General features: G+C 37.9%; 1 pseudogene; it reads right to left on the bottom strand.

Moving 5' to 3' along the window:
- Positions 1 to 14,719: 14,719 nt before the first annotated feature.
- LOC107528590 (fatty-acid amide hydrolase 2 pseudogene) lies at positions 14,720 to 38,577 on the bottom strand (annotated as a pseudogene).
- Positions 38,578 to 72,089: the final 33,512 nt, after the last annotated feature.

The following is a 72,089-nucleotide window of genomic DNA, read 5'->3' as shown; positions in this document are numbered from 1 at the left end:
ATGTGCCCCAAAATTCGAAAAAAAAGTGCATTTATAATAAAGTATCACACTTGGATTTTGCTGATTTATGAGTTTGGTCTAACTGTAAAAAAATCTATTTCATTTGGATACTAAAATTGTTAAGATGTTAAAACCCAGAGTAATTGTTTATGTGATCATTTGGTAGTTTTAACTTAAATACCAAAAAAAAAAAAAAAAAAAATTAGAATAGGTAAAGGGAAAAATTAAGTTTATGAAAACATCATTTACCATAAAACATTTGCAAATATTATAACTGACTGGGGAAAAATTACAAATTATGTATTTTTAAAATAATTTTTGATATATTTTTAAGCAAATAATTTAAATGTGCAGCTACTGAACACTTTCAAAAACTAATGTACTGATGCTGCTCTTCCTGTGGACAAAAATGTGACTATTAGTAGCAAATTATAACCTGAAAATTGACAAATGTTCTTTCACAGCAAGTTCACATCAGAAGTGTCTAATTAAATGACCCTGACCTGGCATTCAGGATACATCATTCTATTTCTGGCATTTCTAGCTATTTGTTGATCCAGGAAAAATCAATTAACCTTCTGTAACTTACTTTTGTCATCAGTTTTGTGTGTGTGTGTTTTTTTAAAGATAGATTAGTCTCTTATCATATCCAGACACTATGGCAAGGACTTTCCAATTAATAGTCACAACAAATCTATCAGGTAGGTACTATTTCTATCTCCAGTGTACAAGGGAAGAAACTAAGGCTTAGAAATGTTAAGTAAAGTGCCCAAGATAACAAAATTCAAAGTCACACAGTTGGAATGACCTTTAAATTCCTTTTTACCTCTGACACTAAAATTAAAGAATAGTATTTGAATACAAATTGAATTAAAATATTGAATTTAAATCAAAATTTGAAATTCAAACTTAAATACAACTTGAATTTAAATGAGATTATTTAAGGCCCTGGCTGGGTAGCTCAATTGGTTAGAGTGTGATCCTGATACGCCAAGATTGTGGGTTCAATCCCCAGTCAGGGCACATCCAAGAATCAACCAATAAATGTATAAATAAAAGGAAAAACAAATTGATCTCTCTCTCTTTCTCTCTCTCTCTCAAATCAATAAATAAAAATTTAAAAGTACTAAATAAATTGGGTTATTCAAGTCCTATGTTACATACAGTGTTTCCACAGCAAAGCATGGGTTTCAGAATCTGTGTTGTGAAGCTCATGGTTTCCATAATTTCTAGACAGTCCCCATAGCATCCCAAATGCTGCACCAGATTGGTGCCTGGTAATGCTGCACAGGTGTGTGGGATGAGAAGGGAGACAGAGGGAGCAACCTCTGTACATGGTGGCCATTTTCTGCTAAAGATTCTTAAGCATATTAAAGAAATTAAGGTTCAGAGCAGCCCTATGAAATTGCAGATGAATGAATAGGATAGGAACTGTTCATAGGGTCCCAATGAAAAAACAATGGCAGACATGTTCAATATTAGGTGCAAGTATTTTGCAAATCACTTTATATAAGGTTCTTACCAAAGAACAATTCTGTTTATTTAGTTTGGCTTTAATTCCATTTCTAGGTGGCAGGAATGCTAGAAACCGCTACCAACACAAATAATATTTTTAATATAACAAAACAAGAAAATCTAGTTTTGTGAACACTTGTTATGCAATATTCTATATATTATTATTTAACTGTCATGTCTTTTTTCTCATAAAAATTTAAAAGATGTTATGGGAATGGTAATGATACATAATACATATTTAAGTGTTTAATAATTTACATTTTGTTAATTATTTTGACTGATTTTGGGTAAAGATTGTTACAACACATAAGCAGACCATCTGTTGCTGTTAGAATTATTAATAAATACTCCCTGAACTAAGTATTTTAATTAAAAATAAAATGCTGCATTCATTAAGGCCCATCTTAAGAGGCATGCTCCAAAAGGAATTAATAAAGTATCCAGCTGCCAATCTCTAAATAGTTCTAAAATATTACAAACTTTTATTCATGAGAAACTGCATGGATTTGGATGATTAGGGAACAAGCTGTTGAGCTTAATGCCTGCTGCTGTGTGGATTCAGGAGTATATGAATCGATGAAAATGACACCGCCTATTCCTTATACCGTTCCACAAAATTACCAAGAGTAGTGCAAATGCTTTTTTCAAAACTACATCTTTTGGTTTTTAAGGGGATCAACCCTACTTTCTTATTTTCTAGCTGTGTAACCCTGAAAAATTTCCTCAGCCTTTCTGAGCCTCAATGATCTCATAAGTAAAATGAGGCTAATAATAGTATCTCCTTCATAAGTACTATGCGAATTCAGAATTAATAGCTATAGAGGATCTGGAAGAGTGCTTAATACAGAATAAGTGCTTAATTAATAATGATTTACAGGCTTATTATTTCAGTATTATTTATTGCATCTCTGCAACTCCTCTTCGAAGATTGCCTTTAAAAGATGAGTCCCATGCTTTCACATGTTCTTAAGGACGTTACATCTTCAGTTTTTGAAATTTGAACTGATTTTTCTTTGAAACTCAATGTTTATTGGAGCAAAGAGCAATGAATGAGGGAAGTAAGGACACCTGTAATGACATTTTTAATAAAAAATTGGACATGACGAGTAAGGAAATATGTGCATATAGTTTGTAAACTTCAAAGAAAAAGCGCTACACACATGCATGAGCACCAACCCCCCTTCAGACACAAATTCTTCACGTGGAGTGGGGGAACAAAAAAGGCAGTCTGGAGGAAGGAAGGTGGCAAAAAGAAAGAGAAAAGGAGAGAAATTGAGGAAAGAATAAACATAAAGGAGACACAAAGACTTTTCAGGCTAGAATTCTGAATAAAATGTCTAAAAGGGAAAAAAGTTTTGCGGACTTTTATGCTAGTGCCTTTCTCATGAAAATCAAGGACGGAAAGTTTAAGCTGTACTCTTGATAGTGTTGCTGACACATATGGGCTCTGACCCCCATCACACACTTTGTCAAGTTACTGATCCTGGTTACAAGACTTCACTAGAAAATGATGTTCATTTTTCATTTTTTCCATTCGCTCACCTAGAAATAGCCAGGTTTCAGAGAGCTCTTGAACTTGAGAGATTCAAGCACCAACTTGAGGCCACAGAGTTTCTGCTGCCAGCGCTCCCTGAAGCAACGGGGTGGTGGTGAGAACTGAAGAGGTCTCTCCAAATGAACTGTTAACCTGCCCTGTTCTATTAGTCAAGTCCTTACACCTCACAAATCACATTCACTTACGCCAGCTGATTAGATCATCAGAACCACTCTTTAAAATTGCTATTACATCCCAGTTTTATAGATTAGGAAACTGAGCCTCAAGAAACTTAAGTGGCTTTCTTCAGGTCACAGGACCAGAAAGTGCAACACTCAAGCATCAACACAGAATTCAAGACTAATTGCTTTTTATTATCAACCTCAGTGGTTTTGAAACTGTGAAATGTAGAACTCTATAGCTCCATTTCCAACCTTAAGGTGTAGCACACAGGTGAGGTGGTCCCTGAGCAGACCTCCCACACTCACCCCTTTTGTTTACACAGACAACACTATTGGTGAGTTTTGGATATCAGAATTTCAAATGAGACTTTAAAAAAAAAAAAAAAGCATTTTTATTGTTAAGAATTTTGTTTTTCAAAATTAATCAGGAAATCTCTCTATTACAAAGAGTCCTAAGTTCTTATCTAATTTATTCCCTACTACCATTTACTCATGTTTAAAATTCTATATAATAATTAAAATCTATATGTATTTCTTATGATATGCATCATGTACAGACCTGATTATATTAGACCATAAGCAGCAGCAGAGAGATCAATGCTGCTCAAAGTGTGACCAGGAAACTGTTACTGAGTCTAAGATTATAAGCCTGTGCCAGAATGCAAATCAACACATTTGTCCCTCCCATATAGAAAGTCTTGTCTCTCTCTCTCCCTCACACATGCACACACACAAAGTTAGCTGAACTAGGCAGTGCGCTTAGTTGATTTACGTTCTATGGCAACTGCTTATGTTGTCACCACCCAGAAACAATTTCTCTAAGGGCACTTGGAGTAGCACTAGTCTAGATACCAGAAATGCTCTGGCCTTGTAAACTTACTTCCCACCCCTACAGTTACATCCAGAACTTCCTCAACTGTACATCATTCTAATCCATTCTTCTCTGTCTCTTTTGTCTGCTCTATGGTTTGACCTGTGAGTGCTGGAGCTGTCTTGAGATCCTGTCCTCAGGCTGCATCAATTCTCGATTTCGTAGCTCATCCTGGATGAATTTCCTATATCCATGACTTTGAGAATCTTTTATATATATTTTTCCTTTTTTGTCTCTGACTGTGACTTCTATTCTGAGCTTCAGGCTCTTTACTAATAATTGCCCCCTAACCATCTTTATCAGATTTTAGTACAGACACTTTGAATTTAATATTTCTAATGAAAAAAATATCTACCCCTCTACTCCCTTCCCCACTACATTAATTAAGGCTTTTGTATTGTCAAAATGGAAGGGGAAAAAGATAATTTTAAGAAGAAGAAAAGGGAAAACAAGATGTTTTGGCTTTGTTTCAAAACTTCCAAGGATTTGTGAACTTTAGGAATGATTATATTAAGGAGCTCAGAAAAATGTCATCAGAATCTCCTACTTTTTTCACCTCAGAGATTGCCTGTCTTGTATTCAGGCTTTATTCTTTAAGGTGAACAGTGGCTTTAGATTTACATCATTTCTTCTCAGCACCTCACAACACAAAGAAAGAGTCTCTCTTGCCAATACCTCCATCTGTATGGCAAAGAATATCCCACACTGCAATTGGCCATCCCTGGTACTGGCAGTGGAGTCAGCTACATATAATACATTGACTATAATAAGGAGGCAGGACCCTTCTCCAAGAAATATATAGCATTGTTTCAGATAAAAAGATAATGTATGTTGAGGAAGCATAAAAAAAAAGAGCCCCCAAATTCCCAGCCTAATATGTGCTGTCTCTTCTGTTATCTTCAGTTAATCATCTCACCTGACATTCACTCACACTTCTAACCTGAAAACTAGGTAAACATGAAATACCGCAGCTCTCTAAGTGCCTATATCCATTCCCGAATCCACACACAAAAACAGATCTTGTAGGTTCTACCTCTGTAGTACCTATAAAACCTGGCTGCTTCCTTCTTCCTGATTACCAGCACCTTGCCTTCTCTTAAATTATTGTTACTAATTATTCCAACTGATTTTCCTGCATTCCACCTACCATTCTGATTAAAACTTTGGGTTTTTTATACGTAATAAAATCCAAACTCCTGAGATTAGTGCATGCATTCTTCCATCAAGAATTCTGATCACTGCCCCTGGAATACCTGGAAAAGAGACAACCAATCCCCAGAACATCTACTAAAATCAATCTTCCAAAGGATTCCTAGGTCTAATAATTTTAAAATCCTTGAAATCTGTTGATTCCACACTGCCTCACCAACACCCTTCTCCTTCTCTGTCTGCCCATGCAGCCTCCTGCAAACTATACTGTAGATCCTTCCCTGAATGACCAGCTCCAACTGCTCTCCTTTACTTCCAAGCCTTCTAACTATACCAGCATGAATACCAGTTACCCTCGATGTCTTTCCATTACAATCCTGCCTAACAGAAACGTGGCTTCCTGAGGATGCCATTTCTCATAAAGTTATGTGCTGCATAAGGACGTTTCTATCAACCATTGACCACACACATGACAGTGGCCTCAAAAGATTAAAATGGAGCTAAAAATTTCCTAGTGAGGAGGTAGCAGAGGTAATGTCTTAGTGCAACAACACATTACTGTTTTGTGCCATCTCAGTGAATCAATAGCAATACTATTGACTAGAAATGTCTGGGAGGCACTCACCCGGGTCCTGGTGAGTTGCCACAGACATCTTGCCTTTCTAAACCAATATTAACACTACACAGACCCTGATGGAACGTTCTTACTATGAGTGCAAGACACCCTTCAGTGATAACCATTAGGAAACTTTGAAGAGAAGACAGTTTATTACATACAGGCCCTGGAATGTGCAAGGCGCTCCTAGGGGCACATAGCGAGGTGGTGGGTAGACAGACAGTGCACGTGGGACCTGGGGTTCTGCTTTTATTGCAATTGAGGTTGGAGCCCAGGGTTTCTCAGGCTCACACTTTGTTGATGAATTTAAAACATAAGAGGAAATTTAAAGCTTGGGAGGAGAAAAAAACAAGTAGTCCAAATATTCAGTTATGAAAATCAACCAGATTATCTAAAGCAAAGGATTTAGGGTGTGGGTGGCCTGGCTCTTTATCTAGTCCAGTGGCTGGCAGTGCATGTATTCATTCCAGATAGCCAGTTTTGAAATGAATGCCTTGGCAATCAAAGCTTAAGCCAAGCATTTACATTACAAAAAGAAAAGCCAACTATCAAGGCTTACACTTCAATTATTCACGTCTGTAGTGATGCTGGTATAAACAAACCCAGGATTGCTGTAGTCATCTAGGTTTTGGTAAGTGCACTCTATGATGTTCCTCCCAAGGATAAAATCACCTGCATACCCATTTCTCAGAAGTATCCTTATCATTAAGAGGAGCATGATAATATAACTCTCTCATATGGAAGATGTTCATTCTCACAGATTCCACTTATCCCAGAGTTGTTAGATAAGGAGAGCACCATTCCGGCTTTTCAACAACACTGGATCATTAATCACAGTTATGTCAAAATCACTGTCACATGGAGATTGATGACATCTGGCAATACACCTTCTTAACCTCCTTAGCTAACAATCCCTGCTCCTTCACTCATTGGGGACCTTAGTATCAGAATCACTAATTTTCCTTCCACTCCACCTCGGGTCATAGTCCTAAACTATTTCAGTGTCTATATGACCAACCAGTACTCTAATCTTTCAGTTATTTTTCTTTATTTCTAGTGACGTTCATTTCAATTCCTCTAAAATCCCCCACTCCTATGGCACTGCCTTGAACTACCCATTGACCCACAATTCACATTCAAGTAACTCCACCCTCCAACTACATTCTACATCTTGTCTGCTTTCTCCCTCCATAAGGCCCATTGTACCTTTCTTTGTTCTTAAAGGAATTTCCACTTTCCTGACCCTTCTATTTTATTCCTATCCTCAGGTGTTTTTCTGTTCACCTCCTTGACTAGATAGCTTACATTTCAATAAAAATACACTTTCTTCACTATCAACTCCCAGCCCCATTGTTCTATAATTTTATTGTTCTAGAAAATCGTAAACTGGTTGGATCCAACTCCATCTTTTAAGGCCTCTATCCAGTTTCCTGAGAAATGCCACTGGGTCACCATTCTCAACAAACTCTAAACAATTAGATGTTCATTTCACAGAACTAGCATATCACCTCATATTGTGCTTGGTCTGTTTATATACTTTTCTCCTTCTCTAGACATATTGAGAGCAGAAAACAAGTCTTAGTTACTTTTTTTTTTAAATTCCTAATATCACTCACACTGTAGTTGTTGAATAAAAATAAAATAAATGACATTTTAAGCTTTTATGAAGAAAGGTATATTTAAATAAAAAGCAATAAAAGTTGTTATTATTCAATATGTTAAATTTGAACCTATAGTAACTTTACTAGAACATATTCTTTTTTCTAAGGACAAACCAAAGTGCTTTTCCTCCTTTGTAAATAATGTAAGTTACTGAAGTTATTCTAACAAATATTTTATTTTGTTAATTAAGACAGTGGATTTGGTGCAGGAATAAGCAGAATATAAGAGCCAGGAACAGACTTATAAATAACAGTCATCAGATTCAAGGCACAGTGAACAATGTGTTACAGTGAAGAAAAGATTAATTCCCTTTGATAAATGATGCATGGTCAGCTGGACCTCCCCCTCATAAAGCACAAAAGTTAACTGAAGATAGTGTATAAATCTAAGTTTGGAAAATATAAAATAAAGAATTTAGAGAACAGTAGAACATCTTCAAACAGAACACACACACAAAAAAACCTAATTGTAAAAGAAAATAATGTTAAGTTGAACTACGTTAATTAAAGCAATTCTATTCATTAAAAAGACACTATTAAGAGCATAAAAAGGCAACCCACAGCGTGGGAGAAGAAATTGACAATACATATATGCATCAAAACATTAATATTTAGAATATATTTTTAAACCCTACAAATCAATAAAGCCTCCCTCAAGTTAATTTTAAAAATACAGAGAATCTTCCTTAATAATCATATATATTTTTAATTTATATGAGCAGATGACTTGGACACACTTCACAAGAGGTTAACCATATGGCCAATAAACATATGGAATGATGCTTAACCTCATTAGTCATCAGCACTACACACTGACCCTAATGACTAAAATTAAAAGGACAAAAATACCAAGATTTCCAAGATGTAGAGCCACTAGAATTCTAATATATCACTGATGGAAGTCTTAATTGGCATTGCAGCTAGGAAAATTGTTAGCATATATTAAAGTTAAACATACACATATTCTGTGACCCTGCAGTTCCACTGCTAGAATCATGTCCTGATGGTCACAGAAAGGCATGTAAGAAAATGTTTATTGTTGCACTAGTTGTAAAAGCCTTAAACTGGAAACAACCTACATGCCTAATAACAACAAAATTGACAAATAAGTTGTGATATAGTCACACAATGGAAGATAATAGAGCAATGAGAATAAATGATATAATTACATGCAACAGTGTGGATGAATCTCACCAATATAAATTTGAACAAAATGAGCCATTTATGTAAAATATACAAGCAAGGAAATCTAATATATGTTGGTAGAATTCAAGACAGTTGTTATCCTTGGGGGTTGGTTTAGTCACTGGAAGGAAGCATGAGGATGACTTTTAGGATGTTGTATATAAAGATATGTTCAGAAATTCACTAAAGTATGCACTTATGTTATATGCAATTTATCATGCTCCAATGAAAAAAATTTAATTTCCCTGATACCTATGGTACATAAGGCATCTTTGAGATGAGACCCCATAAGAAAAAATAATAAAATGAATAGGAGCACAAGGAAAATAAGGAAAGGGCCAAGTTCAGAAAGAGTGCACTCAAAATTTGAGTATGAAGGTCTATAAGTTTAGCAACTCATAAAAAAATATAAACCATTCAAGATAGAATCATAGATTTAGAATCTGCTCCCAGGCCTATTTGAACACATGTAGACAGACATTACTTGTCTACTGACTTTTATTTTACTTTTAATTTTTTGTACTGACTTTTAAAGATATATTTTTTTCTCACTGCCTTCCAAGGGCCTTGTACAATAGACTAAATACAATTTTGTAAATGACTATATTATTTTGTCTTTATCACAACTGAATAGTTCTGTGATGTCCTGGATTATCATTTAGCAGTTCTTTTCATTTATAATTATCTTTATACACAAGGTTTTCTAGAATGTTGTTGGTTCCTATAAACAAACTTTGGATGTCAGAAACAGCATCTCATTTTAAAAAGCATGTTTGCTTCCTAATTGAAAAATTATATTGCTTTTGGCACAAACTGAAAGGAAAAGCCATCAAGTGAGATGTAGGTAGTGTTAAATGACTAAAGATTATAAAAAGCTTTTATAACCTGGAATCCCAAGTTACACACTAGCTGAGATGCATTCAAAGAATATGGCACTTTATGGCAAAGTATGAGAAAAGAGGATTATATTAAAGCAATTTATTTTCTCATTTTTTGTTCTGCACTCATCTGTGATAAATGCAGCAGACAATAGACTACAGGTGGCAGATGGTTATTTAATAGGCAGGAAAGTCAAAGCTAAACTACCCACTTCTGCAAAATACCTTTAGGTAAAAGAGAAGGGCTTATTATCATTGAGAATAACATTAAACTCATTTATAATTACCTTAAGAATGTGCCTTAGTCATAAAATCTAACAGCAATAACTCTTAGTTTTTCTAATAGTTTTCCAAGACAGATTTCATAAAATAGCCAAGATAAAATACACATACACATTTAAAAATATATATGTATATGTCTTTATTGTTTTCAGAGAGAGGGAGGGAGAGGGAGAGAGAGAGAGACATAGAACATCAATGATGAGAGTCATTGATCGGCTGCCTCCTGCACGCCCCCTACTGGGGACCGAGCCCACAACCCAGGCATGTGCCCTGACCAGGAAACAAACCCTGATCACCTGGATCCTAGGTCCATGCTCAACCACTGAGCCATACCGGCTGGGTCACATGCACATTTTTAACTGAGTCAGATATATAATATGTATTCAATGCCATGGCACTTTAGTTTCTTCTCTAAGTTTATAATCTGGGGTAATAGTAACAGTGATTACATTAGCATTTTTACCAAACAGGCACTCTGCTTACATATGAATTATCTTCCTTAATAATTATTTTAAAACTTCAAGGTCTTCTGTAGATAATCTCCGAACGTTACTGCCACCAATTTTTCTCACCCTATATATAGGCATGCTGCTCTTGGCTTTAAGAGATGGGTTCTAATTCCCCTCTCCTGTACCTGGGCTGGCTTTGTGATGTCCCTTTGACCAAAAGAAACGTGACTGACCAGGTTGTCAGAAGCCTCACTTAGAACTCTCTGGGCCCCTGGGGATGCATGGCCGAGTGATGCTTCCTCTCAGGCCCCCCTTATACAGTGAGAATCAAGCCCAGAGCTAGGTTCATGACCATGCAGCCTGTGCCGCCACTGTCTTGAAATTCTTAATAATTTTTACCAAGAAGCTCCATACATTCATTTTGCAGAGTCTTGTAAATTATGTAGTTGGTTTTTCCCAAACCACATAGACAGGCTGAGCTCCCAGACCACAGCCAGCATCACCTGCCAGCCATGCTGACGAGTCACCTTAAATATTCAGGCCAGTTAAGCATTTAAATGGTGGCAGCCCCAGTCAACATCTGCCTACAATTGTGTGAGAGGCCCCAACGGGATCTGCCCCATTAAGCCCAGTCCACCCCCAGAACAATGATAAATAATAAATTGTTTTTTAAGCCATTAAGTTTTTGTGTGGTTTGTGGCCTAGCTACAGATAAGTGAGACAGGTACTATATTATTCACTCATTCATTCCTTATATTAAGCTAATGAAGTAATGACTAATGTTTTGTTTTGTTTTCAATGGGGGGAAAAAGAGGGACACCTGTAATACTTTCAACAATAAAGTAAGGACTAATAATATAATCACCTTTAGAAGCACAGAGAAGCGTTTTTTGTAAGACTGCAGTCAGAAGAAAAGAAAAGCAATAAACAAGCTTAGGTGTTATCAGAACACACAGTCCAAGCTCTAGGCTGCTGTTTGTTTGGGTTTTTTTATGCGTCTACTACACAAGAATGTTACTCGATTTTTTCCATTTTAATGTGATTTTTTTCCTACTTTTGTTGCACTGGAATATTTTTTTAGGTTCAACTCTAACAATTTCACTTATATATGCTTCCAAATTATCACTGAAGGGATTTCAGGAGTAATGTCTAGGCTTGCAACTCCAGGACCTCCTCATTTCCTCAAGAAGCTTCCAAATGCTAATAATTATAGATGCCCCCATTTTAACGCCGCCAGCCATGCTAATGGGAGTGCATTACTCATTCCCAGTGATGTATGTTCAGCTTTTATGACTGTGTTCTCTTCTATCTGCTGCAAGTTCATCATTAATTCCTAATTGCTCAAAATTGTTTTCCCACACATATACACCCACGAGGCCTTTGTGATGGGAATTCACTTCTCAAAAGGGAATTTGAGGCTGAGTCTCAGATTTTCAAAAACTGATGAACCAGGTAGTTGACCTGAATCAGCTAATTAAGCTATAGGTAGTCCCCAGGGGCATAAAAGGCACATTATTAGGTTCACTTTGCTGAAAAGTAACAAATTCAGGGCTCCTGGGAAAGCAAAGATATACATTAAACAGAATTTCTTAAAACTGTATTCCACTTTGACTACCATTCAACTTTTCTGTTTCTGGTATTAACCTAAAGCACTTCAGTGAGACACTCCATAAACCACTTCTCCACTGAAGTTGCTAATTAGCTTTTAGCCAGAAAAGTGAACTCTGAATTATTCTTCTGTTTGGGTTTGCAATGTTTCAAATTTAGGGTGATGAGTGTTAAGGGGAAAAAAAAAAAAATAGGAAATAATTTCACTTCTAACCAAGAGTATATATTTCAGATAATATAATTCATGATTGAAATGTGTCTATATTCAAATATATAGCACAATCCACAAGGAAAATGTACACACAGTTTTCTAAAGAAAAACAGAAATATATAATAGTAATTTATATAATAATCTTAATTGAGATAAATATTAGCTATATATTTATAAAGTCAAAATTACTATAAAATTCCTTTTTGATTGACCACTACATTTCAGGCTCCTTAATATCCTTTACCCAATTACCTGTTTACAGAAAGTCAAATATTGACTTGCAAAAATACTTCTAATCTACCCTATTTTCTTCTCAAATAAACATCGTTTAAATTAAAAGGAAAAAAAAATAGCATCTTATTTCTCTGATATAGTTTTATTCTGCGATCTCATTAAATGCTGAAACTTTTTAAATTACTTTATATGTTTTTACTAAAAATATTTGATTATTTTATGTTACAGAGAAAATAGAGTGTAATAGATTTTTAAACTTTTTTTGATATTGACAATCTATCAGAGTTGAGTCATTTTGCATCCTGTAATACAACAATATATTTAAGGGTGTGGGGATATGTAGATAATACTTGATAAATGCTTTGGAAGAAAGGAAGGAAGGAAGGAAGGAAGGAAGGAAGGAAGGAAGGAAGGAAGGAAGGAAGGAAGGAAGGAAGGAAGATAAATGATGCTTTTTAATTTTAATTGAACATTAAAGTTCATTGGTATTCAGATGTGAACTTCATGGAGAAAGTTGTATCATTTATTATTTGTTACTTTGCCTCTAGTGCCTAACACACTGGCTAGCACCTAGTATGTGTTCATTTAACTTTTTTGCTGATTAGATAAACAAATAAATGAGTTTTATTTTATTGTTGTAGGCCCGTTTTTAAATAATCAAATAGGATTCTGGCTATCAAATTCTGAGTTTTCAGAATGTCATTGTATCTCTGTTCCATTCCCAATTTATCACTAATAATTTGTTAGCCACTATATAATCATTCTCAATTATTCTTCTTAGAGGAAAAAAGCAGCAAAATTGAGATGTTTTCATTTTGTCTAATTTATGTGTAACTTTATCCAATTGTATTATCTATTGCTGCATAAAAAATTCATCCCAGATTTAGTGATTTAAAATTTATATTTCTTATTTCTATTAGTTTATGCAGGTCAGGAATTCAGAAAGGTATCATAGGCCCTGAGGATGCAGTCTGATGTTATTAGGGGCTTCAGTCATCTGAAAGCTTGTCTGGGGCTACCAGATCCACTTCCAAGCTGTTTTAATCTCAAAACTGCTAAGTTGATTCCTCTCCATTTGGGCTGCTCTGTGGCCTTCACGGCATGGCAGCTGGCTTGCCCCAGAGTGAGCAATGTAAGAGACCAAGGAAGAAACTACAGTGCCTCTCACAACCTAGCCCTGAAACTTATGTGACACTTCTCCAGCATTCTGTTGGTGACTCTGATCAGGCCGGACTCACTGGGTCTGAGCCAATAGGCATGAATACTTGGAGACAAGGATCTTTAGGCAACACCTTGGAGACTGGCTACCATAGCAACATAAAAATATAAAGCCAGTTAAGTGTTTAAATTGACCTATGACCAAGAATCGTTTGCCATTAATTCTAGTAAAAGCTTTTTCATCTATATTCCCTCATACCTTGACACTTTAGGCTTTAAGTTAAGTAGTCTTAAAAGGTTTGCCATAAACTTCAAGTTTTCTGAATTGGAAGAACAACTTAATCATAGTCAATGCATTATTCGCAACGTCTTTATTTTCATTTCTTCTCTCATTGATTTGATTCCAATAAATTTATATTTGACATACACAACATAATAAAGCCACAGACTTTTTTTGAAATTATTAGAGTATGAATAAGGTCATTTTTCCTTAAAGTGCATTACCCAAATTGTTTCCACTTAACCTTTTGAAAGGAGATGGGGCAGACTAAGCTCATGAACTAATTTCATAGGAAGAAAAGGCAAACCCACCTAGAGGAAAGGGAAGGAATACTGAAATGGGGCTCTGAGGAATGTCTTAAACTATGGAGTCTGGGGTTAATGAAGCTGCAGAAGAAGGCAAGCAGGAACTGATGTGGTTTTAGCCCTGTGATTAGAGACAGCTTCTCTGAACGGTTCTGACTCATCCTCAGCTGACCCGCGTGCACGGTTTTGCGCCCAGTTTGAGAGTAATGGTAATATTTGTAGACTTGCTATTTCAATAATATGTTGAAAGAAAGATACTGCTATTACCTAGTTATACTTTCTCATCAACATCATTAAATAAGGTGAATTTTCCATGCCATGTGCTATGCTAAAGCTATAGACCACCATTTTCTTTTTTTTTCTTTTTTTTTTCCCAGCATACAGAACACTTTATTGCACTTACTCATTTACATGCCCATCTTCTCCAGGAAACTGAGGGTAGGAATCAAATATCACCATTTTATGAAAGTCAACAGTTAGTGAAGGAAAGAGGAGTGGAAAGAATAACGGAATGAGTGATAACTTTGCAATTGGTTTTTCTTTACTTGCTTGCTGGTATTTGACCTCATCCAACCTGTAGAAACACACATACATACTCATACTACAACTTTCCAGGGCACACCCAGCCCCCAAAACCTTTCTCCAAGTACTGGGCCACAGCCAGGGTCAAGTGATCATTAAAGGGTCCAGCCATGACCTGGATACCTAGAGGAAGGCCTTCGGCATTCAGACTCGGGACACTGGGTCACAGACAAACCCAGGGCACTGGAGATACCCCTGAAAGCAAAGCTGAAAGGCCTTGTCAGAGGAACTTGATGCTTGGGAGCCACTGTGGGATGGGAGGGATATAAGAAGATACCACCATCACCCAGCATCTCCACCAATTCTTTATGCAGGCTCTCTGCCATTGCCTTACACTTTTTGTATCTCTCACTGCTATATCTGAGCTTTTCTTCCAACAAGGCCAGTCCAATGGCTGGGATAGTGTGCACTGAGAGGCCTAGGCACCATTTCATCAATTCCCACAGAGGCTGATAGGCTTCCCATGGTCACTAAGTAGATCCACAAATTTCACAGGTTTTGTCCCTTTTCTGACATCACTGTGACCCATAACTGAAAAAAATACTTCATTTGCTTCAGTTTAACATGTTGAACTGAAGCTCCTAGCATATTTTCCAGGTGATCCACACCTTTTTCTGAGCCAGAATGAGATCTTGGTCCACTCTGGACATTAAAAATGAGCCATCATCATGTTCCATCCAGTAATATTTCAAGTCCTTTAAATGTATTTTTTCATCTAGTTTTAATTTTTTGATTCCAGGTCCTGCCATGACTCTCAGCATGGGGGCCAGGTCTTCAGCATGGTGGCACATTGGTCCAGCACACTGAAACAGCGCCTGGGCTCCCTTGGCCACAGGAAACTGACCCTCATTGGAGAGCACACCCAGGGAAGGTTTATGTCCAAATATGCCATTGAAAAATGCAGGCATTCAAATGCTGCCACCAATATCAGAGCCCACACCAATCACTGAGCATGTTGTGGCATCTGTTTTGGAAATGGCATTATGATTCACAAGGCCAGAAGAATTAGGCATTCCTTGCAGCTGGAAAGCTTCTTTGACTATCAAAGGGACCCCAAGGAAGGGCCATTTCTTTTCCAGGATGGCATCATCTTCCTGCTTCTCTGCAAGCTTTTTATCTACATCATGAACCTCTTTCTTAGCTGCCTCAAACCTGTACTTGACAATTCCATTGATCAGTGGGTTCACATCCACAATTCTGTTGATATAAGCCTGAATAACGTATATGCATTTCACCTTCCTCTGTCAGATCGGCTTGGCCAGCTGCACCCCTGAAAGCAGTAGTAATGATTCAGTCACAGGCGGTATGGTCATTGAGCCAAACTTGGGGCTGCCAAAGGCTTGAGCTGCTTGGCCTATTAGGAGACCACCATTATCTAAAACAATTAACTACTATCTTGGGGAAGAGTGGTCAAAAGCCACTAGGCCTTCAGAAATTTAATTGGGTGAGAAAGGTGACATTGTTATCTATAAGTTTTAGAAAAAAGTTTGTTCCTTGGAGATTTTTCTTAATGTTTCTATTGATTTTTAAAGAGAGAGGAGGGGAGAGGCATAGAGAGATGGAAACATCCATCGGCTGCCCCCTGCATGCCCCCTACTGGGTATGTGCCCTGACCAGGAATCAAACTGTGACCTCTTGGTTCATGGGTTGATGCTCAACCACTGTGCCACACCAGCTGGGCTGAATGTCACTGCCCTACTCACTCGTTATATAACCATGAGCTGACTACTTATACTTTCTTTGCGCCATACATCAACTGGGAATAATATGTACCTCACAAAATTCTCATAAAGATTCCATATGATAACAGTTATAAAGTGCCTCATATAGTAAATGCCTATTAAAAATTTTGTTCTCTCTTTTCATTTTTATTTATTTTCAATATGAACATTATTTTCTGATAATATCAAGTCAGTTTGCCGGCAGCCAATATTTAATCCTTCAGAGAAAGCTTTTTCTAGAGTCTGTATCCTGTAGATTGCATATCTTGCTCATAACCTTTCTTTGTCTTTTAAGAAACAAGGCTGGTAGCACTTGTTCATCTGTCTTATGTCTAGTTTTTTTCATGATTTTTAAAAATTCACCATTGTCCTTTTTCAGATCATTCTTAATATGACATTTAATAACTTGTCAAAAAGTTTTTGTCCTTTGAAATTATTTATTGACCGTCACTTGTGGTTGTTTATTTGACATGAAGTAACATTGGGATCATAACTGATAAAGCTGTCATTAATATTTTTATTTTCAATTTCTCTACCCTTTTTCTCCCATATGTAAAAAAAAAAAAATCAAGATAATATGAGTGTAATGTAGAATAAAAAGAAAAAATTTGGTTAATTTACACTTTTTAATCTCTTAGCACTTACTACTCCCTTTGTGAAATTATTTTTCAGTGATTATATTATTCATTATCTGCATGTTCTAATAAATATCTAAAATGTACTTACTCCCCTTCTTGTTCTATAAACCTTACAAATTCAAAAGTGAGCCTTTTTTTAATTTCTGATCTATGGTTAGGCAGTTAAGTGTTAAATATCATTATAAATCTGTTTTTTCAATTTCCAGTTCCTGTTTTCCTCCTCCAGTTTTCATCAATGGAGTTTTAATGTGAAAAGCTTGGATATTAATGTACAAGAACCACTACATTATTTTCTGTGCACATGAGAATGTGGTGAACGTATGGCCCACCCCTTCTCTCCTAACACGTTATATTAGACTTAAGCATGCTTCTCATAGTAAAGCAACTCACAAGGTTAATTCTCTAAAAGTGAAAGTCATTATTGAAAATTCCCCAACTCATTTCAGATCTAATATTTTTCTCTTCGAAAGTGTTTTTTTCTCTTTAATTTCTACTAAATGGCATTTGAAAATCCTGTAGCAGTATTTTGGTCTCGCTGGTATTTAAATAATGGATCACAAATCAAATGTATGGTATTTTTTGACAGAAGAAAATAAAATAAGTTCATTAATTTAGTTCACTACTTCCCATTTAAAACTTCTATTGTTTCTAACTCTAGATCAATGCACTAATATGGAAAATAAATCCAGATTAATAAAACCATGTGCTAATTTTGGTTAGTGACAATGCTGTTTATTTACTAAATTTTAGCCTCACTGGCAAATTTTACAGATATTAACACTTTATGATAATAACAGAGGTAATGATAGGAGTTGAGTCATGTTGACCATAGAAAGATATAGTGTGATGTTAGCCAGAGGGAAAGTGGGTGGGGGTTAGTTGGAGGTGGGCAAAGGGCAGCAAAGTGAAGACGGGGAGAGACTTTGCTTGGGGCCATGTGCACACAATGCAGTGTGCAGAAGATGTTTTGTTGAGTTGTACACTTGAAACCTGTATGGTTTTGTGAACCAATGTCACTCCAATAGATTCAATTAAAAATTTTTTTAAAAGAGAGAAGAAAAAAAAGATACATTGAAGCCCTAATGTAATTCAGAATGTGACCTTATTTGGAAACAGGGTCTTTGTAGATATAATCAGGTTTAGGTGAGTTTATTAGGGTGGGCCCTAATCCAGTATGACAGATGTCCTTATAAAAAAGAGGCGGGAGGGAATTTCACACAGACATGAACAGAGGAAAAGAATGAGAAGAAACATAGGGAGAATGCCATATAAGGTTGGAGTTACACAGCCAAGGGAAATTTGGGGCTACCAGAAGCTGAAAGAGGCAAAGAAGAACCCTTCCTCTGTAGGTTTCAGGGAGAGCATGCGCCTGCCAACACCTCGATTTTAGACTTTCAGCTTCAAGAACAGAGAGAGAATATATTTCTGTTGCTCTAAGCCACCCAGTTTTTGGTATTTTGTTATGGCAGCCTTAAGAAACTAATACAAGGGTAAAGCTAATACCAATCTCAAGTCACCAGATATAAATGACTACATAAATACAGCTTTGGAAGAGTTATTTTAAAAATATATCATTGCTTGCCATCATGGACCTTTATCATCATGGAGTATTTTGTTAACATAATAAAGAAATACTTTTTAGATGCTTCCATGTGTCTAGCACCATTATAGGTGCGTTACTTGTATTAATTTATTTAATTTTCACAACTATGCTTTGAAATAGTTATTAACATTATAATCCCTACTTTGAAGTATAGAGAAGTGAGGCAACTTTCCCAGATCACATCCCTCATACATGAGAAAATAAATACAAACACACAGTCAGCCCACAGAGCCCATGTTCTCAGTCATGACATAAGATGGCCTTCAGCTACTTTATTCACTCTGATTTCACCCCTCACCAATTAATTTCTCATTTTGTCAACCTTATAAAACATAGCTATTGTTACTTTACCAAAATCCTCTTTGTTTTACCATTGAAGGCAGCCAGAATTTTCAGTGTGGCACATGAAAGTTACAGGACTCCCCATGCCTGGCATAAACCTATATTTCAAAACACATCTCTAATCACATATGTGTTTAGTCATTAAAAGAAAGGAAATTACATAAGTGATGTTAGAAAACAATGAGATAATGTAGAAATGTCAGGACTTAGGTTCAGTGCAGGAAAACACAAGTGACAATAAGTCCTTGATATAAGGAATCAGGCAATGATAAGACACACAAGCATTCAAATGTTCATCTTGACCCCACTTACCCATCTTGTCTTTTCTCATCTTACTCTCCCTTTTTCACAGAACATATAGCACATACTTCTGAAATTTTAGAATGGTCGTGTTCTCTCTTATATCTTGGCATTTACATTTGCTGCTTTCCCTTCCTGTGCCCCTTTTCTGCCTGCCATCACCCTCCCTTCCTCACCTCCACTCTCCCATATACTGCTTTCATGAATAGCTTCTACTAGAATTCTACGGTTTAGTTTATTTATCTCTTGCTCTGAGAGGCCTTCTGTGATTGGTCTCCCATCACCTGGCCAGTCCAGAAGATGTGCTCCATCTCTGTTCAGTCATTAATCTTTAGCTTTCTTTTTTTAAATTAAATTTATTGGGGTGACATTAATTAACAAGATTATGTAGGTTTCATGTGTACAATTCTATGAGGCCTCATCAGTATATTTCATTTTGTATTTACCAACCAAAGTCAAATCCCCTTTTGTCACCATATATTCAAACCCCTTTACCTTTTATTACCTCTCCCCCACCCCCTTTGTTTCTGCTAACCACCAGACTGTTGTCTGTGTCTATGAGTTTTTGTTTGTTTCGTTTGTTCATTTGCTGCTTTCAGTTTTATATCCCACGTATGAGTGAAATCATATCGTTCTTGAGTGTTTCTGTCTGACTTATTTTGCTTAGCATGATATTCTAGAAATCCATCCATGTTGCCACAAATAGCAGTATTTCAGTATTTCATCTTTTCTTATGGTTGAGTAGTATCCCATTGTATATATGTATCACTTCTTTTTTTTTTTTAATCCTTACCCTAGGATATTTTTTCCATTGATTTTTAGAGAGAGTGCAAGGGAGAGAGAAGGGGAAGAGATAGAGAGAGAAAGAGAAATATCAATGTGAGAGAGACACATTGATTGGTTGCTTCAGGAATGCACCCAAACTGGGGCCTGACTGGGGCCAGGGTTTGAACCTGCAACCAAGTTACATGCCCTTGAACGGGAATCAAACTTGTGACCCTTTGGTCCATGGGCCAATGCCCTAACCACTAAGCCAAACTGGCCAGGGCTCACTTCTTCTTTATGCAATCATCTATCAAAGAACACTTCAGTTGTTTTCATGTCTTAGTCACCAGGAATAATGCTGTGATAAACATAGGGGTGTATCTATCAGCAAATAAACGTTTTCAAATTTTTTGGAGTTACCCTATGACCCAGAAGAGGGATTGATGGGCCATATGGTAACTCTATTCTTAATTTTTTGAGGAAATTCTATACTGTTTTCCATAGCAGCTGTACCAGTTTACATTCCCACCAGCGATGAATGAGAGTTCCATTTTCTGAACAACCTCCCAACACTTTCTATTACTTGTCTTGTCAGTAATAGCCACTCTAACAGGTGTTATCTCATTGTAGTTTTTATTTACATTTTCTTAATAGGTAGTGAAGTTTAGAACATTTTCATATATCTGTTGGCCATCTGTGCATTTTCTTTAGTTTTCATTGCATACTTTTATAATGGTCAGTTGGCTCGTCTGTATCTCCATTCTAAACTCCTTGAGAATAGCAACTGCATCACATTAGTCTTTGCCTACCTGGAGCACACACAATGACTGGAATCAGCGCAGTGTGTGTTTGATGGATTAATGAAGGCTGAAAACTAGAAAATCTGGGAGTGTATGTTGAAGAACAGGCATAGAAATATGCCAGGCCTATGGAAAGACCCGAAATCCACAGATGTATGTGGTGCTAAAGCTCTGGAATCAATGAATACTGGTACAAAAAGAGGTATACCTGCCAGCCAGTACCCAAAGGCACTGGCAAATGACATGGTTGGGAGCAGAGGACTGAGCACGTTGCATAGGCCAAAGCAGGCTTTTATCCAGACTCACTGGGGGAAGTATGAGAAAGCCAGTTGAGAAGAAGGGATCACAGTAGTATCTGAACCTGTGAAGACAGCAAGAAGAAAAAGAATTGCAAGCAGCAGGAGTCTGTTAATGCTGAAGGTAATATCATAGGCAGATGAATTAGAAGTGGAAAATTGCTACATCAAAAGGTTATACAAATCTTTGCTTAGAAAATTATTCAGGCCAGAGAATTCAGTTAGAAGATCTTAATAGGAAAACAGATGCAGCTGGAATTTTATAAAAAACTGATGACTATAGATGTGTGATTTAGACCCTAAAATTTTATGAAATTTCTACTACAGAAGAAATAAACTTCTATGTGATTAGCCAAGGTGATAATTTCCTTGAGGGTGGGCCTATAACTGTTTGACTCACCATTGTATCCACAGCCTAGCAACCTAAAGACACAGAGCAAATTCTTAGATAATAGAATGATGCATCTTTCACTAACATGCCGGACCAACATCTCTTCACTTTCTCCCTTCTCAGGGTCACCATTCATCTACTTGCCCAAGCAAAAAACTACAAATCATCTCTGGAGGAGCACTTTGAGTAGTCACGGCTTTGTTCTGTCCTTGGCATTTCTCCGCCACCTGCCTAACATCTTTGAGAACTAATACTGAGCAATGCTTTGAAGCAAGATTTCAAACTTAGCTGAGATGTACTAAAGTTTATGTCAACATATGCTCTAGATTTGGAGGACAGTGATACACTTGATAGAGAAATTATATAGATTAGTTTTCATTGTGTGCATTTTGATAGATTTTTAACTTCTAAATATAAGATGTTTCATGCTTTAATGAATTCTTCGCAAATTTTATATATCTATACCTATCTACATATATATTTATACATATATATAAAGAAGTACTTTAATAGAAAGCAGTGTCTTTAAGAAATTCTAAATGTATAAAATGGCCCCATACCTTTCTTTATAAGAAAGGAGGCTGAATAAATGGTGCTTGTTAATAATGTACCCCATTTCCAATGTAAGAATAACATTGTTTACCAAGAAGCAGTTAAGAGAGTAGGAGGCTCGGATTCACATTGCTGAAGAGTCAAAAAACCCACTGAAAATATCTATCATGTGCAAGAAAGAAAAATTCCTATCTGTTGAGAACAGAGAAGAATAAGTGAAGATGTATAATAAAGTGTTCTTTTAATGGTGAAAACTTAATGGGTCATTAATGTTTCTGGACACTAATTTCTAATGGGCAAACTGGAGTTTTTAGTTAGAATGATCCAATTTAGCTTCTCAAAGGCTGAGCTCCTATAGCCACAGTACAGGATCCACTTCTTGCTCTCAGACTCCACTGAAAGGTTTTAGCTTCTTAGAGACTTTTTTAAAGACAAACTATATGGTTATTTTAAGTTGTTGCTTTGAGGGAACTGAAGAAGTTAACATAGCCTCAGCCAGGTAACTCTCTGAGTTCCCAAATATTACTCATCTGGGAAACTTGCTACATGCTGCGGGACATGAGAGTGGCATTGTCTTGTCGCCTTAATTCCTAGAAATTCTGTACTGGGAATCCCATGGAATAAACTATGATGGAAGAAGTTAAACTACAAGGCTGGTCTTGTTCTCATTTAATTATATCGAACAACTGAAATCTCTCTAGGACTTGGTTTCTCTCACTTAATCAAGCCTTTATATCTAACTGACATCTTAACGTGATCACCTTGCAATAAGGAGCTCAGAGAGCCAAGGCAGCTCTTGATTCTGGAGGCAATGTCCTTTTCCCAGTTTCAACTTCAGTTCTATCTTTGAATCCTGAGTGAGTATTTCTCTGTTCTCAGGAATTCCCTTGGCTTTTATTCCTTGACCCACTTATCAAGTGTATCACTTTTTCTCCTAGTCCTCATGACTTCCATCAAGCCATGGGGATTTAGGGGAAGGTGTTTGATGACAGACAATTCACATGCCTTGTGGATCACAGTTTATTCGGTTCTAGTTCCACTCAAGTACTGAGCGTACTTTAACCCTTTGCGGTCGTATTAAATTTGGACATGGGTGTTGTACTGGTCGGAATTAAGAGCTTTCAGAGAAATTATGAACTGATACATGAATGAATAGAGTTAAGATTTGTACGGTTCCTTGCTATGGTGGCTGAGAGCAGACATACTACCGGAACGGTAAAAAAGCTTTGGTGGCTGAGAGTAGACAAACGACCACAAAGGGTTAATAAACTAAAACATTCCACAATTTGTATTCGAATGAGTACCTTATCAAGCAGATTCAAAGGACACGGTCCCTTTCCCTTAGGAAGAAATAGAGAAAGCCTTGATGTGGATTAGCCTGGAATTCAAACCATATTTATGAATGTATAATTCAGCTACTGCTTGATTTAAATGGTGTTGCTAGACTAGCCTGGGAAATGTTATCGTTTTTACTATTTTTTGTAGAGAAAATATTTTCCAATTTATGTATCGAACTCAGTGAAGTTTAAAAAAATAAATTTAATTTTTTAATTGCAATTGATATACAATATTATATTAGTTGCAGGTATACAACCCAGTGATTTAACTTATGAAATGATCATCTTGATAAATCTAATACCCATCTGATTCAAATATGGTGCCTGCTGGCTCTGTTGGGGGAGGTTCTCAGCAAAAGAACAATGGCCTCTTCCAGCATTTCTCTTTAGGAGAAAGCTGCCCATCCAGCTCTCATTTTGAAACCAAACAATTCATTTCCATGTGTCCCTGGTGCCTTTCCAGCTGCAGCCCAGCTCTGCAGCTCAGAGCAAGTGGGTCCGAGGTAATCCATGTACTGGCCCTGTAAGAGGATTGCCTGGTTTTCCAAAAGCCCTTCACCTAACTCACCACAATCCCCTCTGGTTTCCATAGCTGGGAGCTATGGGGACGTCTCTTCCCCAAACTGAAACCTGAGCTGGAGGACCTGGTGTGGGACTGGGACCCCTGGCTCCTCAGGGGGGACCTCTGAAGCCCAGATACCCCACATGGATGTGAGACCAGCCCATTCCTTGTCTCCACTCTTCCTACCAGTCTTAGTGTGGCTTCTTTCTATCCTTAGTTATAGGACTTCTGTTCAGCCAGATTTCAGGCAGTTCTGAATGATCCATAGTTTCGATGTGGTTGTGTGTGGATGTAAGTACCCCATTTACCTATGCTGCTATCTTGACCAGACCAACTCAATTAACCTTTAAAATAGAACTCATTTTTACACTGGAGTTTCAGTGCTGTGATTTCATTCCAATTGTACGTAAAATGTTTTTACTATAAAATTGAGTTAATGTATAAAATACTACTTTATGACATAATAAAGTTATTTTACTTACACCCCACCAAAAAAAGAATAATAGATTTACTCTTCCTCACACACTCTCCCAACATATTTATCAGTAAGAAAATCTTGTTGATTCTACTTCCAGAATTCAATTTAGTGAACCTATGTACTTTTCCCCATTAACACAAAGCTAGTTCAGGCCACTGCTGTCATTAGGTTGCACTCCTGTTAAATCCCCCCAACTATTTCTCTGCTTATATCTATTCTCCTAAAATCAACTCTCCAAATTATAACTATACTAATAAGTGTTCTGGGTTGAATTATGGTCCCCCCAAAGATATGTTTGAGGACTTACCCTTAATACCTATGAATGTAAACTTATTTAGAAATAATTAAGTTAATATGAAGTCATACAGGATTAGGATGGACTCTAATGTATGAACAGTGTCCTTATAAGATATGGGACTTTAGGCACAGAAACAAACAAACAGGGAAAATACCATGAGATGATTGAGAAATGACAGAGGCAGACACTGGGTGCATCTACAAGCCAAGGAACACCAAGGATTGACAGAAACCACCAGAAGATAGGAAAAGACAAGGAAGGACTCTTCTCTTGAGCCTTCAGAGAGAACATCACTCTAATAATTTCAAACATTTAGCCTCCAGAACTGTAATAATGCATTTCTGTTTTAAGTCACCCAGTTTGTAGTTATCTGCTATAGCAACCCTAGAAAATTAATACAATATGCAAAAACAAAAATTCCATCAAGTCACTCTATTGCTTAACATCTTTCTTTAACATTTGTCTTTTGATAGATTACAAACTAATTTGTATTCTAACTATTTGTACTCTAAAGGACCCCATGTGACCTGAATCCTGCCTAACTCTCTGGAGTAATCCTGATGATTTCGCTTCCCCAGGTTGCCACAGTTCAGTGATGTAGGACTTGTTAACTTTCCTCCAATTTGCCTCAGCTCCAGACTCTCGTGCACACTGCTCCTTCTGCCTGAGCACCCCTCTTTCTCTCCCTTCCTTTTCTCCAATTAACATGACAGATATTTTCTTCTTTCACAGCCTCATTCCTTAGGGAGGTTTCTCAAGATGTCTAAACTAGTTTAGGCTCATCTGCTATGAAACATACAGTAAAGATGTTATTCTAACTATTGCACTTTTTTTGTCCTCTGTAAACTCTCTATTCCCCAAGAGTCAGAGCAATATCTTTCTTGCATTTTCACTGTTTCTAGCATAATGCTTTGCACATTACTATGGTTTCCCTACTACCACTACCGGATCATAATTAACACCTACGATTTACTACTACTAATAATAAAGAGCTCTTATTTGTACCAGAAATTATACAAATAATGAATAAATATGTTACATCACTAAATGTTCTAATATAATAGTGACTTCTATTAAAAATCAATAAATAAAAGACAACAAGCCTAAAATTGTGTGACTTATGCTAAGTCCCACATTACTAAACTAAGGCTTTATTTCAGTTTTAGCTTTCCCAGAAATAGAATCTTAAACCAGTCAATCAGCCTGATCAACACTAGCTAGGTAATCTGCCTTATAGACTCCTACCACACCGCAAAAGGAAAGTAAGCTTGAGATAACCAACTCACTTTTTGCCTAGTGTCACTTTCTTGTCTCTGACCCCTTTTGCATATAACAGTCTTCCATTTTGTGCAGCTCCTCAGAGCTCCTTTCCATCTGTAGATTGGGTGCTGCCTGATTCAAACCAAGTTTTGCTGAAATAAGCTCTTAAAAATTTTAATATGGTTCAGTTTGTCTTTTAATGTTACATAAGAGTCACCATTAATTCTAAGCTATAGATGAGAAAAATGAATTTTAGAGTGGCTGAATTATTATCAAAGGCCACACTGCTCTGAAGTGATAGAATGAGAGCTCATTTCAGTTGTTTCTGACTTCAGAAGGCTATATTCTTAATGATTTTGCTCAATAAATATTTGTTGACGTTCCAACAGAGAGAGCAACACAAATAAAGGCCAGGTGTTGAAATTGACACACTTGTGTTTGAGGAAAAAGGAGACAGAGATTTAACTTTTAGTCATAAAATTAAAAGGAAACTTTTTGTATATAAAATCCAGATTAAGAAGCAAATTTAAAGAAGATAATTGAGACCTCATGATCCAGTGGACATGGTTTTTAGAAAGGTAGAGTAGGAGAACCAAATGTATATTAATTGCTGGTGAAATAAGGCCCTAACCTCTCCAAAGATAACAACCCAATATATTAACAAAATATAAACTGATTCAATCACATCAAATTTATAGTACCCTATGGGATTTAAAAAAAATACTCCCAAGTTTTGAGGGGAAGCACAAAGATGTGTGGAGTGTTGTGACATGTATGTTTTAAAATTTTGTGATGTGGCTGCTTAACTTAGATGATCACCATTGGCTAACTTTCTGAAAACAAGTAATGTGGGATGTACCATGAATAAAGCATTTTTTTTTATTATCTATATTTTAAATCCTTTAGTAAGATTTCCAATAAAGTTTTTAAGGTTTCTTAGTTTTTAAAAGTCACAGGAGAAAATTGGAATAAAATATATTACCCATTCCTTTTTATAGAATATAGACACTGCTTTGGGCAATGAAAGGTAATTAGCAGATAGTAATCTCTTTCTGTATATACTTTAGTAACAATGGGAAATGAGTTGCATCCTAATGCAAATGTTGATAATATAATTAAAGAGAATTTGTTGGAAGAACTTCCTTCCAACTTCTCAGCGAACTCAACGAGTACATGTGACTCAGTCAAGCTTTGGTGGGAGGAAGCAATAGCTTCTGATAATCCTTGCAGTGAAGAGATAAGTCACAATGACTTCAATGTGGAAGAAAAGTCACAGTGACTTCAAATACTGAACCTGAGACATGGTGATTAAGAGTTGATTTTGCAGTAAAAAAGGAAACAAAACAGAGAGGGAGAATTGACTGGCAGCAGACTATGACTGATGAGCTACACTTTAGTCATCATTTAGGTTCTAAATATATCTACATATTCACACAAGTATTAGTGTTCAGAAGAAAATGAAGAAAAAACAGAATTACAGATGTGAACATCATGGCAGTAGAGGTGCAGGACTGAAATGCTGAAGAAAGGCCATAACCAAAGAAAAACACTCAGGTGCCCTGGTTAAGAAATATTCATAGAAATCACAGAAATGTATCCTGTTTTCCAAGAAAATGGAGGAGAAGGAAACATAATGGACTTTACTCAACTTTGGGTAACCCCACAGCTAGTGTGTAATAATAAAAGAAGAGAGGAAATCAAGTATAAGTGATATCAAGAAATAGGAATAGAAGATATGCAAGAGAATTTGAAAGAAAAAGTGGTCACCAAGAGCAGATATTAAAAGTTGTCAAGAACAGTCCTGCTGACCTGGCTCAGCAGTTGAGCATTGACCTAGGATCCAGGAGATTAAGGTTCAATTCCAGGTCAGGGCACATGCCCAGGTTTCAGGCTTGATCCCCAATAGGGGACGTGCAGGAGGCAGCCAATCAATGACTCTCATCATTGATGTTTCTATCTCTCTCTCTCTTCCTTCCTCTCTCTCAGATCAATAAAAGACATTTTTTTTTTTTTTTTAAAGTTGTTAAGAACAAAGAAGACCAAGAACAGGGTCTTAGACTTAGCAAAATGTTGGTGTTCTTTGGGAAAGTAGTTTGGAGATGACAATAAAAATTTAAGTCAGCAAGCAGTGGAGTAAGCAGAGTATGACTGAGGAGAAACTGGAAGTAATGGATGTAGTATAAATGGGATTTAGTATAACAATTATACTTAAACCTATAAATACGGCTGATTTTGTTGTTTTCTCATATGGTGTTCTTCTGTATTTTTTAGGAAGTTCTACACAGATGATGGTAACATATATGCATGAGAGGTGTGTACAAACAATTATGCCAGGATCTGTGAAGAAAATTGTACAGGATACTGGTCCCAAACACTTGAAAACAGGAGCAAAATCAAAGCACAATTGTGTGGAAACATAAATTTAGGAATGAATTAAAAATAAATAAACATCTGATGCAAGAAATTTTATTTTACAGTTACAGAGAATTAAGTAAAGTCAAAGAAATGAGGAATGCAGGCATCTGGGGTGGGGATGGGGGTGGGTGGGAATTTTATATATATTAGACTGGAAAGGAAAAAGTAATACGAGCCCAGCTGGCATGGCTCAGCTGTTGAGCATCAACCTAGGATCCAGGAGATCAAAGTTTGATTCCTGGTCAGGGCACATGCCCCGGTTTCAGGTTCGATCCCCAGTAGGGGGCATGCAGGAGGCAGCCGATCAAAGACTCATCACTGATGTTTTTCTCTCTCTCCCTCTCCCTTCCCTTCCTCTCTCTGAAATCAATAAAGATACATTAAAAAAAAAAAAAAAAAGTAATAGGAATCACCTTGCAATCATATTAGGAAGACATACTAGAAAGAAATGAAGGACTTGCAGGAGGAAGGGTGACGTACAACTCATGAAAAGCTGAAAAGGTTATGAAAAGACTTGAGGGGCCCACACTTATCCTTTAGTTAAACTGAAACCTGTAGAAATGGTGATATGGTAAAATAGAAAGTTTATTAAAGATCATGTGCCTTCTTGAAGACACACTTATTTGGATAGCTTAACTGAAAAGAAACTAGAGTACTGGTGCTCAGACATTGATGTGCCTGAGGATCTCCCAGGATTCTTGTTAAAAATGCAGATTCTGGGCTCCAACCAGAGATTTTTATTTTTATTTTTCATTGATTTTAGATAGAGAGGAAGGGAGAGAGAAACATCAATGTGGGAGAGAAACAGCAATCGATTGCCTCCAGCTGGCACCCAGACCCACAACCTAGGTATGTGCCCTATCGGGAATTAGACCCATAACCTTTTGGTGTACAGACGACACTCCAACTGACTTAGCCACCTGGCCAGGGCACCAACCACAGATTTTCAATTGGGCACATGTGGTGTGCCCCAGGGAATTATCTCCCAGGTGATAAAGTGAGTCTCCTTCACACACTGAAAATATTATAAGGTCCAGGAAAAATTAAAATAATAATAAAATATGGGAATTAATTCCAATGAAAACAAATAAAGGAGTTAACTTTAGTCTGTAGCAAAGAAGGCTGGAGGATGATTTAACAACCGCTTCCATGTGTATTAAGTGTATGTATTACAGAAGAGTTGAGTAATTTTTCTCCATTTCCACTGTTGTCTACAAAAGGAGACTGACATGGATTAAAGTAAAAACTCAGTTACAAAGAAAGATTTCTTGACTTAAACAATGGTTACAGACTAGAACTGCCATGAAGGGCATTTTACAGCATCTATATTTCTGGTTTTTGTCTTGCTTAATAATAAAAATAATAACAATAATCACAAATACCTATCAGTTCTGGCTATTTCAGGGTGTTTCTTCACCAGTATTAGAAATAGGGTCATTGACCATAGGATATTTTAAGGTCTTCCCCTGTTCTATGCTAGAAACATTTAATAAGGATATATTGCTCTTTGAGTAGGCTATGCAAGAGTCATTAACTGTGACTAATATGCTATCCTCAAGATGTGCCAGAGCAGCCTCATTAATCACATCAAATTGCTGCTAAAGACATTTTGTGTATGAATGCGTATGTGTGTGTGTGTGCGTGTGTGCATGAGTGTGTGTTTGTGTGTGTGTGGTCATTTATTAAACTCCTTTGGAGTTATAGAGTAAAGATCATGAGAATTAGAAGGCACAGCCTGTCCATTTTTAACTTTTTATCTTTACCCCTAACTCATAAGGAGCAGTTCTGCATCCAGGCAGCTGTTCTCTTCAGCCAGCATTTGTAAATGTTAAGGGTAGAGTTGCTTGAGCAAACAGAGGGAGGAATTCCACCTGGTTCTCTCTCTGCTACAATGAAAGAGAAGCAGTCTGGTTTCTGCGGCCTCCCATGCTGTGATAAGCCGTAAAAAAGAGTGGCTAAAGTGACTACAGATGTTGTGTGAAATGGCCAGTATGTTTTCCACCTGTCTGTACTTGCCTAAGGGGTCAGGGACAATCAAATTAAAGCAGTATGCAAAATGTGACAGATGTTTGTCCTATTGAGATAAATCTGAGCAAGTTGCAGAAAGGAACAATAAATGTAATACATAAAACAAAACACAGGAACCACTTTAGAAGGTGTCCTGAGAATAGCAACATTTCTAAATAAAAGCCCATTACTTTATGCCCTTCCCTTCTAATTAGGCCCATAATTGGACACTTTATAGTACCTAGTGGAAGCATAATTAGTCATTCCTTTTATAGCAGTATAATTTGTTAGAAGTTAGATTGTCAAAGTCTAAGAAAGGGTCATTTTGGAGTTGTTTTTTCTCTCTCTTTCAGGCAACAAGTAATGATATCATGCATTGCCCATTTTGTTGGAAGAATTTGGGTGTTTCTCCATCAAGTTAATGTCCTTCGATCTAGCTCATGTTCATCTAGAAATATAGGAGGGTGGTCTGTGTCTCTGAGGCTAATGCCAGGTAATGAAACAGCCTTTCGATAACTTATTGACTGGAACGTTGCTAACATGTCAGGATCAGGGAAAATGGAGCTAGAAGTGACATTATGATTATATATGTCTTGAAACAAAACACTAATATGGAGCATTTTTCTTTTGTGTCACATCAGTTAGATGTCTCTGGTCAAATAAATGAAATATGTTCCTTGGCAACGTTCTTTTTTGGTCTTTGTCTTTCTTTTCTTATATTAAAATACTTTATGCTCTGAAATTTTAGCAACTGCCCCTGAAAATTATTAGGCTTAAAAAATATGAGTTGGCCAGCAAAGGCATAAAACCAATCAACCATTGGACATTAACTCTTTTGAAGGTTGTAAAACCTTACAAGACATGATGAAATAGCACTCATTGCATTTTGTGGAAAGAATAATCTGTTCCAATTCAAGTCATTTGTAAATACTTTCAGGGACATAATAGAGGGTTGTGTGTTTTCTACTTTAAGGCAAAAGACTCTTATGATTACTGGTGTATTTTGCTCCCTAATTTCATTGTCATAACGTGACACATGGGTCTGAATACAGGCAATTCACTTCTGGTCTCAGCTGCTGTCAACTGCGAGTTGATTTAGATGGCAACCTGTGTGGCTGTAGTGAAGGCCAATGGAAATTACATAAACCATTTTTCTTTCTCTACTGAGGTTTCCAAACTCTCAATCACAAGGCAAGTCAAGCACAGAAATCTAATTGAGATTGGGTGCCTGCTGCTTGGTGCAGCATTCCTCCTTCCTAATACAGAAGAAATATTTACTGTAGACCTCGGACTTTTTGTCAGAGTCATCCAATATTTGGTAATGTTTAAGCATTGATGGTACTGAAGAGGTCTTTCTCAAGAGAACACTGATATTTTCTAAAGTGACCTAACTGGCCTAATTGATCTGTCAGTGTATTTGTTGAGTGCTTGTTATGTGTCAGGCACTATACTACAACTAACTAAGCTTTATCCTTACCAAAATTCTGTTGCAGGGACTGTTAATAAATACTGGAGCTACCTGATCAATGGTGATTTGGAAAACAAGACATTCTAGTCTCTTTCATCCAATCTTTTAAAGAACAGGGTATATAGTGATTTCATCAGTGATCCTGTGAATGAAAGAAATGTACCCAGATGGTTCCAGGCTACTCCCAGTATTATTAGTGAACATCATGAGCATTTTGGGAAGTCAGGGTAGGTGGCCAAAAGAAAGCACAGAAATGGGAAACGAGGGTGCCTCAGGCTAAAGAGATGCTAAGGAATGATTGCTGTTTGTCTCATCAATCACATGATCACATGGCACATAGGAAAATGTACCTGCCAACGAAAATGAAATAGATGGACTAATTTAACAAGCACTAATCAACTAACTCAGGTAGAAATTTCAGTTAAATTGTGCTGATGTGTACATATTGACAATAGGTTCATTTCTAGGGCAGTTCAGGCATTAGGAGATTCCTTGGCTAATAAAATTGACTATTTTGTGTGTTCTTCATGTTTTAAAGAATAGACTTAAAACACATTTTGAAAGAATTGTAAAAGGACTGTATTTTTAAGAAAAAGAAAAAAATCTATCAAGATTTCTGGAATAATAGTAGATGGACTATTTACTCACAGTTTAGACCAAAACATTTTTTATAACTGTATTTTATGTATATAAATTTTGTGTTTTTTTTACTGTGCAGTTGGCTATTTACTTAGGCTATTATACTTACATATGTGCCACTTATTTCAACTATTAGAGGTAAATCCTTATGATGCAATTAAGAAATGTTATGTAAGTGGACTTTGGATAATCTGTGTGAAGATTTGTACAGCACACCCTGGCCAGGTGGCTCAGTTGGCTGGAATGTGATCCCATATAACAAAAGTTTGTGGGTTCGATTCCCAATCAGGGCACATATGGAAGGCAACATATTGATGTTTTTCTCACACTGTCTCTCTCTCTAAAAATTAATAAAAACATGTCCTCGGGTGAGGTTAAAAAAAGATTTTTATAGCATACTGGAAGTCAAGTTGTATACTCTAAATGCAGATAGCTCATACCCATCATAGAATTATAGAATTTTATACCTCAAAGAGATCTTAAGGATCATTTACAAAAATGCAATATATGCTCAATAAAAATTGTGGAATTTTTCACACATATTAAACCAAAAAGGTTAGAGATACATAGGACCATATGAAATACAGAATTAAATTTAAGTAGAATTTCCCTTGAATGCAAAAGTAATAATGTGTCTTCCTATATACAGTTAGTTCTAAATATATCACTGCCCTTTGCTTGCCTACCAGCCCTCATCCTTAGCCTTTTAAACAAAACTTAGGAGCACATGAAAATGTTCTTGAGTGGTGAGGTTAGGATTTTTTAACATAATAGTATTGTTGTTTTATTTATGGAAAAAATGATCCTCTATTTATAAAAGGGAAAGGATGATAGATTTAAAGCAAAGTCCAAGAAAAATACAAGAGAAATTAATAAAATTTATTTGTAGGCTGTAAGCAAAGTTGACTGCAAGGTATACCCCTTAAACATGGAAATAATTTAATAAATTGTACCTGGTAGGTTTGTTTGTTTTCTAAATATGTCTTTACTGATTTCAGCGAGAGGGAGGGGAAGGGAAAGAGAGAGATAGAAACATCAATGATGAGAGAGTCATTGATCTGCTGCCTCCTGCACTCCCCCCACCGAGGAGGAAGCCCGAGACCCGGGCATGTACCCTGACTGGGAATTGAACCCCGATCGCCTGGATCCTAGGTCGATGCTCAACTGCTGAACCACGCCGGCCTGGCTGCACCTGGTAGTTTTACTTTATAAATCAGAGCTGAGAGTTCCTAGACATGATCATAATCTGATTGGTAATATTTTAATATCTAAAGAATGTGTTCACTTTAGCTCTCTTTTGGTTGGTTTCCAAAGACCAAAGAAGAAGCAAAACTTCAAAAAAGAAATGTTCTTAACTTTTTCTGTCTAACTTTATAAAACTGAAAGCAACAAATGAACAAACAAGAAAAACAAACAAAAACTCATAGACACAGACAACAGTCTGGTGGTTCCAGGAGGAAAGGGGGTGGTAAAGGGTAAAGGGGGTCAAATATATAGTGAAAGAAGATCTGACTTTGGGCACACAATGCAATATACAGATCATGTATCATAAAAATGTACACTTGAAACCTATACAATATTATTAACCAACATTACCCCAATAGATTTAAAAATAATTTTTAAAAAACTATTAAAACTATAATGTTGTCAGGGCCTTATTTACAATGTTCATGAAAGAAGATGCCTTGCTAGGTGAATAATCGAGCGTGCTAGGTCAGTACTTAACAATCAAATTGATAAGTCCTGGGGATATAACGCACAGCATGTTGACGATGGTTACATAATGCTTATTGTATACTTGAGAAATAAAGAGATTCAAACATAGAAACACTTGCTAAGAGAAAAGATCTTAAGCATTCTCACCATCTGCATGCACAAAAAGTGGTAATTACGTGAGGTGATAGATATGTGAAACAGCCTTGGTGTCATTGCATAATGTGCATGCGTATCCAGCAGTCACATCATGCCCTGTGCACAGGTGCATTTTCACTTGCCACTGTATGTCTGAACAAGCCTAATGGAGGGGCTCCAGTCCTGGGGCGCCCCGCTCTTCCGAAAAAGCCACCCTGGGGGCCAGAGGGAAGGGACATACCTTTCCTACTTACAGAGGGGAAGGCCCAGGGGTCGGTCGCTTGTATCCACAGTGGGCCAGGGTGCCCTAAGGGCTCACCTGGCAGAGGGGACAGTCTGCTGCGGGCCAAGGGCACCAGGAGGGGGGAGGCTGGGAAGGCGCCTGGTGGCCGCGGGCCAGGCAGACACCACTCAATGGGGGGGGGGGGGGTCAGTCTGTACCCCCACAGGACCCCTGCGCAGCCAGGCAGGTAGCAGGGTGTCCCCCGGAGCAGGAAGGCAGCAGAAATAGAAGTGAAGGCATTACAACAGATGCCACAAAAATGCAAAGGACAATAAGAAACTACCATGAACAAATACATGCCAACAAGCTGGACCTTGACAAAATGAATAAATTCTCATAAACATACTACCTACCAAGTCTAAATCATGAAGAAATTAATCTGACCAGATTAATAACACCTAAGGAGATAGAAGCAGTTATTGAAATCCTCCCAACAAAGAAAGCCCAGGACCAGATAGCTTCCCTGGTGAATTCTACCAAATATTTAAAGGAGAAATAATACCAATCCTTTCAAACTACTCACAAAAAAAAAAAAAAAAAATGGAAGCAGAGAAAACACTCCCAAACTAATTTTATGAAGCCAACTTTAACCTGATATCCAAACCAGACAAGGACACTACAAGAAAAGAAAATTACAGGCCAATTTTCTTGATGAACATATACACAAAAAATTCATCAACAAAATATCAACAAACAGAATTAAAGATACATTAAAAAGATCAAACATCGTGATCAAGTGGATTTTATTTCAAGGTTGCAAAAAAATGTTTCAACATCCAAAAATCAATCAATGTGATGCATTTCATTAATGAAATGGAAAGTAAAATGTCATATAATCATCTCAATAGATGCAGAAAAAGAATATGACAATTTTCAACATCATTTTATAATAAACTCTCAACAAATTAAGAATAGAGGAAATGTACCTCAACATAATAAAGGGTATGTATCACAAGCCCACAGCTAACTAACATCATACTCGATGGTGAAAAGCTAAAAGCTTTTCCTCTAAAATCAGGTACAAGACAAGAATGCCCACTCTCACCGTTTGTATTCACCATGGTAACAGAAATTTTAGTCAACACAATTAGGCAAGAAAAAGAAATTAGAGACATCCGAATCAGAAAGGAACAAGTAAAACTGCCTGTTTGTAAATGATATAATATTATACGAAGAAAATCCTAAAGACTTCACACAAAAAAACTGTGAGAGCTAATAAACAAATTCAGTAAAGTTGCAGGATACAAAATTGATATATAAAAATCAGTTGTGTTTCTATCCACTAATAACACACTCTCAGGAAGAGAAATTAAGAAAACAATCCCAATTACAATTTCATCAAAAATAATAAAATAGCTATGAATAAATTTAACTAGGAGGGTAAAGGACCTACATCTATGGTGACTATAGTTGATCACACTGTATTGTATAATTGAAATTGGCTGAGGGTGGAACTTAAATATTTTTATCAACAGCAACAAAGAAAAATAAATATGTGAGGTGATGGATATATTAATTAACTAGATGATGGGAATTATATATATATATATATATAATTTCACCACTATGTATGCTTTAAATAGCTTACAATTTTATATATCAGTTATACCTCAATGAAGCTGAACTTTTAAGAACACAAGTTAAATTTCCAGAAATAATATTTTTAAATGACTATAATACATAAAAATGACACTAGAACAATGCTAGGGGTTAGGGGTACTTCATAGCTGAAAATCCATGTATAAATTTTGACTCCCTCAAAACTTACATGTCCCTTGGTATCCATTAGGGATTGGTTCCAGGACCCCTCACAGATACTCAAGTCCTCTATATAGAAAGGCATAGTCAGTGGACTCCCAACCATGGATTGGAAACAGGTATTTATTGAAAAAATCTGTGTGCGCAGGCCTGTGTAGTTCAAACCTGTGTGGTTCAAGGGTTAACTGTATTTAAATAAACAACTCTATTGATACAATTAGAGAAAAGACTGCCTCTGTAAAATAAAGATCACTTTAAAATTTATATATTATTCATAATTTTATAGTTATTTTGATTTTAAAATGTTTGCATCTAAAAATAGAAAAAATCTCCTTAGGGTTTTTTGTTTGTGTTTTGGGGGGGGCGGGGCTGTTTAACTACAGAAACACAGCTTTCAGAGAAATTGCAGGGTGAAGTGAGTGAGCACATAGAAAAAGATTTGTTACAGCTTGGGCATGTTTCCCTAAATGGTCAGTGGAATGACCCAGGTGTCCACCAGTTGTGGTGATAAAAATCTTGCTGTTGTATGATTTCTAGGAGGTGTGAAAATATGAGTGCAAGTAGAAGCAGCAATTAAAAAATATGTAAGACCGTTAGCCGAACAGACAAAATTGGCAGAGAAAAAATCATTTGTTCCCACAATGAATAAAAATAATTGAATGCTCCAGATTTTAGTACCAGCTCTCATCTGAGGCTATGTAGTAGACGGTATAAGTAAAAAGCAGGGACACAATGACAGCAAACAGTTGGCTGGAGGGGATGTAGCCAATAACTCAAGGCTAGGGGCAGAAACAGATCTCCTCTTTCACTTTATATATATATATGCACATACTGTGCTTTTAAAATTTTTCAACAAATTCACAGTTTTTGAGGCTAAAGACGCTGGGTATCTTAGCACCAGCAAAGATGAGCATCAGAAATTATTTGGAAATTCTTGACAAAGCTTAAGAATCAGAAATCTTGTCAGCTGTATTCATGGAAGGGAGTTAGTAGATATTTGGTATATACGTTTTGGATGAATAAATAGTTAAGCCATTCTAAAATACCCATATTACTGAGACTGTTAATCTCTTCTTTAATATTTTCCAACAAAGTTCTGGCAAATCCGCCTCAACTGCCGTGGGCTGTCATTTTTTTCCAAATGCTAAGAGTCGTGGCAACAGAATATTAAGACTAAGTTTGTAGGATCTCTGCTAGGACCTTAATCTTAAATCTTGCGAGATGCCCCATATCAATAAACTCTGGCTTTTCCGGCCTTATATTTCACTCCCATCCTCCATCATAGCCTAAGGCTTTTAATGTTCAGTTTCCAGCGTGGCCTCCCGTCCTTACTGTATGTATTACACAGATTCTGTCACATATTGGTAAATGATCCCTGTCTTCCTGACATACCCGCCTCGAAAGCCTTATGGCAAGCCTCAGTTCTATTTCTCCTCCAACTGGGCCCCGACCTCCGCACAGCAGCCTTGCCAGGCTGTAGGTGCAGCTCGCCCTGTCCTGCTGCCTGAAGTCTGCCCTCCCACTGTTGGAAGAGAGTGTCTATGTATCATGCCAAAGACTGAGCTGACAGTTGGCTGCCTCAGGCCTGTCACTTTTATCCTACAAAGCTTCTATCACAGTTACCAATGCTAGTTGGTGCCATGTCCTTATACAGTGGCACTTTGGCTTTCTAATGTGATCTGTTCTGGAGACCCTTTGAGTTCTGAAATGGTTGAAAACCGAGGGATCCACAGCTGACAGCTAGGCCTCAGGGTCTTGCCCTCAGCGGGAGCCATGTGGCATGTTTGACTTCCAAGGCGTGTTCGAAAACCGAAGCATCACTTCTGGCTTTACGGTGCTCGTAACCCGAAATGTTCATGAACAGAGACGGTCAAAAGCCAAGGTGCCACTGTAATTATAAGGACCCTGTATTTCCCAAGATCTAGAGGAAGGAGAGTCTGAACTAAGGCCTCTCCTTCCCCTGAAATCCATCCCAATTCACCACAGGTGAGAATTTTAGCATAAGAGAAGTTATAACCACACAGCTTACCACCAGTAATAGGACCCCTGTTGCCATCTGGCTGGCTACTAATCCAGTTCCAGTCTTGTTTCGAGGGTCTGCTTCTATGACCATTTTGGCACCAACCGTCTGTTTGGATTCTTCCAGAAGCAGCTGCTGAGACAAGGATTCAAGTGCAGGTACTTTATTTAGAGGTGACCCCAGGAACCATCATTAGGGGAGTAGGACAGTATGACAGGAAGGGGAAAGAAGCCAATAAAAGGTGGGTTACCAGGCTAGTTACAGACTTAGATAATCGGGCTCAATCCTATTAGGGCACATAGGAGAGATGATATTACCCCAACCAAGGGGAGAAAAGGCTGAGGTGTTTACCCACTGAGTCTCCCTCTGTCATTGATCGGAGCATGAACTCTGGCCCTTTCAGCCTGCCTTGTGTGTAGAGCAAGCACCCCCCACAGCTACACTGAAGGCCTCAAGCAGAGTTACTAGTATTCACGGTAAGTAACCTTGGGGTATAGATTTGTGTACCAAAGGGACATGGGAGGGGCACTGGCTACATCTGTTCCAGTACTGTACATTTTTCCCTTTCTCTTAAGATTGGGAAGGGTTGGATTATGCCAGGTAAAGAAATCTACCTCTGGCCACATGCTTAGGCAAAATAGAAACCTGTATACACAGTGTGATAAAACGTATACAAGAACTACTTTCTCTAAATATATTGTATCAACTATCCAGTTGTTCTGGTGTCTGAAATTCCCTCATTTTCTAAAAATATTTTTTTGGCCTGGACTCTTGATATCCTTTTTCCAAGAGAAAATTATACCTGGAAAGAATCCTGCATTAAACTATATAATAATAAAACATAATGCATATAATAGGAAAATGTTAGTGACATTTAGCTACAAAACTGAAGGTAGGTTCTGGCATTGAGGCACAGAAATCACCATATCCCTGTAAAAGCTAAACATCTGAGATCTTCTGAACTCTATAAATTTAAAAATATGTTGATTTAATATATAGATGCGAATCAGTCTGCTAAGCTCACTAGCTGGCTACATGACTCTTCCAGAGAATAGCCTGTGGCACATGAGCAGATCACAATGAACCATTTCCTTTAACACTGAACAACAGATGAAGGCCAATGCTCTGCTATCTAAGGGCCTTTCTCTCACCCTAATCTCCAATGCCCAGGTCCATACCCAAGGATAAGGTTCTACATTATGAGTAAAGAACACAATGTAATACTTTGGTACCATCAATTTGTGTCTTTCTTCAAAGGATTAAGCATGAAAACTCTTCTCTCTTCCACGTGGCATCCCCCCCCCCCGCCCCCCGCCCAGTTTTCTCTATTTTACATTGTTTTGCTCTGGGATCTCTCTTCTCTAAGTCCTTTCATGCAGCTATTACAGTAAAGTGGTCCTGACATTACCTCTTTTTCTTGAAGGGTGTCTACTTGCAGATGGCCTCAAGAAAACACAGTAGGGAAAGACAGAGAAGGCATGGGGTGATGCCCACAGGACAGCTGTGCTTCAGGCTGTAGGGAGAAAGTCTCTAGAGAGGACATCTGCCGTTTTAAGGGTGCCTGTATCGTTTGTGGTCCCAGCCAAAAACAGATGGCTCATTCAAATTAGGATAATTTGAGGAAGATTTAATGAAGGGGAAATTTACAAAAATGATAGTAGTGTTACCACAATGGGTAGTGGAGCATATCATGCCATCTCCACTCACAGACTTGAAGGAGCAAATGGAGGGAGCAGTTAGAGGATCCCCGAGACCCAGAAAGCTGAATGGGGAGGACCTCCTACAGATGCTAGCATTTCTGACAAAGAATGCAGCCAGTCTGTGGAGACCTTGTCACGACGGAGATAAAGAAATAAATGCCCTGATCTCTCTCTCTTCTCCCACTGGTCTCTCACCTGTGCTATTGGCTGACCCCAGCTGAAGACAGACAATAAGAAGATGGGTTGTTTGGTAGAAGCTGTACAAGGCAGCATCTCAAGGCATAGATCAGATTACTAAAGAGTAAATCTGTAAAAGCACTAGGATTTTCCAGCCCACAACCACTGGTAAAATTTAGCAACCACCTTCCAATAAAGAAGCTAAAAAAATTAGACATTTGTTCTGTCTGATTCCTGGAAGCCATGTGTCACCGGTCAGATGCTCATTCCAGGGAGTAGAGTGATTTTAGAAATACAGTTGACCCTCTATACTTACTGCTTCCACATCCAGATGCAACCACAATCCAAATGCGCAATGCTTCAAAAGGCCAAAACTCAAAATGTAAGAATTTGGAGTAAGGAAAGGTTAATTGATTGAGAAGGCACCAACTGAGAAAATGAAAGCCTTATTGGTTCCTCAAATCCATCTTAAGAAAATACAGAGTTCAAGTGTCTTTTATGTCAAGGGAAGGGAAAATGGGAAGGGCTGTGTTTGCAAAACTCAAGAAGCGAGCAGAAACCCTCTAATGATTAGCATGCCTACATGCAAGACTAATCAGAAGCTATTAACCTGGAGGCCTTGGGAACAACACAGGCTTGAACAGGATGGAGTCAGAGACTGAGCACTGCACTGTTACACAACCACAGATCGAAAATATTTGAAAAAGCTGTTACATTGCTGACCTGTGCTATGTAGTTAGGCCTATGATGGTTGCACCCGTGCTGAACATGAACAGACTTTTTCTTGTCATTACTCCCTAGACAAAACAGTATAGCAACTATTTACAAAGCATCTACATTGCATTAGGTATTATAAGTAATCTAGAGATGATTTAAAGTACACGAGAGAATGTGGGTAAGTTACATGCAAATACTATGCCATTTTATACAAGGGACTTGAGCATCATGGAGTTTATTAGACGCAGGGGTCCTGGAACCAATCCCTGTGGATGCCGAGGGATGGCTATATCTGGCTGTCTAGAGGAAGTAGTCAGGCGGTGGCAGCAACACCCTCCACAGACCAAAGGCAGCATGTCCAGTGGCAGAATCCAGTGTTCAGGGGTGGCAGCTTTGGCCCTCAACCCACGAATGTCCCCCTAGATCACCTTGCCTGTGTTTCTAGCCAGTTAGGTTTTCTGAGGTTTTCTGAGCCTAGTTCTCCATGTTTCCTTTTATATCTGTTTAATTTTTATTCCAAACAAATTTCTTGGCAGCTTAAGTTCACCAGGGACAACTTGTGGTTTCTGGTGTGAAGAATTCTGATTAGTAGGGGGGGGAAATATACCATGATTAGGCTGTGGAGGTGACATTGCAGTGGCTACCACACTACACAGAGAGTCCAGGGCAGTGTCTCAAGTATATAACCTTAAAAAAACTTAGTAAATAAGAAGTAATCTGGAACTGCTCATCTTGCTTAATTGGGGCTGAAAATAAATCAAAAGTTCATCTAGTATTCCAGGAAGAAAATCTCAACACCCAGCATGAGGTAGCACCTCTAAAATTCATATTTCACCCTAGTCATCTGGACTAAGTTGTCAGTGGAGGCACTGAGGAACTGAGCAGCTGCCATAGTGTGCCAGGAAGGAGACATTCGAGGGCTGCAGGGTGAGCAGAGGCTTCCAAAGCCTGGATAAGTTTAAAGAAAAAGCAATGAGTAGCCGCCCAAATCCCCAAATTCTTGCCTCAAGTAAGAGACTGAAGTCCAGGAAATGTCTCTACAATTAAGCTAAAGAATATTTTATCTTTGGCAGTGGCAGGCTGAGATGCAGTGAGGGGAGAAATGCAGGTCTGAGACGGCAACTACCGTGTCAGTTTAAAACTAGAGCTTCATTGGTGTCTATCCCACGTTTTCTCAGCTCTTTATGCTTCTTCCTCCAGCCCTTCCTCTCTCTGCGGTAGGAATCTGACAGTGAGGTGCATCGCTGAGACGCAGTAATGGGGAGAAGCTTTAGTGTGCAGGTGGGAAGTGCAGAGGGGGGAGCCCAGGTAGCTAAGGAGAATAGCAGGCACTAGGACAGGGCCAGAGCAGAGAGATAGAAGCCTCTCCTGTCAAGGAGACCACTGAGAGGGCCGCTCGGATTCATTCAGCACGTTGTTATATTTGAGTAAGGAATTTCCTGAAAGGAGTAAGAAAAGAAACTGAAGAAGGGGAAGATACACTCTTACCAGTAGGTTTTCTCCCTGAATTTATCTGAATGATACCATAGTATTCCTATAAGCTCCTTATAAGCTTTTGAAATAGCTGCTGTCATGGGGGGGGAGGGGTTATTTATGGATATTTTAGAAAACAATTTTTTAAAATTATTTACCAAGTCACCATAAAATTGAACTATATTTTTTCTCTAATATAACTGCCACTAATGATATTTTCTAAAATTTAGGTGGCCTAGTGATACTCTTTTGCAGATTCCACATTTTCTGATGCCTTTCTTAAAATGTAAATGCTTTTATGTATTATTTTTGAATCCTGTTTTGAAAGGGGGCAGGGAGGAGCTTAGTCAACCCTTCATTAAGGGAAATGTAGCAGTTGAATAACCAATATTAATTTTAAATGTGCAGTGGATTTGAAAAATCAATAATAAAAGACAATAAAATTCAGACTTTCCTAAACTAAAATTTTGTCAACTCAGTCTAAGATCCTGACCTCCCCATCTCACACATATGTCTTTATTGTACTTTCTTGAGGTTATTGCCCTCTCTGGCTCTGGTTTCTTTAAAGCAGTCACTATCTTGCTTGAATTTCCATCCCAAGGTATTCACAAGGCCTCTTCATTGCCTTACTTGGGCCCAGGTCGCAGGGCCCCAGGAGCTCATTTAGCTGCCTTGTGCCCTATAACTAGGACTGGGCACAGCTCCACCTCTCTGTACTGAGCTGTTCCTGGAAGAAGAGTCCTGGTGAGTAGCTGTCATGTCTGGGATGATTGTTCATAGGAGAAGAGAACACCTGGGTTTCCTGCTCCCTGAGAGAGCCCAGGCCCCTTGGCTTCCCATATAAGTGGCTTTGCACCAGTTGCATAGGTTATGAAAATCTCAGTGAAATTATCTATGTTGTAGTTACTGGGAAGAAAGTAACCTTCAGTCTCAGCCTACCTGGGTCTATAGGAACCTCTAGATTGTTCCTATCCTATCCTAGTCGAGTGGGAAATCCAGGGAATGGTCTAGAATCCTTCTTATGTCCAGACCCCTACTGTGCTAACATAGTTCTTGTTCCCCACCCACGTTTCAGTGTGGCAAGACATCTTTACCAGTTGCTAGTTTCAAATGCTGTTTTAAAACAAAACTTGTTTCTACTAGTCCTGAAACCCCACAACCTCATGAGGAACTGTAGCATATCTACCCCTTCCTTTTGAGGAATCAATGAGTGGGGCAGGATACATGTCTCTCTTTTCTCAGAAATTTACACCAGAATTTCTCAACAGCCCCATTATTAACATTTTGGACTGGATAACTCTTTGTTGTGTATATTGACACCCTGTGCATTGTAAGATGCTTAGCAGCATTCTTGGCTTTTGCCCATTAGATTATAGTAGTACATTCCCAGTTGTAACAAACAAATGTTTTCCAGACGTTGCTAAATATCCCCCTGGGAAGGCAACGTCTTCCTCGACTGAGAACCCTGCACAACACCAACATCCACTGGAATCAAGGCCTTCTGTATATGTATGTTAGATAAATCTTGCATCCTTTGAACATTTCATCAAGGAACTTACATCCTGGCTCCCTCTCTAACCATCCACCTCATTTTAAACTTAATTAATGAGTCTTCTTTAAAAAAGAGTTTACACTCGCTGATTTAACTGGCTCCTTCCAACTTCCTTTCCTTTTAGCTTCCTTTCAACCCTTGATTCGTTGCAATTTAACTTCTTTCCCTACCACCCCACAAAAACTGATGTTATTAAGATCACCACCTACAGTACCCAACATATAGTCTACTGGCCTTTTCTCTTCTTGTTGTCTTTTTTTTGGACCTCTCCATGATATTTTATATTATGACCAGTATGGCTTTCCGTGATTGGCCTGGCATCAAGCTCTTCTATAACAACCACTGTATCAATTCCTGTTTATTTTCTTGTCAGTGCTGATGTTGCCCATTTTCCCCCTCTTGGAGACTCCCTCTTGTCTTGCTTGGCACACTCTGCCTGAGGCTGGCATCCCTTGGTGCCTCTGCAGTGGATATCTACTACTTCTCCACCCTGATCTGTGCCCTAAGTAGCTGACATGTAGACACAGTCTCAATGAGCTCCCATGTACTCTGGCTTCCCCTGAGCAGACTGGGTCAAGGGTGATCACCAGCATGAGTTTAGAAAGAGAAGAGTTAGGTAAGGTTATTTATTCCTCTCTTGCAAGGTATCTTTAAGCTGACTGTGTCCTTCAACAGCTGGACACCGTTTCTCTCACGGTGGCCAGTTCTCCCTGTATATCTTTACGTCTAGCTTTAGGTGACCCTTCTCTCGTCTATTTAGGTCTAGAAGATGAGATCGTTTTATTGCTGTTAGTAACAGTTTCCTACAATATACTTTTGGTTTCCTTGTATTATGATGCCCTCACTTTTATAATCCATCTCTTTGCAAATACACCCTTGTAGAATTATTCTAATTATTATTGAGTGTGCCTTAGATTTTCTGTTGGGACTCTAAATCATATACACAGTAATATATTATTATGGCCCTGTCTTTTTCCCAAGGTATACGTGTAGGTCCTCGAATACTGTTGTTTCATTCAATGTCATTTTGTTTTAAAGTTGAAGAGAGGAAAAAAAATTGATTCCTGGCCAGTGTCTCTCTGTTTATGGAGTTTGCATATCGCCCCCATGTCTGCCTGGGTTTTCTCCTGGTATTACAGTTTCCTCCCACATCCCAAAGCTGTGCACGTGAGGTGAACTGGTGTAGGTGCATTGTCCCAGCTGAGTGGGGCTGAGTGGGTGTGAGTGGGTGTGAGTGCTCCTGTGACCAAGGCCGTCCTGTCCAGGGTGGGTTCTCACCTTGTGCCCTGAGCTGCAGGGATAGGCTCCTGCCACTCCTGACCGTGAACTGAAATCAGCAAGATTTCAGAAAATAATAATCTTCCTTGTTTTTATTAATCTTTCTAAATTGCATACATAGCTCACATTTATTTCAATGTCTAATATTAGAAGTGTTTGGGGGTCTTTATTTAGAAGTTTGGAGATCTTTTTGTGACCAGAAATATGCCCTAGGCACTTAACTCTTTTGTGTATCAATCAGCATTTGGTAATATTGGTTTCATTATACATTGCTTTGCTTAAAGTTGCAGCTTCCAAGAACCTAGTGTCGACATTAACTGAAGACTTATTGTATATGGTTTCCATTGTTTAATCTGTGCACTCCATAGGAACTTAAAAACTCAACATAGCCAAACTTGAATTTATTATCCTTTCTCCTTCTCAAAGGCAAATTCCTGGAAGTTAATTTAAGTCTCTCATTCTCACAAGCCATGTTAACTTAGTCATTAAATCATACTGAAATGCTCTCAACCTGGTCTACTTCTCCATCTTTACTGCCTCTCTCTCAGATTAAGTATTATTACATTCCTCATTTACACTGTGAAAATACTCTTCGAACCGGTCTCTCTGTCACTTGCCTCACTACTGGGGAGTTTCTCTTCCACAGCAGTAGTGAGAACTCTCCGATGTGGCCAAGTTGACCTGAAAACTTTCCTAAAGTGCTCTCTCATCTAAATAATAACTCTAAGTATCTTAATGCAACCTACTACTTATTTCTTGATATGGTTGCCCTGCAGTCTCATATCCAGCCACCAAGTTCGTCCCTCCTTAATTTCTGGAAATGTCAAGTTCATGTTATTCTGAACAAGTCATATTAGCTTTTTCTCCATGCTTTTGCACATGTTTTTTTCATGTTTTGTATTCATTAGGTGAATATCTGCTCCTATTTCAGTTATTTATATATCTACTCCACCTCTATGAAGCCTTTCTGATCCCAAATCAAGTTCACTGCACATCCCCCTGTGTTATATACATACAAGGTAATAAACAAGATAATATGCTTTGAATATTTGCATTTTTTAATATGTCACTAAACTTGAACTCCTCAGGGTGGACATCATTTTAAGAAATCAGTTCAGGTTTTATAGAACTGGAACTACCTTATCAAAAATTATTAACCCATCAGATTATTTATTCTTTTCACATAAAGAACAAATATATTTTTTAAATAAAAGAAAATTGTTGTCTTTTATTTTTAAGTAAATCTTATATTGGGGTATTGTCTTTAAGCAACAGTCCAAAGCGCTTATAACCAAAATAGCAATCTTATTTTCCCCTAAGACAAAGGCAAATTTTTTGCCATGTGCAGGGGAAAGAAATCAGTATGGTAGGCATGATGGTCGCTTAAAAACGTTTTGTCTGTCTTGGGGATGGTTTGCTGCACCTATACTATGAAGTGTGACATGTAAACACAATCACAATTCACTTCCCAAGGACATCCAGCCTCACAAAATTAAGAGTTAGTTCTATACATTCAAGTTCTTACTTAAACTCAGAACTAGAATTAGTGTTATTTAGATATATCTTTTGTTTATTTGTTTGTTTTACTTACTAGGTTAACGTAAATTTTCATCCATTATTGGCTATCCATAAGTGAAAGTTTTTTGCAGTTTTAAAGTATGCCTAGATTTCATAAACCTTACAAACTTTGTTAATTCTTTCCCAGAGACAAGCTGCTGATCAAGAAAATAAACATAATCGAATCAAGCCAGCATTTGGTCTTTGCTGTTAAAGTACAAACAGAAAATGATTTGTGAGTAGTAAGTATACATTACATGATTAATATAAGTATTTAAAACTTATACAATACTCTAATTTGGCAAATAATGTTAATTAGAATGTAACCCTGTGTGCCACAGACAGACATTTACCACTACTTGCCAATCACCCTTTTCTAGTTCTATAAAAGTCAAATTTCAAGTGACTCTAAACTTGAAGTTCAGGACTCTGTTGTAAGTTTTCTTCAAATGAGATTCATGTTTCCTCATAATAAATATTTAACTGTAAATCATAAAATGGAAAAAAAAAAGTGAAACCTCAAGAAAGCCTTATACAATGCTTTTGTTAGCACAAAACTATAATTAATAACTGCATAAATTTGTTAACATTACAGCAAATTTTTAAATTAATCATGCAAATGCTGAAGGAAGTACATCAGGTTTTTTTATTTCTTTTTGAGAACAAAACTGCAAATGCCTTGACTAGGGATTATATAGTGAAAAGCGACATCAGCAAGCAAGTTAAAAATTGCTTGAAGCTCTTTCAAGGTTGCATCCTAATACCCTTGAAAGGGGACACTTTAAAAATATAAGATATTCTGAAATGAACAGTCTAGTTATACTATTAACCTACTAAATAGATAAAAATACTTGCACAGAAAGTATTTTAAAATGTTATATGAAACATACATGCTTACACATAAATAATATTTATATATATAATTCAATGAAGTTGGATTCAATATTTTAATGATTTAAAAATAATAATAATAAAACAGGAGACTTCCCCCGGATTAGTCACCCAGTGTCAAATTCCCAGTGGCAGGACACAGAGTAGTTTAGAAAGAGGGCCTTGAAGTCATGCTCCCTGGAGTCTCAGCTCCACACCTGCTGACTCAGTAACTGTGTGTCTCACCACCATTCTTCTCTCAGACCGTGAGACTCACAGAATAACCTCCACGACTTATTTTGGCAGTCAGCTGAGACTGATGTAAAGCACCAAGTCCAGTCAATGCTAAGCACTGGATAACTTACTATTTTGCCAGTGGCAGTTGTGATGGTGGTGTTCCCTTCCATAGGGTCAGGCATTGCCCTGTGCTTTTAGGGGTCTTTTGGTAAAAATTTTGAGGTGTAAACTGGCACAAATAAGCATTAGATATTTCTCAAACTAGTTTATTCGCTTTCCTGTGGTTATACGCTACATTTCCACGCCTTTGAAATCCATCACTTAAAGAAGGTTTTCTACCCTCTCAGTCTTTGTAATCCTACACATTCTAGTTATTTTCCTTCCTTTCTTGGCTTTTTCACTGACTATACCAGATAAAAGTAACTCCTCCTCCCTCTACTGCAGGCCTTATGTTTTATTTACAATTTTGTGTGCCCTTGGTTATCTAGAGATATGCACTGTCTCATTTTCTCCTGACAAACAGCCTAATAAAGTAAATATTATTATGATTCCCATTTTCCAGATGAAAACACTGAGGCTATATAAATTATATTTATTGCCCGAAGTCACCATCAAGGAGGTAGCTGAAAAGTGGCTGAGGCAGGTCCACCAGCTCCCCTACTTACCGTCTAAAATCACCCTTCCCTACTGCCTCAGTCTCAGATGTGTCACCAATACACCATTTGGGTTGCCCACATTTATTTGTATCCATGGCTTATTTCTCTTACTAAATTATAAGCTCCTAGAATTCTTTTTTTTTTTTTTTTTTTTTGGCTCTTGTTATCTACAACAAAAAGGCCAAGTGGGGACAAGAGAAGGGGGGAAAATATTTTCGTCTGACCTTGCTGAACTCAAGAAACACTAACACTCTCCAAGGAAATGCACATGGAGAGATTTCAGTACTGTAAAGATTCAGAGAATTGTCTTAACTTTCAGAAGCTATGCCAAGGAAATCTGAATCTTTGGCCTGTCACTATTGATGACACATGTCAACTTTTATAGGGTCATGAGATAAATAGTAATGAACCACTCACTTCCAAAGCTTTTGTTCCCTCTGAAGGCTGACATGGTATGTCGTATGAAGTCACAGGTGCCATCTTACCTGCTGCAATCAATACTGCAATTAAAGGGACTAGCACCCGAAGGAATTGATCAAAGAGATCCAAACCTATTTTTCCACTTTATATGAATTCAGAGCAATAAAATAACAAAGTAAGCATACTACACACACACACACACACACACACACACACACACACACACACACACACAAAACACCTGACACTTCCTAGGAGGAACTGGTCAGAAAGATACAAATCAAAAAATAAACAAGATTTTATACAAATTAGAAATGTTTAAGTAGCCATTTGCAGGAATAATAAAATAAACACTATTCCTAGTCAACAGTGTCTACTTCTCTCAGATTTACACATTCAACACAGAACTGACATAATGCTTTGCACTTTTACATTTTTGTCAATAAGATTAAGATATCAACGTAACTGTTAAGATCAGCATTTCTAGCTGCATAAGAGACGTCTTTGATTTGCCTGTACAAATTCAATACTAACTCATTAGATGTAACTATGACTTATTACTGTTTCTTCGAAGATAATGCCTCAATATTTTGCCCTATGAAATAAAGCAAACGATTTCATGTAATCTTAGATTTGAAGTGCATCTTAAATATCATTTTAGAAAGTACTTGAGTGGCTAAAGGATTCCCAGAGTTTGAAGGCAAAGTCAGATAAAGGTTACTGTCTGAAACAAAGTTATAATGATCATAACATTTCAATATCAGTTCTAATTAAATATATTGAGCACATATCATGTTACTTACATGTGTCCTCATATTGATTGTCCTCATTAATGGATTCTATTATTATTTAGTGAGACATTTTAGTTGCAAGTGACAAATAATTCAAGCTTGTTTGAGCAGAAAAAGAGAAGTATACAGTGAAGCAATGGGGGATGGGAGAAATGCTATGAAACCTAAACAGAATTGCAGATGGACATCAGATACTGACTAGAACTGAGAAATGTAGAGGGTTAAGAGTTTTTATTTCTATCAATGATGTTTTTCTTTGCAAACCTTCACTATTCTTCTTTCTGATTCTTTATCCACATAGGATATTATGATAATATCACAGCTCCTGATTTTACGTGTTAAATGTTTTCTACAAACAAGAATCACTTGCTATCTCATAACCAACTCTAAAATCCCCAAAAACAGAATCTAATTGGCATTATTGTGTCATATGTCCAAGCCAATCTAATCATCAATGCCTGGAAGGCATTGTTACATGCCATTATATGGCTACAATGAACTATTTCTGGTAAATAGCAGCAATATTATTATAAATTTGAAAGATAACCCAACTATCTTAATGCATGTGGCCATCTATAGTAGTGAACTATCCAAAGATCCAAGACATTGTACACAATCCAATCAAAGAGATTACACACATTTAAGGTTCCTGAAAAACTATAAACCACTCAGCTCTTTTGCAATGTGTGTGAGGTGATCTCTCTATTTCAAAACATTAAATCTATGGTCTACATTGAGCATTAGGAAAGGAATAGCTAATACATTAAAAATGAGTCCACGCTAACCAGCTATATCTAAGAGAAAATGGCTGTAATGAATATTTAAGTAACTAAACAGGTATGTTCTATAGTATAATGTAAATAATGCTCCTGAACCTATCCCATCTTGAATGAAATATGTCTTAAGATCATTCAGCAGCCTTTAGTCTTCTTTTATGAACACTCCAAAGTCCTATAACTTACAAGTTCAATTTTGTTTATAGTTTTGTACAAAGAAAATACTGATACTGATCTTAGACACAAGACTTCTCATCACTAGCAAAGTGTGATTCCCACTCTAAACAAATAAAAACTGATCACCCTTAATTGAACCAATGTTTCAACCATTGTCTCTTTATGTAAAAGAAAATGTTCGGTCACAGAAAAAGAAAAACACATTCTCAAAATCCAAGAAATGTCTCTTATGTCCCTAATCCAGACAGATCATAATGTCTTGCCATTTACTAAAGTTGGAAAAATTACTCTCTTATAATGATAAACTCTAAAAAAAAAAACAGATTTTAATAGTTCATTTAAGATATATTTCAACAGGGTACTGAGTCTAATATTTATTGACAAGATATCTAAGTGAAAATTCTTGTAGCAAGGAAGCTCGTACAAATAAGGTACTAAGTATATGTTATAACGAAAGCTCATTGACATTAAAACTAACTCAAAATTGTACCACACTTATTTGAAATGTTAATAAATTGCTTTTGAAAAAACAATTACTTTCCAACTATACAAGTATATGTACATTTTATGGAACCTACTTTTGATCAGCTGAAGAATAAAGACATAAGTTGTGACTGAATTTGTAGCCTCAACGTATTAATTCTTTAAATTAGTTGTTTTTATTTGTCTTTTAGTTGCAATACACTTTTTAAAGTATAGGACACAACACAATATGTAAATTACTGTGATCAAAGTATGTTCTGGTCAATGAGAAAGGATGAGAAATGTAGGACCCTCCTTTTAAACCCTTCTATTTCTGTGCAAGCTGATTTTTGTTACCTCTTAGAACTCAAAAGCCCTGTGGAACAGAGTTTACAAACCACTATTCAAATTACTATTCTTCTTATGGCTTTCATGTTTTTTCACAACAAACTCCAAAGACATTAATACAAAGTGATACAAGTTTTTTGATAGTTGCATTGTACCCTCTGGAGCACATTGTTTCTAAACAGCTCCTTGGTTCCTGTTAACTTAGTTTCCTCCAGTGGGATAGTGTGTGGCTATCTGGTAAGTGCCACGTTTTCATGTCCTTCCACCAACATGAGCAGCCTGATCCAGGCTAGCACTGTCCCTTCTTCACTTGGAACTGAGAAGCGTTTACACAAATTAAAGAAATAATGCTGACTTACCAGAATGCCTGGTGACTATTTGTCTTTTCTGGAATACTTTTTTACTTGTTAGGAAGTTACAAAACAACACTCTTCGATTTCTTTGCTTTACCACCTCCAAATGATATAGCATGTAAGGCCACACTTTATGACATTCTCTCCAGCAATATAGATGCATTGTGCTCTATCTTTTTTGTTCTCTGATTGAAAAATAATATAGACAAATATCACATGATCTCACTCATATGTGGAATCTAAAGACCAAAAGAAACTGATGAACAAAATAGATCCAGAGACATAGACTCATGGAACAGACTGAGGAATCTCAGAGGGATGGGGGAGTGGGTGGGAGAGATTAACCTAAAAAAGTACATGCAGATATTCATAACCCAGGGACACAGGCAATAAATGCAGTAAAGCCCTGGTGGGAAGGTGAGGGTGGAGCCAACCGGGGACAAAAGGGGACATCTGTAATACTTTCAACAATACAGATAAATTTTTTAAAAAGTGATGAGGCACAATAAAAAGAAAAGAAAAAGAATGTTAACAACCAAGGTGGTAATGCCACGTTTAATTAAAGTTACTGACTTTCCTATATTCCTATTAATAGTACTCAAATATTCCACCAACATTCAGTTATAATTATGATGTTTCTGTACTTATTATCATTGATAATGCATGGAATTTAACTGCACTACCCTCCAGAACAGTGCAGGTAAAATTACATATGCTAGAAGGGGGGAGGGAGAAAAGAGAGGGCGCAGGACCACTAAGTGTCATTTAGAGTACATTTTATTTCCTTTTAAAAAAATGTGTTATTACAGAAAAAGACACACCACGGACTGAGAGAAAAGATTTGCAAAAGACACATCTGATAAAGGACTATTATCCAAAATGTATAAAGAACACCTAAAACCCAACAAAATAAAAAAATAAGCAACCTGATTTAAAAAATGGGCCAAAGTCCACAATAGATATCTCGCCAAAAAAAAAAAAAAGTGTTCCACATCATATATCATCAGGAAAATGCAAATTAAAATGACAATGAGATATCACCGCATACCTCTTAGAATAGCCAAAATCAACAACACTGACGATGTCAATTGCTGGCTCGGATGGGTAGCAACAGGAACTTTCATTCATTGCTTGTGGGAATGCCAAAATGCTACAACCATTTGAAAGACAGTTGGACAGTTTCTTACATATTTAAACATACACTATCTAGTAATCACATGACTTGATATTCATCCAAGTGAGTTGAGAACTTATGCTCACACAGTGATCAGTATGTGAATGTTTATAGTAACTTTATTCATAATTGCCAACACTTGAATGCAACCAAGAAGTCCTTCAATAGGTGAATTGTTAAACTCTGGTATATCTAGACAATGACATATTACTCAATATTAGAATGAAATGAGCCCTGGTCAGTGTGGCTCAGTCGGTTGGAGCATGGTCCCACATACGGAAGGGTTTCCCAGTCAGGGCACATACCTAGGTTGCAGGCTTGATTCCGATCAGGGCACTTATGGGAGACAACTGACTGATGTTTCTCTCTCTCCATTTCTCTCTCTCTCTCCTGTCCCTCTCTCTAAAATCAATAAGCATATCCTCAGCTGAGGATTAAAAAATATAAATAAATAAGAAATGAACTATCAAGCCATGAAAAAAACCTGGGGGAAAAAAACTTAACTGTGCATTACTTAGTGAAAGAAGCCAATCTGAAAAGACTACATACTATAGGACTGCAACTATGATATGCTGAAAGGGCAAAACTATGGAGACAGTAAAAAGGTAACTGATCGGTGAGGAGGAGAGAGGGGTAAATAGGCAAAGCATAGGGATTTTAAGAGGATTAAAACTATTATGTCTGATACTACAATAGTGGATACATGTCATTATACATTTGTCTAAAGCCATAGAGTGTACAACACCTAGAGTGAACCCCAATGTAAACCATGGACTTGAGGCGATACTTATGTGTCAATGTAGTTTCATAATTGTAACAAATGTACCAATCTGGTGGGGGATGTTGATAGTGGGGGAAGCTATGCATGTGTGGGGACAGAGATATATGGGAAATCGTATTTTCATTCAACTTTGCTGTGAACCTAAAATTGCTCTAAAAATAAAATTTATTCATTTTTATTTAATTTTTTAAAAGTATTATTATGTCAACTTACATGTTCTATGTATCTCACAGGTCTGTTGTGCAAAGCAAAGGGTCTGATGAATTTGAAAATATTTCAAATAAATAACTCTACTTTAGTCTTCACCAAATTTAACCTTTGTGTCTTGGATTTCCTCAAACTGAAGATATTCAAAACCAATTTCCTTCAAACTTTTTCTTCCAGCTGTTTTATCTGGCAGAGGGTACAGTGCTACTATCAGCTAAGAAACCAAGAAGGAAAGTGGAGAATCATTCTTAATGCCAATATCATTCTTGTCCCCTATATCCAAATATTCACTATATTTTGTCTTTGAAATTTAGCTTGAACCCATCTTCTCCTCTTCCTAACCTCCAAAAGCCATTGGCTTGGGTACATACTGGAATCATCTGGGGAAACTTTTAAAGCTCCTGATACCTAGACATCATCCCAGTTCAATTACAGCAGAAGTGGAAAATGCAGGGGTGATAACTACTCTTTCTCCCTCAGCAATAAAGTCCAACTACCTGAGGTGTCATTTCAACAATATTTACCAGTTCTGTTTACATTTCAGGTAGGGCAACAGCCAAGCCGACTGGTGATTGAAGCTTTAATGAATTATTTTGATTGCTTACTTCAGAAAGGCTCTCTGTTTTACAATAAGTCCTCTTCAATTATTGAAATGCTGATCTAAATTCTCTAATGCAGATTTGTGGATTTGCTTTAAACCATCCTCATTGTTTTCTAATAGTATGAGTTTATCTAACTGAGAAATACCTGCCTTGTCTCCATGTAATTATTTGAACCAGTCAAGTAAATTTAAAATTACTCTCTTATAGTTAAATTTCTAACTGAAAACCAGCTGTGAGAACACCCATTCTTTGTTATTGGTAGCGTTTATTTTTTAAACAATGTTTAAAAGTTATTGGTGCTAGTGGGAAATATAGAGTCTGGCTTCTCAGAATTAAAAAACACCCATAACAAATATTCAAATATGATCACCAGTTGAGCAAGCAGTTACTAAATGCAGGACCCTGTAACCAGAAATGTATTCTTTCTTAAGTAACATTTTTTTCTGAATTCAGAAAAGACTTTCTTCTAATTATGGGTACTTACTTTGGAAAATTGAAGAGATAGTAAATAAGAGTGTATGCGGGAGATTAAAGATGGCAGTGGACTGAGTGGAAGCTACACTGACACTCTCCCAGGACCAAAATGGAATTACAACTAAAATATAGAAAAACCATCTTGAATAATCAACTGCAACTGAAGACGAGCTGGAGAGCACCCTCATAACCAAGGAGGAAAAGTAGAGACCACATAGAGACTGGTAGGAAATGTAGAGGGGCAAGAGGGCTGGCCAGGCTCCCACAGGCAGCAGCTGAAGGTCCAGAGGGATACCTCAGCTGTGGGGGGTTTGCACTGAGGACTCTGGGGCCTAAACCCCAGGCAGGGCTTCCCAGCCAAGACCACCAGAACCAAGAAAGGTGCCCACATAAGGTCTGGCTATGAAAAGCAGCTGGGTTTCTGTCTGCCAGGGAGAGATGGCTGGAAATGCAGGCACCCCCTTAAAGAGCCAACACACAAAGTTTCATGTGCAGCCACTCACCTTGGGCTCCAGCAGAGGAAAGGCAGAGTGGACTGGAGCTGTGTGAGGAGAATCTAGCGTTGTGGGCTGTGGAGACAGAGCTCAAAGGGAACCCCCTGTGTATTCCTGTGCCAAGTCATTCCCTCAAACTGCAGAGGTAGACATTTACCTTCCAAGAAACCTTTGCCTGAGGGGGAATCAATTGCCCCACCCTGCTGGAAAACCTCTCATCTTACCCTGTGGAGTTTCTATAGCCTGAGGCTCCTTAAGAGAATCAGATTACTCAGCCTGCAGGCAGAGGCAAACCTAAAAGTGCTTTGAGTCTGCCTGATCTGCTTCTGGACCTGGGCTTTGGAAAAGCAGACTTTGCTGTGCATCTTGTCCTGTCCAAACACACTCAACCCCAACAGACGGGACTTCAAGCAGTGGGATGTTGATAGCTCCAAACAGGGTACTCAAGGCCAGTCACAAAACAGTGTCTGACATTGGACTGCACCAGAGGCCACCCAAAAAGAATGAGAGTCCTAGCAAGCCTACTTAATACATAGAAACAAACCCAATAGGGAGCCAAAATGGGGAGATCAAAAAACAAGCCCCAAATGAAAGCACAAGAGAAGTCTCCAGAAAAAGAGCTAAATGAAATGGAGATAAGCAATCTATCAGATATAGAGTTCATAATACTTATTATAAGGATGCTCAGCAGCATGAAAAACGATATGGAAGCTATGAATAAAATTAAGAATGACAAAACAGAAATAAAGCACACATTGGAAGGAATAAACAGCAGATTAGAGGAAGCTGAGGATCAGATCAGTGAATTAGAAGACAGGGTAGAAAAAAATCACTCAATCAGAGATCCAAAAAGAAAAAAACAATTAAAAAACAGGAGGAGAGTTTAAGGGAGCTGTGGGACAACATGAAATGTAACAATATTCACATCATAGGAATGCCAGAGGAGGTTGAAAGTAAGTGAGGTTTAGAGAAGCTATTTAAAGAAATAATGGTAGAATACTTCCCTAACCTGGTGGTCAGACAAATTCAGGAGGCACAGAGAGTCCCAAGCAAGAAGAATCCAAAGAGGCCTACACCCAGGCACATCATAATTAAAATGCCAAAAATTCAATAAAAAAGAGAGAATATTAAAGGCAGCAAGAGAAAAGCAATCTGTTACCTGCAAAGGAGCTCCCATAAGTCTGTCAACTGACTTCTCATCAAAAACTCTACAGGGCAGAAGGGAATGGCATGAAGTATTCAAGGTAATGCAAAACAAGGATCTGAAACCAAGACTACTCTATCCAGCAAGGTTATCATTCAAAGTAGATGGTGAAATAAAGAGCTTCCCAGACAAAAAAAAAGGCTAAAGGAGTTTATCATTACCAAACCAGCATTGCAGGAAATGTTAAAGGGACTGCTGTAATAATAAGAAGAAATAGAGAGAGAAACATAGGCATAAAGAATTAAAATGGCAATAAATAAGGACCTGTCAATAATAACCTTAAGGACTTTAAGGGAGAGTTCAACAGAAATACAGCCATAGTCATGGACTTTAACACCCCACTGACTTCACTGGATAGATCTTCCAGACATAAAGTCAGCACAGAAACAGTGACTAAATGACACATTAAATCAGATGGATTTAATTGATATTTTCAGAACATTTCACCCCAAAGCTGCAGAATATACATTCCTCTCAAGTACACGTGGGTCATGGTCAAAGATAGGCCACATGTTAAGACAAAACCAGTCTCTACAAGTTCAAGAAGACTGTAATCATATTAAGCATCTCAGATCACAGTGGCATGAAATTAGAAATCAACTACAGTAAAAACACTCAAAGACATTCAAACACATGGAGGCTAAATAACATGTTATTAAACAGTGAATGGGTTACCAATAAGATCAAGAAATAAATCAAAAGCTTCCTGGAAACAAATGAAAATGAACACAGAACAACCCCAAATTTATAGAACAAAGCAAAAGCAGTCCTAAGAGGGAAGTTCATAGCACTGCAGGCCTATCTCAAAAAACAAGAAAAATTTTTAGTAAACTATTTAACCCTATAACTTAAAGAATTAGAAAGCTCCCCTGTGAAGCTGTCTGGATCAGGGCTTTTGTTTGCTGGGAGTTTTTTTTTATTACTGCTTCAATTTCATCAGTTGTTATTGGCCTATTCAGGTTTTCTGATTCTTCCTAATTCAGTTTTACATGATCTCACTCATATGTGGAATCTAATGAAAAAATAGGCTGAAAAACAAAATAGATCCAGAGACATAGAAGCATGGAAAAGATTGATGAATCTCAGTGGGAAGGCTGGGGTGGGGGAGTGGAAGGGGAGAGATTAACCAAAGAACTTATATGCATATATGCATAACCCATGGACACAGGCAATAGTGTGGTGAAGGCGGGGGGGAGGGGGTGGATGTGGGGTGGAGGGGATCAATGGGGATAAAAAGGGGGATATCTATAATACTTTCAACAATAAAGATAAATTTTTAAAAAAACAAACAAAAAAAGCATATGCATCGCCTATAATCTCACATCAGTGATATAATTTTTAATATTTTGATATATGTGTTTTTCTATACACATGCATTTATACGCATGTGTATTCAGTCTTACAAATAAAACTGAAGTTTAAAATATAGTTTTACATTCTGCTTTTTGTCACTTAATATCATATTCTAAAATTCTAGAAGAGTCAAGAGCAAGCCTCTTATGCTTGAAGATTACTACCAACCCCAGATGGAGTCAAGAGTGAGTCCTTAATTAAACACTCAAAGACCTACCACCAGTCTCAGACCTACCAGCCTCCACCTGCTATTTTAGCAGAGACCTAAGCCTTCAGGATAAGAGCCCCTCCAGTCTGACTTCAATGCTACCTTCCGCAGAAATAAAAATGGGCCTCTTGTCACCCTCCCCTACTGCCCCTTCCTCCCTCATGACCTTACCATCATTGTTGGTCTTGAGATGACCAGTACCATTCTCGTTATGCCCTTTTATCCCTTTTTGTATTTGCCACCAAAGTAGACTCCCTGGTCACCCCCAAATCCTTGTAGTCTCCATAGAGCTCTGTACATCCTCTCCCCTCTTCCCAAATCCTGAGTCCCCGTTTCTAAAACTTCCCCATTGCACCCTCTGCAACTCACCATCCACCAACAGCAAAATCCTCCATGAGTTCAGTATGTTCTCTAAACATCTCCTACCCCTTCTTTCCATACAAGGACCAGGAGCTCTGTTGAACACATAGCTTTCTTTGCTGCCCCCTCTAATGGTAGCCCTTTCATTCCCCACACACCTTCCTAGCACTGGGCCTGAAGATTAGGCAAGTTTCTTCCTTAGTCCATTCCCATTTTCAACTCTTCTTCTCGCCTCATAAATTCTCAGCTTTGAATACTGTGTCATTAGGTTACAAAAACCTTAACCTCCTTGGGGTTATCCGCTGTCCCCCATTATTTATTAACAATTTTAACGTTCTCTAACTGTATTACTGCCTGCAGTTCTGGTGATTTCAATATTCATGTAGGTAATAAAGCCAACACCCTAAGCTTTTTGCTTCTTTTGAGCGATCATAATCTCAGTTTCAAGCATCTTATTCTTTGACCATTACCTCCTAAATTTCCAACTCATTACATTGTCTTTCAATTCCTATAAATCATAAATCTTCCAAGGAACTACAGTCTATTAATCCTATTTCATTTTTACTGTCTCTTGTTCACTTTATGACCTTTGTTCCTGCCTTACCCAGATAATTCCCACTGCCAATTCTAATAAACAATGGGGATTAGAAATAATTCTTTGCTTACCTCATCAGATCTCCTGGCTTTCTCTCAACGTGTGATTTTTACTTGGTAAAGCCCCAACAATTTGCCTACTCTGCACTTGTGTTTTTGCGCCTCACTGTGGTTCGTGAAAATCGCTCACCCTACCAGCTGTTCTCATTTTAATTTCATGTCTACTTATATTACCTCTTGACAATTATAACACAACTATATAGTTCATTCATTTCCTATTCTCCTAGATACCCTTGATTCTTCTAAACATCTTTTTCTGTCTTAATTTTTAATGCTACCAGCTAAGAAAACTTAAGTAAACAGAAGTCAGCTTCTACAAGACACCAAGCTGATTAACCTATTCATATGGTTGGCCTTCCTTAATATTATAATAACTAAATGTCACTGTTTAAGGCCAACCCTTCCGCTTGTGCACTCAATTGCCTCCTCTTGTTTACCTAAGGACATTGTTCCAAAGATGCTTTTCTCCTGAGTCATAAGTGTTTCCCTCTCCACTAGATCATTCCATCAGCTAAGAGATGCTTATTATTTATTTCATCTTAAAAAGAAAACAATAATTATTCTAATCATGTATCTCTCCTGCTTCTGCTTCATTAATTTTCTTCTCTTTGCATAAAACATCTTAATAAAATTTACTTCCAATTCTTACTCTATCATTCTCTCTTAAAGCCACTGCATTTAAGATTTTTGCCCACTATTCCACTGAAATTGTTCTTGTCAAGACCTCAGTGAGTTTCAGTGTGCTAAATTTATGTTAATTCTTGAGCCACATTTATTTGACCTATTAGCAGAATTAGATACAGTGGATTGCTTCTTTTTTCCTTGAAACATTTTATTCATGTGTTTTCTATTATTTTCATTTTCCTCCTACCTTTCAGGCTAGTTCTTCTCAGTCTCACTTACTGGTGTTTTTTTTTAATCGATCTCACCTTTTAATAATAAATCATCTAGATTTCTTCACTTTTTTGGTGATCTGATCATATATCATGATTTTGAATTCTATCTATACTCTAATAATTCTCAATTTTTTTCTCTAACTCAAACTTTCTCCCTAAACTTTGGACTCATACAGCCAATTGCATAGCATCACTTTTATGTCTGATAGTCAACTCATATTTAATATTCTGTGTCTGATCTCCTGAAGGGTATAACATACAGTTATGCGCATAGACTCTGGAACCTCATTGCCTCATTGAAATTTTGACTTCACTTTTCAACAATCCTGTGAATTTGGCAAGGTAGTTAAATATCCTGCGCCTTAGTTTCTCTATTGTTAGATGAGGGATAATATTACTATCCACTTCACAACAGTGTTAAATAACATGACCTAACAGAAATTTTATTTTAGGGAAATATAATTTATTATAATGGTAAGAAAATATGCTTATCTTCCTGGTTACTAAGAGACTTTGGTTGGTGTAGTTGAAATTTATCAAATTCATTTTCAAGGCCCATTAGATGACCACATGGATTTTCTTATTGGAAGCACATGTGTAATGAAGGCCTACCTTCATAGATTTCCTAATATAAGTCATCCTTGCATTGCTTGAATAATCTTTACTTTATTATGCCAAATGATTTTTAAAATCTAACTTTTTATTTGTTTTTCTGGTTTTTGGTTCAAGTTATTTATTGGATTGGTGTACAATTTCTGTTTCTGTGCTTTGTCAAATTTGGTATGAGGATTATGCCAGCTTCATAAAATAAATTGGAAAGCTTTTTATTCCCCTTGATGATCTATAAAAGATCATGTGGTTTGAAAATTATATGTTCCTTTAATCATTTAAAAGGGTATGTCAATTAAAACACTGTTGGACAGAGAACATTTTGTGGGTAATTATTGCAGGTTGGGTTCATCTGACTGGTCTTAATTATTTTTATTGTATGTCTGTTTGTTTTTTCTGCTGGCTTTTGCTCATGATTTTGTCATATGTGTTTGTGATTTTTAAAATTATGATCACATGTTCTTTGAAACACAAGCAAACAAACTTCTTATTGGCCTGGTTTGGAAATCCAATTTTCTAGAAGAAATTGTGTTTGTTTCTGCCAATCACTGTGGCCACTGTCAACACAGAATCTCTTTAAATTAAATTATTTGCTTATTTCAGATCACACCAGTGGTATGAATTCAGTCCTCACACTGACATGGGGGTAGGCTTGTGTTTATGAACTTTAGAAGGTGATTTTAGTTTTACTTCCAGCCCACATCAAGGTTAAGAGAACCAACTTCTTTTGAGCCTTTCTGCATATCAGGTTTACTACTAACTCACTCTTATCTAGAGTTTCCTGATTGATGTGCTGCCTTGGATAGGGAATCAACAAAACAGAAGCTCAGATTCTGCCAGGATTCAATAAATATACTTACAGCAAAATTTGAATTGTGCGGTTGATGTAAATTATGCCAAACCTCGCCAGAGCATCTCTTTTTAAATTTTGTTTACGAAGCTGACCCCAGCTTTTGTATCACTATGAGTCTTTATGAGTATTTTAATGAGAGGGTGCTAGATGGAATATTTGTCATGGCACACCTGCTGAAATGTTGATTTATTCTGCAGATATTTATTCCCATATAGTTAATCCATGTCTTGGCTCAGTTTTGGTTTTCTTTTAAAGTCCTACAGTGATTAAATCAGCCAGAGTAGTTATAATATGTTTCAGGGACCCTCCAACACTACTCATGTATTGGGTGATTTGCTGAAAAGACACATAGGACTCAAGAGTACAGTTGTACTAATGGCTGATATTTACTATGAAGACATGGTAATGATCACAGTAAGATGAGAAAGAGAAAATGACATCAGATGAAGATAGGAGGATCCATGGGAACCCCTTTATTCTTGTACCTGTATGAGGGGTCATATACGGTATGCTCTCGCTTGCATAAAAAGAAATTAATAAGTAAATAAATAAATAATAAATCAGCAACATGTTTGTAAAGTTTCCACAATAGGAAACCTTTTTTAAACTCAGTGTAGGGGCTGATCACATTGACAGCCCCTTCCTAAAATCTATCAAAACACCAGACTCACAGAAGGAAAGCAGATGTCACTATCAATTGCATTGTTGCAGAGTCTCCATTCAGCAAAATTACCTTATCAGTTAAGGAATGTTTTGAAAGCCATGTTCTCAAACACAAGCCAACTGTGCACCAGTGAGCCTTGCAAACAAGCTCACTAAAGGGAGTAGCCTCAAGCCTGTTGTGTTAACTTTTATGCTTATCTAGCCCAAAAAAGATATTTTGACACTCTAATCTTTTGATCTTGATTCACTTTTGTTGATGCTACTAACAAAGAGTTATTGAGAATCAATTGATTAACTGGTGAATTATAAGTACTGATTTATGACTAAAATATATTTTTAAATAAACCTGTTTTAATTTACTTAACACAATCAAATTGTATAAATTATTCATCTGCTATTTTCATTTCTACTATAAAATACTGAGAAACTTAACTTGCTATTTTCAAGTTCTATATTCTATGTATTATTATTCTGAGTTAACATTTAATACTTTTTGATCAAATTACTGCATTAGATGACCCAGTAGGTTTTTAATTAAATAATATCATTATAAGTTACCTGAAGAAAATGTCATATCATCGGTGAATTTAAAAAGGAAAAATAAATTCAGTAATTCATGGCAGAATCCATTTTGTGACTTCCACACCCTGATACTCACAAATGTTAAGTGTCGGTTAATGACTGCTCCTAAGTTATCAAATGTTTTCTCTATGCATGTTGTGCTAAAGGTTCAGTTATTCACTCAGAGTTTTAACAGAACTCTGGGAACTGCTTTGTCCGGGAGAGTAAAAAATTGGCCTACGTGACTCTGGGCTATATCATGATACAGCAGACACACTGTGATAAATGACACGAACGCTTTGCTATAGCACTGGTGACATTTCAAGACTCCTCATAGAAGGGAAAACAAATGGAGATAGATAATCACAATTTATTTTATTCACACAATTGATTTTATTATAATGAAATCTGTTATAAAATTAGAAGATGAAAACAGATCCTTATTTAATGCAACGAGAAACAAGGTCGTCTGAGGTAAGCAGATTTGCAGACATCAGGCAGCAAGTCTGTTCTATCTTTCCCCTCACACACGCTGTGCTTTGCCTGTGTGACAATTCAGGAAAGGAGAAAGCAAGTGCAGAATTTTAGAGTCAAGTAAGATTTCCTCTTTGAATTGTAAAATTATAATTGGCCAATTTCTAGCAGCTGCCTCTTAGAATCTGTAGTTTCCAAATGTTAATAGGCCCCCAGTAAGCAATAAATGTGAACATTAAGTGAAAATCTTTCATTTTGTTTTGTTTTGTTTCATCAAGACACACAGACTCCTTGCTTTTACAGTATATTTTTATTATTCATCAAAGTACTAGTCTACACCTTGTGTTCTATGATAAGCACTGTGTTAACTAGTCTTTAAATCAGTTAGAGATTATTTCAAATAGTAAAAGGCAGTTCTTATAAAACAAGGAGTTTCATTGAAAAGATGACACTATTTAAATTTCCCCTGTGGGTTTATTTTATCTAAGGTTTTTATTTTCCCTAGTCATATATATATCAAAAGCATGGACAGCAAGAATACTACTATGTTTATTTCTTTGTATGTAGTGATTATTATCACAGTTGGAACCAAGATGTAATTGTTTCTCCCTAAGCCTTTCTGCAGTATCGGCTAAACTACCATCATAAAATATTGCTTCGACCATAACTGGGCTCTCCAGAAAATGCCTATTTGTTACCATGAAAACATTCATCTATAAAACACAAAAATAAAATCAATTTTGTTTCAAGTATATGTTTGCTTAATTTTTTAAAAAACTTTATAAAGGACATTCTGCATATTTAAAAAGATCATGGCATTGCATTTATGAACAGAATGAGAGCATAATATAGACATTAGATCAGGTTTCCTTGGTGAATTAGCATCCTAATTTCTGCCTGGAGTGGGTAACTAAATTTGGCACCATGGACACTTTCCTCACTATTCAGAATTTTCAGCTGTATTTAAAACAGATCACATCTACCTCCTGTGCATCAACATACTAACTAGTCAATGGAAATCGAAACACACCGAAATGGACACTTCATCCCAGGCCAAGAGGAGAGAAAGTTCAGAGCAAAAGGTGTAATTAAAAGTATGACTAAGCAGGCAGAGTCACATTGAAAAACTTCTCACAAAACAGAGGAAAAATATTGGAAAAAGAAGCAAGTGCCCCTCAAATATAATATCGCCATCTCTGACTGAATTGTTTGAGCTCTAGGTCTTAGTTTTCTGGTATAGGACCCAGTTGCTATAGAAACTTACAACTGGGAGCTAAATAAAGTAATTTCTATGCTAGTGTTGGTGTCTATAACTTCAGCACCTGATGCTAACCAAATTGTGCTCAATAAACAAATTTAAACTTTAAAAGCCTGCATTGCAATCACAATGCTTTCTATACAGCTGATTAATCTCCATTGATCTTGGCTCAGAGCACAAGAACATAAGAAATCTCAGAAACAGAAAAAGACTAAGGCCGATATGCCTGCATCCTTTGTTTTTCTTATCTGATTTCCTACTTTATCCCCACACCTCTATCCCGTCTTAGTTTTAAAATAAAAATGCAGCCAGCTCGCTCTTCAACTCATCGATAATCCTGCTTTCACTGATCCCTTTTAGACAATTTATTCTATATGAAACCACTCCCCCTTGGCCTCCCCCTTTGCATTTATCCCACTCTAAACGTAAAGAACAAAGAGATCTGGCAGCCCCATAGATACTTGGTCCTAATCCTCCCGGCTGGGCCTCTCACTGCTGCACATTTGATTATAAGATTATTCACTATTTGGCAAGAAATCAAAAACCTGAAGTAGCCTCCTGACACCCCTGTTCATGTGGGCATGTCTGACCCTAACCCACTGTGTCACAAGGCAGTGTGCTTGGCTTCAGTAATGCTCTTTTATTAAGAGAAGTGAGACCACAGGGCCTAAATATACATGTTTGCGTCTGTTCCCAGCATCACTTTAGACAGGAACAATGTTGGCAGATACTGTATAAGCCCTTTGTTCCTCTCCAGAGAGCCCACATATTTCAAGTCAATGTCACTGTGAGAATTTAAAGTATGAAAAAAATCATTTGCATATATTACCTCATTAAAGCACACGAATGTCTTGCTACAAGCAGCAAATGCATGTACTCACAAATTTGTTTATTCTTATCAGAGATTTGTAGTGATAAGTATTTGAGGGTACACTTTTATCTACTGAAATATTGTGTTTCTTTCCATTTTAAAAAGGTCTTGGCTTCAGTCCCAATGGACACATTGGAGGCTTACATGAGGCTCAAACCAAGACCAGCCCAGGGCAGAGTATTTGACACTAATAGGATATGTGTGTTGCCTAATGATGGAAAAATAGGTCAGATGGTACAATCAATTTTCCAGAATTAATCATTTATATTTCTACCAAGGCTTTATTACAGGAAGGAAGGAAGGAAGGAAGGAAGGAAGGAAGGAAGGAAGGAAGGAAGGAAGGAAGGAAGGAAGGAAGGAAGGGAGGGAGGGAGGGAGGGAGGGAGGGAGGGAGGGAGGGAGGGAGGGAGGGAGGGAGGGAGGGAGGGAGGGAGGGAGGAAGGGAGGAAGGGAGGAAGGGAGGAAGGACAAAGCTCATTCAACTTCTATAAAATTAAAGATTTTTAAAAATTCCTTTATTTGAAATCAAGATGCAGTTTTTAGGAGGTAATATTTTCTTTTAATTATCAAGACACAAACACCAAGGGAGAATGTGAAACACCAAAATAAGAACTGATAATATGAGCTCACCATGCCTTCATAAACCTCTCCTCTTGGGTTCCTCTGGCTTCTAACTGCTACCTTGGCTTCTGTCCAGTGAGCTTTGAAAAGCAAAGGGGAGTGTTGGGGGCTTACACCTAAGAATTGACCTGCTACTACCCCTCAGTGTTTGACCAAAATTCTCATTAGGAAACAACATGGAATAGTTTTTAGCTGCAAAAAGGGACCCAAGAGAATAAGAGAAATGTATTAGGCTAACTGCGGGATCCACGGTGCTGCCTGTATACCAAAACAAAAACATCCTGGGAGAGATATCAGCTATGTCAGAAACAGTCCGCTAACAACTGTCAGCTGGGGTTGTTGACTAGCATTTTAATGCACTGAGCGGCCTTTGGAAGCAGGTGACTTCCAAAAAGGATGGGAACATGAAATTTTGTTAGCTATGGGGATAGAGAAAAAATAAAATAAAATTTGGTGACTGTCTTTTTATCACTATTTTTTATGTTTGGGAGACGCTATTTCATTTTTCCTTGCATATTTTCCCTCGCATATTTGCATAGATAAAAATAACAGGCTCTGTCTTTACACAAGCAGAGCAGCACTTAACTGTCATTTTATGAATATTTGTTTTACATAGGAAGGGAAGGAAGGAGGAAGCAAATGAGGGGGGAAATCAACCCTGAATGAATTGTCCCCGAGAAAAAGATCAGGGAGCCGAAGTGAGTTCAAATGAGGCTGAGGCTGGGCATCGGGACGCTTAGATGCCAGCCTCGGGTTGTACATGGCAGCTGGCTGCATGGCCCTGGCCAGGTGGTCAGTCAGCACTCACTAGCAGAATCTGGCTTTCAAGTCAAGCAGCTGCAAAGTAGAAAGTGCCCAGTGGCTTTGTAGAAACAGAGAGGTACGAGCCATTTTATGGTTCCAGGCTCTTAGCCAGTCATGATAAGAGAGGGTCGAGGACACTTGCCTGTGCCCGTAATGGAAAGAGCAGAGCTGGTCTACAAAACAGGCAGGAAGGAGACCACAGTGCAGGACGTCAAGAAGTCCCCAGAGTTAAAGAGGGAAAAATCACCTGGTAAGCATGGTATGCTTTGGAGAAAAGACTGGCAAGAATGACCGGGACCATGGGGGCAAAAGTCTGCCCTGCAAGACTTTCATAGACCGACACAGGGATTTGAGACACAGTAGCGACTGAACAATAGGTCTGCTGATCCTTAGTCCAAAGCTCATCAGCAACCACTGGTTCAAGGCAAATAATCTCCACTTTATCACCGTTACTTTTCTAAGCAGCAACACGTAAAGCTTTTCGTTGGTATGCCAAAGCTTTCCAAATAATCTTTAATTTTGTCTTCCATGAAAATAATATCCAGAATGCCTTTCCTAAATAACATGGAAAAATAGAAATTGCCATAAAGATAGTTTTCCCCCTGCCTTCTGGAGTATTTTTCCCCCCTGCCTTCTGGATTATTTTCTAAAACAAAAGTTTACCATTATGGTTTACGATACTGCCATGTGTTCTAGAAATTTATTCTATAATTTCATTTGCCACCAATTTATTTCTAGCCCTTAAATCTGTATTGTAATATATTATTTACCTAAATCTAGGCATTTGGGACAGAGGTTATTCAATATGTCTTAGTAAGTCGTGTAAATTCTCATTTGGATTGCAAGTGTTTGAAAGACACTAATACACACAGCTAGAGGGTGTAGATGAACAAAGGGGCTAAGGGAGGAAGCAAGTGAACATGTAAGCCAGGTCCAGGGCTAAATATAATATCTAAACTTTCTTATATGCATTTAGATATATTATTTCTTATATTCAGTCCTGCGTGGCTCTTCTTTAGCATCTTAACAAAGATTTGTGCTTAAATGTGAAAATAAAACTTTAGACATCATTCATGGGTGTTGTAGCACAGTGGACAAGGCATGAATTTAGAGAATTATAGGTTGATTACTTGGTCTTACTTTGATTTTTGTCCTTATGTATCATATGTAAAAAGAATATATATAATGAATATATAGAGCTTATAACAGTAGTAACATTTAACACCTGGCTATCCAACATAAAGCTTAAGATACAGAGTTTTATTAAGTCTCCTGGGTGTCTTTTCCCAAATCTTTCTCTCCTGATCCAGAGGAATTCTTTTTGGCTTAATTATATTTACATGTCAAATAGAAAAGGAGACTTAAGAATAAATTGTGATATCACATGCCATGGAATGAGAGGGGAGTTGCTGCTGCTTCTTGCTTTCTTGGAATTTGTCAGCATTATCTTCCTAGATAGAGTCCAGCTGGCTCAAGTTTTCTAAGGCTAAGGTAAAGTGCCTTCTTTTAACCCAGATAAAGCTTCCAGATATAGAAAAGTACAACCCTGTCCTTTGTGAGCCGCCACAAATTCATGCTCTGGATGTGTGACCCAGTTTTCTTCCCGAAATGCTGCCACTCTGGGGGTCAGTAGAATATACTATACATTACTCATCACTATTACACAGATGCGGCCTGTGTTCAGAGCCTTCTGGGTAGCAAACAAGAAAGACGGGGCAGGAAACACCTTCTTAGCAGTTTGAAAAATAGCCATGGCGAATACTCTTTTCTTTTTAGAGTCTGCATTACAACTTTCACTTGGGTGAAATTTCTAGTTCTCAGAATTTCACATTCTATCTGTTTTCCTCCTTCATTCACTACCTTTCTAAGCTTTTCCGAACAATATCAAGAATTTTATAAATGTACATCTTATTATCAGCCATTAGCCATTAAATTTCCTTGGGGAAAGGGAAAGGAAGCAGATCTTCTGAAGGTGAAATGACTAAAGTACAGTTGATACTTGAACAATGTGGGGAGCAGGGACCCCAACACCCCTGCACATTCAAAAATCCATGTATAACTTTTAACTTTACAAAAACTTAACTACTAATAGCCTACTGTGGACTGGAAACCTTACTAATAACATAGTCAACACATATTTTGTATGTTATATGTATTATGTTTATAATAAACTAGAAAAAAATGTTATTAAGAAAATCATGAAAGAGAAACAAGATGGTGTGTAGGTCACAGCTGCACCGCCACCGCCAGCAGCCACATCAAAATTACAACTAAACACAGAACCACCAGCACTCAGAGCCTCCTGAGATCCGGCTGCACAGAAGCACCACAACCAGGGAGGTGAAGCAGCACCGAGAGGGGAGGAGGGGTGGAGGGCAGATCGGGGCTGAATCCTGGAGATGTGCCGAAGGCCCACACCCAGTGCCGAGGTTGAAACCCAGGAGGGAATCTCGGTGGTGGGGGTTTCCCAGAGAAGTGAGGGGTCCCAGCCCCACAGCAGGCCCCAGCCCAGGGCTCCAGGCCGGGAAGAGACGCTCCCACAACTCCGGGCTGTGAAACCAGCGGGGACTGTCCCTGAGGGTCGCGGAGGCTGCGGGAGCCCCAGCAGCTCCTCTAAAGGGCCCCGCGCGGACTCACTCGGACGCTCCCTCTGAGCCCAGCGCCGGGCAGCAGCTGGAAAGGACCCGGGACCCTCGGGGAGGAACTAACCTGCCTGAGATCCGGGCGAGAGGCGGAGGGGCGGCTTCCTCCCGGGCAGAAGGGCTGGCAGAGGCCATGGCTCCTGTGGCGAGTCCTCCCCGCACACAGCCGGCAGGCAGGCGCCATATTTGAGTCTCCAGCACCCGAATCCCACCTTTGGCCCCGCCCCGTGATTCCTGGAGGCCCCGCCCTCCCCACCTGCAGCTCATCCCGTCCATTTCCAGGGGCTTTTCTGTGCAAGTGGCTCTCGAGCCTCATGCTTAGGACTTTCCTAAAATCTCTCAAACAAGCAGCAGCGGGCCCCATACGGCTTGATAAGCGGCCCCAGGCCTGGCACTAGCGGCAGCTGCATTGGCTCATAGCTGGGCCTCTCCTGGGCACCGCCAAGCCCAGCAGAAGTAGCAGCCAACTACGGTTTGCTGTGTAGCTCATGCTGGGGGGCCCTGGGCAAGGCACTGGCACAGGCTGACTTTGCACCTCCCAGGAGGCCCCAGAGACAGTGCACCTGGTGGTCAGACTCGACCACGCTGGGTTACAACCCTACCACATCCACGAGTGACACATTTAAGGGGCGCACTTGGTGAACACCAAAGCTCCACTGAAGTAAATCCTGCTCCATAGGGGTGTCTCCAGCACAGCAGCCCTTTGGCTGTAGCTGCAGCTGGTCCTCACAGCTGATTGGCCTGGGGGTTAATTCCTCCCAGTGATGCCAACAGCAACCAAGGCTCAGCTACAACAGGACAGTGCACACAGCCCGCACAGGGGAGCACCTAGAAGGCCCAGCTCAGGTGACTGGGGAGGCTGAGCCACTAGACCCTATGGGACACCTACTACACAAAGCCACTCTATAAATTCCAGGAGACATAGCAGCTCTACCTGATACATAGAAACAAACACCTGGAAGCAGCCAAAATGCAGAGGCAGAGAAACGTGTCACAAAGAAAAGAACAGAAGAAATCTCTAGAAAAGGAACTAAATGAAATAGATCCAAGCAAGCTAACAGATACAGAGTTCAGAATTTTGTTTATAAGGATGTTTAAGCATATTATTAGGGAAATAACTGAGAAAATCGATAACATAATAAAGTAACAATTTGAAATGAAAACTACAGAAACTGAAATGAAGAATAATTTACATGGAATCAACAGTAGAGTAGAGGACGCTGAGAATCAAATCAGCAATTTGGAACATGGGGAAACAAAAACCACCAACCAGAAGAGCAAAAAGAAAAAAATCCAGAAATATGAAAATAGTAGAAGGAGCCTCTGGGACAACTTCAAGAGGCCCAACATTTGTATTATTGGGGTTCCAGAAAGGGAAGAAAGAGACCAAGGAATTGAAAACCTATTTGAGCCCGGCCGGGCATGGTTCAGTGGTTAAAGCATCGACCTAGGATCCAGGCGATCGGGGTTCGATTCCCGGTCAGGGCACATGGCCGGGTTGTGGGCTGCAGCCGATCAATGACTCTCTCACCATTGATGTTTCTCTCTCTCTCTCTCCCTATCCTTTCCTCTCTCTGAAATCAATAAAGATATATTTTAAAAAGAAAAAAAAAAAGAAAACCTATTTGAAAAAATAATGACAGAAAACTTCCCCTACCTGGGGAAAGAAATCGACTTATAAGTCCAGGAAGCACAGAGGGTCCCAAACAAGAGGAACGCAAAGAGGCCCACAGCAAGACACATCATAATTAAAATGCCAAAGGTTAAGGACAAAGAGAGAATCTTAAAAGCAGCAAGAGAAAAGCAATTAGTTACCTACAAGGGAGCACCCATACGACTGTCAGCTGATTTCTTAACAGAAACCTTGCAGGCCAGACGGGAGTGGCAAGAAATATTCAAAGTGATGAAAAACATAGAACTACAACCAAGATTGCTCTACCCAGCAAAGCTATCATTTATAATTGAAGGTCAAATAAAAAGCTTCACAGACAAGAAAAAGCTAAAGGAGTTCATCACCACCAGACCAGCACTACAGGAAAAATTGAAGGGTCTTCTTTAGAAGAAGCTAATGAACAAAAACCATCAACAAACGACATGTGCTGGCGAGGGTGTGGAGAAAGGGGAACCCTAGTACACTGCTGGTGGGAATGCAGACTGGTGCAACCACTAGGGAAACCATTATGGAGGTTCCTCAAAAAATTAGAAATGGAGCTGTCTTTTGACCCAGTGATTCCACTCCTAGGAACATATCCTAAGAATCCTGAAACATTAATCAGAAAGAATATGTGTACCCCGATG

This window comes from Miniopterus natalensis, chromosome 6 (genome assembly GCF_054644295.1).
Source record: "Miniopterus natalensis isolate mMinNat1 chromosome 6, mMinNat1.hap1, whole genome shotgun sequence".
Taxonomy (NCBI): domain Eukaryota; kingdom Metazoa; phylum Chordata; class Mammalia; order Chiroptera; family Miniopteridae; genus Miniopterus; species Miniopterus natalensis.
Note: the sequence above shows the minus strand (reverse complement) of the source record. Positions and strands in the feature narration are given on the sequence as shown.